The following is a 71,841-nucleotide window of genomic DNA, read 5'->3' on the forward strand; positions in this document are numbered from 1 at the left end:
TTCAATTTGGTCCTAATTCATCCATTTTCCTTAGTTTCTAGATCATTCCACTCTTAAATTATTTACACTATTGGTCCTTCAATTTTTTCATATTTACACTTTAACCCCTCAAATTATGAATATTTACTCTTGTACAACAAAACTTTTCTCACTTTTACAATTTAGTCCTTTTTTGAATTAATATATCATAATATACTTCTCAATATTGACATAACTCAAAATTTCCCTTTTTGTCACTTTATTTCCTTATTTTACTATATCAAAGATAATATCTTACTGTAAAAATTTTCAGGGTATTACAGGCTCTCCAAAGCTTCCTAATATTGGCTCTCCTGAAACTTCTCGATATTGGCTCATATGAGCTTCCTATTAATGGCTCTTAGGAGCTTCCTGTTACATGGCTTACATGAGCTTCCCATTATATGGCTCGAAAGAGCTTCTTGTTTATGTGCTCATATGAGCATTCCCAAATATGAATTGACGGATTACAGATTCGTACACTTCGTGTGTACTACCCTTGTATCCATCGATATTTTAAATGATTCAACGGGAAAAATTCTTATTTGAAACAATGTGAGTATGAAATGAATTATTACCCGTAAATGCCTGAAACACATGAAAATTATGTTACTTGACATGTTGAAAAATGAGATGAAAGATACATGTGTATAAAACTTGTCTAATGATTATGTACATTTGAGATTATGAATTACTTGACTAACATGCTTGTTGAGGATATGTGCTAGGGCTTTGGCCAATTTGCTTTGAGTATGCTTTGGATGTATTTTTGTATGCTTACCTTAATTGTAAATGAATGGTAAGTTAATTTCTCATTATACGAACTTACTAAGCATTAAATGCTTACTTTGTATTATTTCCTCTATTTTATAGTCATCCGAAAGTTCATTGGGTTGGAAATTTGGCGGAGATACCAAACACTATCCATCAATTCTTTTCAGTATATGTAACAAACTAAATTTTAGTTATAATGGCATGTATAGGCTAAAGCTGAATTTGGACAATGATGTCATGTATGTGTTTAGTTGTAATTAGCAATTGGAATGGCTTGAGTTGGATATAATTTGATATGTATATATATGTGTGTGTGTGTGTGTGTGGAATTATTATGTTGTTGTGTTTGATTGAGTTGAGCCAGTCTATTTGATATGAATAAGTAAATACGTGATTATGACAAAGTAGGTAAGTTCAGATATTTGAATTTATGAAGTGATATTACATGCATAAAACTTGATTTTGGTTGGGTTTGAATGTCTTATTATGGCCTATTGATGTTTCAAAATGTTTTGGTTGATTGTTGCCAAATTTGGGTGAGAAATGTGGCATTGGTAATGGCCTATTTTTATCCACATGGGCAGAGACTCAGCCGTGTGTGACACACGCCCTATCACATGGGCGTGTGATGTAGCTGTCTATCTCCTGTATCTTAAAAATTGAGAATCAGAATGCTCAAAATTATCCACACGGCCTAGCACATGGGCGTGTAGCTTGGCCATGTAACCCCTACACCTAATTAATGCAAGTCAGTATGCTCACACGGTCTAGCACAAGGGCATGTAGTTTGGTCGTGTGACCCAAGTCAGATAGTTACATGGGTATGGATACGGGCTGAGACACGGTCGTGTATCTTATTTTGAATACTCATACTGCCTAAGACATAGGCGTGTCTCTTGACTGTGTGTGACACACGGTCTAGACACACGGGCATGTGACCCCTACATCTAGGAAAATTTTTGAAATTATACAAAAAATTCTTTGAATACCCGGATTAGTCCTGACTTATTTCTATTACGTATTTGGGCCTCGATGGCTCATATAAGGACCAATACGATTGATTTATGATGTGAATAAGAAATGATATGAAATGTTTGTACTTGATCTGTAAACTCCGGTAATGCTCCATAACCCTGTTCTGGCGACGGATATAGGTTAGGGGTGTTACATCATCCATCACAAAGACGGACAACCCATGGTCACATTTACTTTTCATCAACCATGTAATTCCAATGAGAAGATATCATTTACCTATTTTTAGGTTATGAACTCCACTGTTGTGAATAGCACTACATACAACAGAAGTGTAATGACCCAAATTTTACCGTTACCGAAAAAGTGTATTTTCGGGTCTCCGTTTCTGAAAAATGGATTCGTAAATATTTATTAAAAATATTTACGAACTAAAATGAGTGGTTAATTAGAGTTTAATTAAGTGAATTTAATTTAATTAAGAGTAATTAAGTAAAAGGACCAAATTGAATAAAGTGTGAAAGTTGAATTATAGATTAAAAGAAAATAAAAAGGACTAAAAGGGAAATTATACAAAAAGTATAAATTGAGGCAGTTTATTGTGAAGAAAATCTAAGATTTTTTTTGTTTAGTATATTATTATATTATTATATAATAAAGATACTTTATGTTTTAATTATATTATATTATATATATAAACTAAAGAAGCAAATGAAAGGAAATAGAAACAGAATGGAACGAAACAGAGAGCAGGGGAGAAAAAGAAAGAAAGAAGGGGAGAAAAGGGAAAATTGAATGTTTGAAGCTTTAAGCTTTAATAGGTAAGTCAATCAAGCCATTTTTACTTAATTTTGATGTTTTAGAAGTTTTAGAACAAAGTTTTGATGAAATTAAGTTGATATTTTGATAGTTATTAGATTTCTAGATATTGTCCATGTTAAATAAAATGATGAATTAAGGGCTAAATTGATAGAAATTCAAGTTAAAAATGATACAAGGATTGAATTGTAAAGTGATTCATAAGTTTTATGCTTTAAGGACTAAATTGAAAGAATTTCGAAACTATGGTTGGCAACGGTATGTAGTATGAATTTTGAAATTTACTAAAAATTCGTAGTGATTCTAAATTAGTCCCGAATTGAATTTACTGTTCATCTTGGACCGCGAGGGCCCATTAAAGGGACGACATCTTAAAACTAGGATGTGTGTGAATATTTATTTTAATTAATGACCGAAATTGGACTGTACTGACTGGTAATGTCTCGTAACCTTGTTCTGGTGACGGTATAGGGTTAGGGGACGTTACAAATTAGTGGTATCAGAGCTACTCAGGTTTAGCCGATTCTCAGACTACATCGAGCTCGGAATTGAGTCTAGAGGTACATGCCATAATTGAGTCGAAATTGAGTCGGGATCGGATGCTGATATATTTGTTTGGTACTATTTTATAGTGAAAATGTTAGACAAAAATATCGATGGTATTGATTATGAAATGTATACTGGAGACGAATAGTCTCGTGAATTAGATGAAAACTGAATCAACAACACTGGGTATAAACTCAATGGGTAATTAATTACTGAATGATGACTGATGAAATAAAAAAAATGATACATAATTATTTAGAATTATAACTGATGTTCTTCAGTGAATAGAAGAAATTGTATTTGTTATGATATATGCCCCTCCTGTTTCTCAATCGGTTCCCGAAGTGCTTCAAGGTACAGAGTTTGTCTGAATGGGTAACATATCTGTTTTTAATATTTTGTACATATAGTGTGGAAGAATTGAAAATTACAGCTGAAAATGATCTTGAAAGAATTGAAATTTGGCAAGAGAATATTATCAAGGCTGTAAATGAATTGCTTGGTTCGTCAAATAAATGATAGGAAGGTATGATATTTCTACTAAAAGATTCAATTTACCAAAGGTGGAAAATATTGATTTATGCTGTAACTATGAAAGGGTTATTTGGAATTTTCTAAAATGAGTTCTGAAAGAAATATATGTTAGTCAGAGATTTCCTGATTAGAAATGCAAAGAAATTTTTGAAGCTTAAACAGGGTCATATGATTGTAACTGAGTATGAAGGGAATTTGTTTGATTGAATAAGTATATCAGAGGGTATATTCCAATAGAAACCATAATGTACAAGTAGTTTGAAGATGGTTGAAATGAAAACATAAAGTCGAAGAATGTAGAATAAAGAGCGGAATATGAGTTAGATATGATTCTTCTGATCATTATCTTAGTGATTGATTGAAGAGAGTTGAAAGAGATATTACTTAAATTTCAATACAGAATACCATAGTTATTAGAGGTAGATTACTCTGTAACCTAGAAATGCGAGTGGTAGTCGAAGTGTGATAAAGGATTTCACTATAAAATCTGGAGAATGAATATCAGCCAGGGCATATGTTATTTGTATATAAGAAGATGTTTCTCTACCGGATGTCATTACAGGTACCTTCTTCTTTTATCGGCACTGATATGATTATTTTAAATTGATATTGGTTTTATTTATTCGTATGATTGCATGAATTTAGCATTTATTAAAGATTTTTCTGTTCAGTTCGACGAATTATTGGTTGAAGTATCAAATTTTTCGGATCAGTATTTATTGATTGATAAAATTACAAGAACTGTTTGATAATGATATTAGGGTACTGTTTCCTAATTGATTTGATGTTATTATTATTTGATGTGATTTCAAGAACGGAATGGTTAATTCTACATGATATGGTGGTGAATTGTAAGCAAAAGTGCATTATACTGCAAGGTTAGAACGATGAAAATTGAACTAATTGTTTATTGTGATATTGAACATGTCAACACAGAAGTGTGCTAGAAAAGGGTTGTGGTATTTACTTTTCTTATGAATTGGATATTAAAGTATCTAAGTCAAATTTTAAATCAATGGCAATTTTGATGTGTTTCCAGAAGAGTTACCCGAATTGCTGTTGGTTGAAGAAGCTGAATTTATTATAGATCTTGTGCCTGAAATAATATTGAAAAATGTATCTAAAATCAGAGAATTTCTGAGATTAGTCGGTTATTATCAGAAAGTTAGAAAAAGATTTTTGAAATATATGGTTACCATAGAAAGATATGGCATTGCAATGATCTGATAAATGTTAGTAAAGTTTTAATCAGTTGAAAACTCAGTAAACTGAAGCACTAGTTCTGGTTTAGCCTAAAATCCAGTAAAGAAACTTGTGATTTACAGGGATAGTAGTGTTTGACGCAAGAAAATGAATTAACGGTTTATGTTTTGGAAAGTTAGAACTACATGAGAAGAATTATTTGATACATGATTCGAAAGTGATAGCTATTGTCTTTGTATTAAAGGATCATGATTTTATAATTGAATATCATCCAGGAAAAAAAAAACAAATGGAGTTATGAACACTCTATTGTCATTATCTGATGATCGCTCAATTCTAATTGAAATAAAGGTTAAACTTACTTCTCTACAGCAGGTCTGCAAAGTTCAGAAATGTGATAATAAATTAATGGTTAAATGGGTATAGTGAACAAATGATTTTGATTGAAAATTTCAGATTGAATTTGATGATTATTTGCTGTTTAGAAATAGAAGCTGTATTGAAGAATTCAGAGCTTAGACAGAAGAATTTGTATGAAATTTATAGCAATACTATGTCTATGCATTCTGGAAGAAATAAAATGTACAGTGATTTGAGGAAGATGTGTTGAAGACTGGGAAAGAAAAGTAGTACTTTGAAATTGTATATAAATGTTTATATCAGATACAGATATCTTCAGAACTGTTACAGCTAGAAAGGATATCAGAATGGAAAGGATATCAGAATGGAAGTGGGATATAATTTCTATGGGTTTGAATTGGAATTATCTCGATCTTTGAAAAAGAAAGACGTCATTTGAATAATCGTCGAAGGTATGGTAAAGTCTGCAAATTCTATTCAGGTATGAATAAATTTCTTAATAATTGTCTGAAATATAGGTTTCTGAGATTATCAGATTTCATGGTATGGTGGTTTCTATTATTTTTTTATTGAGATACGTGGTTTATACTCTGATTATAGAACAAGTACAAAAGTTTTGGGTACTTGATAACAGTTTTCAGCACTGTATAAAGTTCTGAATGATTATGATGTAAAACTGCATGAGGTCTGATTAAATACAGTGAGAAAAAGAATATGCGGAACTATTTAATTCGTGAAATTGAAGAAAAGTAGAAGTGATTCGAGATAGATTGAAAGCAGTTTTGACAGACAGGAATTATATGTGGACTTGAAACGTTAGGATATCGAGTATTTTGTTAGTGATATGATATTTCTTAAAGATTCAGTTTGAAAGAAAATTTTGAAGATCAGGTTGAAAAAGAAATTGAATTCTCGTTCTGTTGGGCCATGTAAAATTTCGAAAAAAAAAGTCAGACTGGTAATATATTATTGGGTTTTACTTCCAAAATTACAAGAAATTTATGGGGATTATCAGGATTTGGTGCTCAAAAGATGTAAATCAGATCTTTTACATGTTATATCGACAAAGGATATTGAGATTTGACGCAATCTATTGTATGAGAAAGAGCCGGTTGAGATACTAGCCTGAGCGGTAATGTCATAATATTGAGGAAACAATACGGGAACCGAAAGAAACAGTGAGATCACTGAACCCCCACCTCTTTTTTAGGCAAATTTCGAGGACGAAATTTCTTAAGAGGGAGAGAATTGTAATGACCCGAATTTTACCGTTATCGAAAAAATATATTTTCGGGTCTCCGTTTCTGAAAAATGGATTCATAAATATTTATTAAAAATATTTACGAAGTAAAATGAGTGGTTAATTAGAGTTTAATTAAGTGAATTTAATTTAATTAAGAGTAATTAAGTAAAAGGACCAAATTGAATAAAGTGTGAAAGTTGAATTATAGATTAAAAGAAAATAAAAAGGACTAAAAGGGCAATTATACAAAAAGTATAAATTGAGGCGGTTTATCGTGAAGAAAATTTAAGATTTTTTTTTATGTTTAGTATATTATTATATTATTATATTATTATATAATAAAGATACTTTATGTTTTAATTATATTATATTATATTATATTATATATATAAACTAAAGAAGCAAATGAAAGGAAATAGAAATAGAATGCAACGAAACAGAGAGCAGGGGAGAAAAAGAAAGAAAGAAGGGGAGAAAAGGGAAAATTGAAGGTTTGAAGCTTTAAGCTTTAATAGGTAAGTCAATCAAGCCCTTTTTACTTAATTTTGATGTTTTAGAAGTTTTAGAACAAAGTTTTGATGAAATTAAGTTGATATTTTGATAGTTATTAGATTTCTAGATATTGTCCATGTTAAATAAAATGATGAATTAAGGGCTAAATTGATAGAAATTCAAGTTAAAAATGATACAAGGATTGATTTGTAAAGTGATTCATAAGTTTTATGCTTTAAGGACTAAATTGAAAGAATTTCGAAATTATGGTTGGCAACGGTATGTAGTATGAATTTTGAAATTTACTAAAAATTCGTAGTGATTCTAAATTAGTCTCGAGTTGAATTTACTGTTCATCTTGGACCGCGAGGGCCCATTAAAGGGACGACATCTTAAAACTAGGATGTGTGTGAATATTTATTTTAATTAATGACCAAAATTGGACTGTACTGACTGGTAATGTCTCGTAACCCTGTTCCGGTGACGGTATAGGGTTAGGGAACGTTACAAGAAGTCATACACCCAACACACCAACTTTCGGTTCCTTATCTATTTGAACTCAAGCATTGATTTACATCAAAGTTTATGAGTCACACATATATAGTCCATCATCCACTCAGGATTTAGGTCTGTCACACTATGAACATCATAAACGAATAAATTCATAAACGAATTTAGGGTCTATTCTGCTTAGGTCCTATCCGATGTATTGTCAGCCCAATCAGTCAACCTATGTCTCTATCTTCTAGAAGTTATCCACTCTAATGTCCAAAATAAGGCATCTCCCTAATTGGACTTCATAGACGACATATTAATTTTTCAATTGGTTTGCTCATTTTCGATTAGGTTAAGAAAATGTTTTGGTTCATCTCCTAATACAAGTTGTCCTTTTGCCTTACGATTTGACCACGTAACGCCGCTTAGTATTAGTTAAACATTAGACAATCAGTGATTTTCCTTGATTTTTTTAGAAAATTTTAATTAGGCTCCCAAAATTTTTGAAAAAGTTTCATTTCTCTCTTAAAGTTTTTTTAAAAAATTTAATTACACCCATCAAGTTTTATAAATTTTCATTATACCTTTTAATTTGTTTTAAATTTTTTGAAAAAGTTTCACTTCTCCTTAAAGTTTTTTAAAAAATTTAGTTAGACCCTTCAAGTTTTTAAAATTTTCATTATACCTTTTAATTTGTTTTAATAATTTTAATTAAGCTCACTTAAAATATTTGAAAATTCTCATTAATCTTACAAATTTTAAATTTTAAATTAGACCCCTAATTTTTTTTAAATCTCATTAAACTCCTAAATCTTTTTAAAAATTTTACTATCCCAAACTTAATCCCACTGCATGCATAGTGTTTTGATCTAATATTTCAGTCCATCCGGATATTATTCCATCTAACAAATGTTACTGATGATATAGTAGATATACAGTCATGGGGACCTAGTATACTGTATAGATAGCACAGGCTGTTTGCTTACGCAGCCATTTGTATTCTTTGTAATTGGATAAATAAAGAATTTTACTAATAAAAAAAGAAGAGCTCAATCTCAATCAAGAACATTGATAACATAGTTTAGATTTCAATGAAAATTGCTTTCGTTCAATATGGATCATATCTGATATTAGTAGCCATTGAGAAACAAGTTAAAAAGTATATACTATTGAATTTTGCAGGGTGAACACCTCTATAATTTCGTACTAACCATCAAAATGCGACGAGTTCTCACAGCTCTTAAGAAACCTCTGAAACTCGGTCTGCACTGCAAGTAGATAATGAACAGTCCTGCTGTTCTTAAAACTTGATCAGTTTCCTAGTTCTTTGCACCAAAGCCACGTGGACTTGGTCTTGTTGATGCGTATTCTGCAAACTGCATTCTGGATTCTGATCTCCTCGCTCTTCTTGCAGTACCAGGAGGAGCCTTATACATGGAAGAAACAACAAAAAACATCAATTATTACAGAATATAGCTTGCCTAAAAATAATTGAAGTGGCATACGAGTCCTGTTAGAATTCCATCAATCTTAAATGAGTTTATAGTTGCACAAAACTTTCCAAATAAGTGTATATACAAAGTTGCAGACAAAGCACACCTTTATCTATCTGTTCAACACAAGAAAATAATTTGCATGGATGAATAACCTAAGGATGTTGCATCAAATTTCATGACAGATGCTATTGATATTACCTGAAGCCGTCCTACATCTACCTTCTTCTTTTTGGCCTATTCTAAACCTTTCTTTTCTATTTCATATGGTTTAACCTCGGTTCCCGCTTTATAAACAGGAACTCCCACCTGTAAACATAGCACAAGAGATAATCTTTTTGGATAAAGACTAATGATGGGTAAATATATTTGTCATAACAAATTTTCCAGTTCATGCATTAAGCTGGACCAATGGTCCAAAAGGCAGAGCCATAAGGAGCAATATGAACTCAATTGTTTACGTGTGTACTCATAAGTCTGGTACTTTTAACTCGTTTGAAACTAAAAACAATTGGTATTGTGTGCAAACTAATGGCATCTTCCCTTTTTTAAGATAATTAGCTAACTTTGAACAAACACCTGTCTTTCCAACCCCTGCAGACCAGCGAATAATAAAACAGTAGGGCCGAAAATGACCGCAAGCGACAGTCGAAAAGTGCATGGCTTCTATTGCTCCTCCCCCCTTCTTTCTGATTAGATATAATCCATTATCTTGTTATTGAATTCCCTGCTACGCAGTTCACCTTTGCTATTTTACATCCAAGCTTTAGTCCGATCGTGGCATTACGTGTAGCGTTTCACTACTTTTTCCTGTCCCCGCCCAAATATATATAACGGCTTCAACTTCTTCCCCGAAGTGCCATTTTTTGCTTCCTATGACTTGGATTCCATGGAACACTCAGTTGAGAGAGTTAGCAAAGCAATGCCAATACCTTGAAGCTCTAACTCTCTACCGCCAAATGCTGCGTTGCGGTTCCTCCCCAAACGCCTTCTCTTTCCCTTTCGCTCTCAAATCCTCCGCTTCCCTTCCCCTTCCTTTTTCCGGCCAACAACTCCACTGTCAAGTCATCAAATCCGGATGCTCCCAGGAACCCTTTGTTCTTACTTCTCTCATCTCTATGTACTGCAAATTCAGTTCCCTCGGAAACGCCCGCAAGGTGTTCGATGAAAACCCAATATCCAATCAATTAACGGTTTGCTACAACGCTTTGATTTCCGGGTACGCGTTAAATTCCCGGTTTTTTTATGTTATTGCTTTGTTTTGTAGAATGAGGGAAATGGGCGTTTCGGTTAATTCAGTTACAATGTTGGGCTTGGTTCCGGTGTTCTCGGAACCTGGGTACATAAGCGTAGGGATGTGTTTTCATTGTTGCTGTGTGAAGTTGGGGTTGAATCATGATTTCTCTGTTGCTAATTGTTTAGTTACAATGTACGTGAAATGCGGGGCCATTGAGTTTGGTAGGAATTTATTTGATGAGATGCCCAAAAAGGGTTTGATTACTTGGAACGCTATGATTTCAGGGTATGCGCAGAATGGACTTGCGGCTGATGTTTTGGAACTCTATAGGAAAATGGAAACTGCGGGGGTTTGTCCAGATGCGGTTACATTTGTTGGGGTTTTATCATCTTGTGCTAATCTTGGTGCTGTTAGTGTTGGCCACGAGGTTGAACAGCGAATAGAGTCTAGTAGACTTGGTTTGAATCCCTTTTTGAATAATGCATTGATTAATATGTATGCTAGGTGTGGTAATTTGGTCAAGGCTCGAGCTATTTTTGATGGCATGCCTGTTAAAAGTGTGGTTTCATGGACAGCGATTATAGGTGGATATGGAATGCATGGATATGGAGAGATTGCAGTGGAGTTATTTGATGAGATGATTAAGAGTGGTATTCGGCCTGATGGTGCTGCATTTGTGAGTGTTTTATGTGCATGCAGTCATGCGGGGTTGACTGAAAAAGGCTTGGAATATTTTTCAGAAATGAAGATGAAGCATCGGTTGCAGCCGGGTCCAGAGCATTATTCTTGTGTGGTGGATCTTCTAGGTCGGGCTGGTCGGCTAAATGAAGCTTTGGAGCTCATTAAATCAATGCAGGTAAAGCCAGATGGTGCAGTCTGGGGAGCCCTTTTGGGTGCCTGCAAAATTCACCGAAATGTAGAGATGGCAGAGTTGGCGTTTGAACGAGTTATTGAGTTTGAGCCCACAAACATCGGTTATTATGTTCTGCTATCTAATATTTATTCTGAAGCTGAGAATTTGGAAGGAGTGTTGAAAGTTAGAGTAATGATGAGAGAGCGAAAGCTGAAAAAGGATCCAGGATTTAGCTATGTCGAGTATAAAGGAAGAGTGCACCTTTTCTTGGCCGGGGATAGAAGCCATCCTCAAAAGAAGGAGATATATAGAATGGTGGATGAGCTGGAAGCTTTGGTGAAGAAACTTGCTGGCTGTAAAGACAATGAAGAAAGGAGAAACAAAGAAGCTTTAATTGGTATGGGTGTTCATAGTGAAAAGTTGGCAATTGTGTTTGGACTATTGAACTCTGAGCCAGGGACAGAGATTGTGGTGATAAAGAACCTTAGAATGTGTGACGATTGCCATTTATTTTTCAAGGGTGTCAGCAAGATTGTGACTCGTCAGCTTGTTGTTAGAGATGCAACCCGTTTCCACCACTTCAGAGATGGACACTGTTCATGCAAAGACTATTGGTAATACAATACTCGCTTGAGGGTTCCATTTGCGTTCCCTGGTATCCTAGATGTTCTGCAAATAATAATAAAAATATGCAGTACAAAGATTGATTTCATATTGAAATTAAGAAATCTGTTGGAAGCCTGTGGAGTGCCGGTTCAGCTAGGTGGCTGCAAATGCAATAATATATGCTCAAATGCTCTATGGATACCAGAAAATGAAACTGAGTCTAGAGAAAGGGCTGATGATCAACCAGCCATTGATTGATCATCCCTTAAGAAGCTAGTTTGCTCAACAGTCAGAATGGCTGGCATGGGAATATAGATATTGCTAACTCATTCTGCCATTGCTTATTTTAATTTACATGTGCATACAATTCTGAAGAGAAATCTGTCAAGCAATTCTTATTTCCGGTTGTAGCTGTTCCCTATTTTGTACTTATTTCCCTTCTGTACCAATAGGTGACAACAGTTGCTTTGTAGAATCAATGCACCGATTTCTTATACTCCAAGTCTCAAAACCAGTCAATTGTGGATGAAACGAATTACACCATATTCGATGAAATTCTAGTGTTAAATTAGTTTTCTACAATGTCTGGTCTCTGTGAACTGCAGTCAAAGCTTTGAATTAGAGGATTAATTCACCTATTCCAGATATGTCGAAACTCAATATAGATGAATACACTTTAACGATCAGCTAAAATATACATTGCAAATTGCAAATTGTTTGTGAGGTTCGTGTGGTCATCAGATGATTCAACGATTATCTGAGATGCCTGTCAAACGTGGCTAGTGTTGTTAAACAAAAACTTTTGATACAATTCAGCTGTATATGTTAGTATGATCATAACCAACATTCATGCATCCATTTCCAGAGGCAGATCACATTATTTTTTGCATACCCTAGCAAAAACGAAGATTAAAAACCCACCCTCTTAACACTTCATTTTTTGGTTAACCATGTCAAAATGGTCAGCAAGGAGGTAAAATAACTAACTAAAGCTAAACTATTTTTCGTTAACACAAGAGTTAGATAGATAATATATGTGAAACAAAATGATGATGATGTTTGTATATTTATATTCCATAATACCACATTGTTAAGGTATGCAACTGCAATTTTCAGATTGTTAGCTGGCAATTTGGCTGTAAAACACTTATGCAAAGTACACATGATGCTAAAAAATGACAAGGCTGTCATAGCTTTTGTGTGGAGGTAGGGGTGAGCAAAATTCGATTCGATTCGAAAAAGTTGAAAAAAATTTGAATTTTGAATTATTCGAATCGAGTTAATCGAATTAATCAAGTTAATCGAATCAGCTCGATTTTTTTTTCGAATTTCAAGTTCGAGTCGAGTTGAATTTTCGAATTCGAATAAACCGAATATAAACTGTATTTTTTTATTTTTTTAAATTTTAGGCTTTTATTTAAACTCAATTTCCCCCAAGCCCAAACATTTTATATTTTCTATTTCCCTAAGCCCGTCTGCCTAAGCCCCAAAGATTTATTTTCCCAAATCTCAATTCCTCCCCCAAATCAAACCCCCAGCAAATTCCAAACCCTAAATTATTTTTCTTCTTCTCTCTATTTCCATCCAATTCAAACTCTAAAATCTATTTTTCTTAAAAAACCCTAAAATAAACCCTCATTCCTTCTTCTTCTTCTTCTTCTTAAGTATTTTTTAGTTATTTACTCACTTATTTATTCACTTATTTACTTCAATTTTTTGTTGTATGAAAAAATATTTTTTTTGAAAAATTACATAAAAATAAACAACACTAAAGTTATTTTTTTTTAAAATTTAACTTGAACAAATATATTCGATTTGATTCGATTCAAATTTCATCTCACTCGACTCGATTCGAGAAAACTTCAAATTAAGTTAGATGATAAAATAAGATTCGAAAATTCGATTAACTCGAAAATTTCCGATTCGATCGAATGCTCACCCCTAATTGGAAGTGTGAATCCAGTGCAGAATCGTAAATAATAGCTTGATGGTGAAGAGAAAATCAGATCACGTGTTAGATAGAATTATAGCAGCTCTTTTCAAACCCAATAAGATGGTGTGATTATTGAACAAAAAATGAGCACTTTCAGCTTGGGAAATTTAAGAAGTTGGTTTGATTCTGAGTAAACAAACAGCATATAAGTACCAACCTTGAAAGACTTAGCAATGTGATATGGACCAAGTAACAACATATCAGTATCAACCTTGGTTTGATTTTGAGGGTCTTTGATCACATCCTAAGATAAAAGAATAACATGAACAAAATAATAAGAAAATGAAAGAATACCTACGTCTGGCAGTGGCAAGGCTTGAGCAAGCAGAGCTCTTTTCTTCAGCTGGTCTCCTTCACATGATAATATTTCAGAATACTGATTGAGAAGAGCCAAACTCTTCTGCTCGTCAGCCAATATGTACCAAAGATGGGTTTCTCTTAAACATCAAATAAAGAATAAATGAACAGACAAGGTTCAGAAATTTATCACGAATGTAAGAGCTTGCAACATCAACAAGCATTCATGGACTATCACCCGAAAAAAACAAAAAGGAGAAAATTTGCAAGGTACCCATTTTAGTTAAGTGCATAATAACATAAATTCTAAATGAAAAGCAACGAATTAGCATAAACAAAGAAAGAAATCATTACGTTGGAGAAGGAAGCTGCAGGGGAACCAAACGGGGGAAAGCAGTAGGAACATCCCTCTGGGCGCATCGTATGTATGTGTCTTTGCATGGAAATAAACACGAATTCCTAAGACGCATAATGAATTCTTTTACCCCTTCAACTTTGAGGAAAAAAAATCATTTTAATCCATTATTTAATTTTTAATCTTTTTTAACTTTATAATTTTTTATCAAATCATTTTAAAATAATAAAAATTTAATGTTTTTTAACTTTGTTTACATGACATAAACCTAGATTGTTATATGAATGATATGTCAATATTTATTTACTTTTTTAAAATTTTAAAAATATTTTTTATAATTATTATACTTTTTTAAATAATTTTAATGATTTTTAACTTTTTTTGAATTTTTAAATTTAAAAAGACCTAATTAAATGCTAATGTGTCATCTAATGACAATCCACTTATATGTCAGTCAATCTAATTTAAAAATATTAAATGTTCATCCATTGTGGGATAATTTAATAGAAAACACAAGTTTAAAGGTTAAAAAAATGAAAAATTAAATGCTGAAGGACCGAATACATAGTTACACCTTTTGAGAAATACATTGGGTTTTGCAATGGAATAGAATGACGTTATGGTTAACGCAGTGCAGGTTGGCTGGATCAGCTTCGCTCTGTCCTCTTATGGGGGATTACGGTTGTTTATGTTTTAAGACTCAACTCGAGGATGAAGAATCAGAAATAAATCAGAATGAGGCAAGGAATGTTAAGTCAGCGTGAAGCATTGAAAAGTAAAAGAATCTCCATTCAAAATCACATACAAGACACACACATGACCTCATACACCGATATTTCAAAGGACCAAAAACAAACCAACCAAAACCAAACCAAACACAACATACCGACTTCTACCAGTTGGCATTTCCCCCTCCCCATCTGACTACAACATTAGCATTACCTCCAAGCTTCAAAAAGCTCGGTTCTCGTATTTATCAGCCCCACAATCCTCGTTCCCTTGTTCTTCTGAACAGCTCCTGTTCCATTACCAACTGCCTGTTCGTTTGCCTTCTTTGCTCCCATCCTTAAACCTGAAGCACCTGATTGATCACTTCTGCTCTTTCCACATGTACTTCGCAGGCTGCCATTTGCTAAACAGTTCATTTGAGATACTAAAGTACAAGGACAGTTATTGGCTAGAGATCGGTTTCCAGCACAAATGTTCTCGATTGAAGTTAGGAAACTTTGAGGGCCAGTTTCAGTTGTCAAATTCTCTTCAGCAGAGTGGGTAGGGCTCTCTAAGGCAGGTTCTTGAGCAACAAAAGCTTTCTCTCCTTTGCTTTCGTTTTTAACCTCTTCACTGGCATCTTTGAGTAGTTGTGAAGAGCTTTGCTGTCCATTCTTATCAGACGGCTCTAAGCGAGAGACAGGAGCAGAGTCTACCATAGAATCTTCTCTTCCTTTAAGTGTTCTAATAATAAGGGTCTTCAGAAAATTCATCACCTGGACTGCATACATCAATGCAGTTAAAGGATCGGACATCTGCGATAAACAGTAGTGGAGTTAATTAAACTATGAGTGGACCAGATAGCAAGAACAAACCTAAATGACATTGTCTATTGCCATACACGATCCTAAATTAAGACTGATGGAATATAATCACTATTAAAAATACATGTCACACTTATAAGGAAGAAGACCTTTACTATGCTTCGAGGAGATGTTGCTTTAACTCTTCATTTTTTCTAAAGTACTCATGTCCAATCACATATCCAAACATGGGGTATTGAGGTTCAATCCTCCAAAATATGGAAAAACTTGGAAAAGGATTTATCCTACCTGTATCAGATACAACTTGTATCTAACACTCAACTGGAGTATCAAGTAGCATAGCTTTAAGGTGCCCTAGAAAGGCCTTCTGGAAAGTGGAATGAACTCTCTCTCTTGAAATAGATCATATTTTTTAACCGAAAATCTTTTCTAAGGTCCTCTACTTTCACTATGTTTTCAAAAAAATAAAATGCTTTGAGTTTGAGTACAAGAGTATAAGGGATGCATCCATGCGACTAGTGTCAAAATGACATATGCTTAAAACGGTTAGCACCTTTATGGCCAGGGCTACGGAAAAAATGTTGTAGAACAATTCAAAAAAGTTTTATTACCATGCCAAATAGGTTCAAATCTCAATAACCAACAATTGTGCACTAAGTCTGGCATGTGTATTTAGACTAAAACTACAAAAAGATAATTACTCACTTGTGTCATGTTTGGAGCAAACACCATGGCAACATTGCGTGCATTCATCTTGTTCAAATGTTCCACTTGTACAACATCAGCCATTAAGTTTATTGCCCAATCCAGTAGAGCAGCTTCAGTTGGAGGAAGGAGCCGTACAAGCCGAGCACACTCTTCTTCTGACTCGGCTTGCATTACTTGCTCTGGAGGAAGCGAATCCAGAACACCACTAGGAAGTTCCCTAAACCAAGCCTGCAGAGTCATAAAAACGACAACCGAATTGAATGATCCGTACAACTTGGGCAGTTCTCAACATTATTTGCAGATATCTTGATAACATATTGAGCCTCGGAACCAGTTCTTTAAAAAGTTCAGCTCTCCTCAATATTTTAATTACTTATATAAAAGAAGCGTGATAAAATATAAGACAACTATGAACCCAACATACATACAAGAAACATGTTCATAATACTCAGTACAGCCAAAGCTATTAAAGAGCAAAGAAAATACCTTTATAAGACCAGCCAAGCAATGTACATCTATCCCATCTGGTATAACTCCCCTATTTAGTTGTTCCCTGACATACTCCTCCTGGCTGTTCTCTGCATTAATTCTGAAAATTCCTTCTGCCTAAAGAAAATATAAGAAATTAATTACTAAACTGGATACTTAAGCAATTATATAGCCATAAATCACAGATAGTAATATACCTGGAGGCCTCCCCAGGCGTATAAATGACTTTGCATCAGGAGTAGTATTGTTGGAACACTGTTCCCTCTAGAGTCCAGTGAGAGCTGCATAGATTCTGTCGAAACCCCAAATACACTCGCACTGCACAAGAATGATATCTTAGCCAATGAAATAAAATTAGCAGAAAGACTTGGACAACAGTTATCACAGAGCAAGGTATCTTATCATCATCTCTTTTTCCATACATTCACTTACATCAATGGTATGTATTCAACTACAAAATTGAAAATAGTGAATCATAGAACAGATATAATTTCAGTAAGATTTACCCATCAAAACAAAATTAGCAAAGAGTAGAAACCAACAGCAAGGCAAAAGGAGTGCAATGAAGAGAAAGTCCCCCACTTTCGGGGAACAAATTTGCATCCACAAATGGAAGCAAACTGGGGAGAACCCAGTGGTGACCTTCATTACTATGGAATTCTATATATGAATCAAGGCCTCTTAACACAGAGAAATTAGTCATCATTTGAAGTTCCTAAAATGGATGGCCTTTTACAACTGTATTTTCATATTTAGGTAAGAAAGGGGAAAATACTAAACCTTTTCCTCGTATTCCTTTCATAGAAAGGACAAATAAAAGTTCAGAAGACCGAGTTATACGAATGAGAATTGAAGAATTCAGGAGAAAGGGGGAAAACCAAGTGAGCAAAATGAAATTGACAAAAGAATCTCAAGAAAACATCTACAGTAACCAAAATAACCAAACCCCAGAAAATTTATTCGACAAAACCATATGAGAATTTCAATTATAAGTTTGAAGAGAAAAAAGAATGTGCATTGATAAACTTGCCTGGCACTTGGAGCTCTCCTGGGGACCTCAGGCTCAAATTCAACCGGCAAACCAAGAAATCCATGGAACCTATCAAAAGTCACATGAGCAACATGTCTAACATTGGTAGGCAACCCAATTTCCATTGAACAAAGCTCTTTACTTCCAGAAAGGCTACACCCAATCAAAGACTTCCTAAAAGCAGCCACCAAAAGCGTCAATAAAGACAGCTGATCCCCTTCCCCTTCTCTATCCCTTTCTTTCCTCTCTTCCTCTTCTTGCCTATCCTCTTCTTCTTGGTCACTCTCTTGGGTTATTATATCCTCCACAGTGCTTACGTTAGAGTTAGTAAGGGCGTGTGGAGTGGAGGTGGAGCTTGAAAATGAAGGGAAATGAGATGGGGATGATTGGAGTACTTCAGTCATAATGTTTTTCCTTTATTGGGGTCAACGATTTAGAGCCAAGAAACAATTTTTCTTTATGGAAAAATGGGTTTCTTTGGAAGGACTTAATGGAACAATGGGATGTAAAGATTTGATGTCTACGTAGAGTTGGATTGAAGGAAAGATTTTGGATGGTAGGAAGCAACTATCATCACTTTTCTCTTCTATTCTATATAATTTTCTTGGCTGGCTTTGGCTTTGAGGACTGAAGAAGCAAAGTGTAAAGATTGAAAATTTAGGGAAAGGGAGAGAAGTGGTGGTGGGTGGTGGAGATGAAGAGATTGAAGGAAAATACCAGCATCATTCACCCCCCTAAAGCTACATTCTATGAGCAAATGGGGGAATTGAGGGACTGCTTCTCTACAGTGATTTATCTAATGTTTGTTCCAGAGCCAATGAAATGTTGCCATCTACGCATTTAATAATGGAATTCCTTTTAGCAGCTTGACACATGGTTATGTTGGGATTAACCATATGATATGATATGATATGATAATGACTTGCACACTCTAGTTTCAAGTCCTTCAATTTCATAGTTTTTTTCTTTTTCTTACGAGAAAATTCTTGTTGAGATGTGGCTATTCCAAAAACATGTCATTACATCTTACATATTATTCGTCGAGTGAGATTACAGATGGGAATATATACAGGTTTCTTTTTCACACTTCTCTATTAAATTTTACACTTAATTTCAGTGTATCATATATGAGATTATATGCAGGATTTTGTTTTGGATCATTATAACACTGTACATTTTAGAAGGTTTGTGATGTAAAAGAGTGTAGTCATTTTCGGGGGCATAATGACATCTAATCCCAACATTATTTACATAAAAGAAAATTTGTCTTTACATAAATCAAACTGGTTCTAAATCCGACAGGTGTAAAACACTTTTGTTATAGTCTTAGTTAAACTGGATCCTGTCAGAATCTTGATCCCACCAGCTTCCTAGCAAAAATCCATGAACCTCAAAACTCAACAAAATTGTCCTCTCACTTTGCTTTTTCGGTTTACCATTCATTTGGCAGAGTAATTATGAAGTTAGTGTTTTAGAATTGAAATTGATTTTTTATGGTTCAACTTCATTGATTAATCATTTGTTAGAAGATGATTGCTCTTTAGTGAGCCAAGTTCCCCTAAATGGAGGATAAAAAAGCAAAGGTTTGGTAAGCTTTTTGAAAGAGAAAGTTCCAACTTTAATAGGTTTGCTGTTGATGATAACTTAAAAAGTATTTTTGAGCTTTCAAGGCAATGTTTTTCAGAATAGAGCATAGAGTATCCCCCAATCTTCCACATGCTTGTAATTAGATTGGAAAATTATAGAAAAATACAAAGAAAACAATAATGATCTCCATTGTCTCACCAAATAACTCTTTGTTTGTCAACTAAATACTCATTATGAATATAATTAAAGAGTTAAGGACCAGGAAACAAAATAAGGAAAAGTGTTGCACAAGTAAATTAATCTGCCAATAGTAATCATATCCTTAAAATCTTAAAAAATGCCACCAAACATGTGCCACCCACTTTCCACATAAAAATTTGCCAATTGGCAATAACAAGAAAAGATGGATTCCATTTCGGAGCTGTTGTTGCCTGTTGGATGAGCTGTGGATGATATCATTCACAAAAACCCATTTTTCCCCCTTTCTTATCACTGATTTCTAGTTCAAATTCCTCATTTCTTCTGGATATTGGGATAGATAAGATGCCCTAATTTGAACATGCATCCAATACTAACTAACAGCCGAATTTGAGAAACATAGTTGATGAAGCAATGAATGGTTGAAAAGGGTTGCTTCGTTTGCAAGGGAGATGCCTTTACAAAGGGAAAACATAAAGTGAAAGTGAAGGAGCTGCTTCAAGCAAAAAGAGTCTTTAGGCAAAACTGTTGCCCGTTGTACAATGTCCACTGTTTCAAATTTGAATCTAATTTCGCGGCTATACTTCACATCTTTATACTTTGGTTCCGTACAGCCTCTGCTCTTTTGGCCTTTTTATAAGTGATCGTTAACCCCAATGCCATGAATTTTGCAGAATGATGCTTGTTAAAAGTGCCAGCCATGCTACATGCAAAAGTGTAAAAAGATGAGCTTTCTACCCTAAGCTTTCGTTGGATTTTGTTTCTTTCCTTTTTCTCTGTTCTTCTTTTTGGAAATACACACACCCAGAATATAAACATAGATCAGCTGGTGTGGGATTCTGATGTCAATGGCCAAGCCAAACACCAACGGCTAAAAACGAATCTGGACAAACTTTTAGAGGTACCCTACAACAGCTTGTAAAAAGTGCATCCTGTAAGAACAAATACCATCTAGCTTACTTCCCAGGAACCAACGGCTGTAATGTAAACTTCCTAGAGTTTTTTATCCGAAGCAAGTAGACTAATCAAGTTTAGTGGATACTCCATAGTTTAACAGTAAAAACAAGCTACTTTTGTTTTTTACCCTGTGTGAATTAAGGTTTGGCCAAACCATGGATGGTTAAAGACTTAAGGACTAATCTAATCCAGAGGGGCAGAAATGAATGCATTGAAGCACAAGAACAATAAAAGCTTTAACATATTCAGCACCAAAGTTTCAATGAGGCCTGAGCACTAAAAATAAGTATTGCAGTAACCATTCTCTACATTCAATTAAATCCGTTTGAAATGCACAAAGGGCAATCCATCGGGTAAAGTTGAGAAACGAAAAGCAGATTCCATGGAGACCCATCTAACTGCCAATAAATTCTCAATTACATAAAACTTCCCAATCCCAAACTAGCAGTGATGCCATTGAAACAACAAAGCCAAGAGATACATCAAAGTGATAAATCAATAGAAAAACCAGAATCACTGCATTCTGCCAACAGGTTCAAGGGCTTCAACAGTAACAACGCAATTTCCTCTGATCACCTGCAGCGTATCAATACCAATTACAATGAGGCTAAAAAATTCAATGATATACCCAAAAACATAGCAAGGTACTTTCCCTGCCCCGGGGGAAGAAAAGAAGTATTTCGATGCTCACCACCATGCCTATGTCAGTTTTCTCATTGCCATTCACCTCTACTGTGTTGTCAACCACTAGATTCATAAACTGATCAAACCCGCGAAGCGTACCAACAACCATCCGATTTGCATTCAGCTTGACTGCAGCATTACATACCAACAGAATTCATACAATTAAAATTACAGAGTATGTAGATTAGCATCTGCAATCTCATAAAGCCACATGCAACTTACAAGACTAAATAACAGAAGCAACAAATTCCTTACACATTAAGGCACCGGCGTATTAGCAAATACCATAAGAACGCAAACCTAAATCTAAGATTGACTGTAGCTCATAAGTAGCTCAATATTCAAAATATGCAAAGTAATAATCATTACTATCCACGAGAATATATAAAAAAATCGAACATCATACACGAAAGAATAAAAACTATTTTTTTAACCTTAAAAGTCATACCAAAGAGAAAACACATATTAGGTGCAGACAATAAACAGGGGACATTCGCTTTACTACTATGCAAAGAACAACGAAAGAATACTTACTCTGGAGTTTCTTGTCCATGTACCTGTTACATGAAAACAGCATCAATAAAAGAACTAAGAAATAAGTAAGGGGAAAAGAAAGAAAGAACAAAAAAACAATTTTTCAAAAGAAAAAAAAAAGTATTGAAATGTGTGGGAAGAAAAGGAACTTGCTTTTTGAGATCTGGAGGCTGGCCTGATCTGCTCATAGTGACGGGAGGTTGGTCTACAGCGGAGCGGTAGAGCGAAATAGAGGGGAATAGGGTTTAGGGGAGGAAGAAAGCTGTGATTCCTAGACTAAAAATGAAAGCCTCTGAGATTGTAGAGGGCCTGATGTTGATCAAGAGGCGGCCCACGGTTGAAAATTTCAAATGAGATTAAAAAATAATATTAGATAATTAAAAATTAATGACAACTGGGGTGGTGTGAGGATCGAACTCGTGAACTTTCGCATCCGAAGCGAGAATCATACCACTAGACGAAGCATCCTCAAAGCCTTGGGCTTGCACTATAATATTTATAATTTTTTTTTATAGATAAATTATCAACTTGGTACCTCTACTGTTTTTTATTAATTTGGCCCTTATACTTTAATTTTGTTGTCAGTTTGGTCCCTGCACTTTCATTCCAATCATCCCCTTACCCCCAATCCAAATTTTCATTAAAAAAATTATATCAACAAACAACACACTGCCACGTGTCAAGAAAAAAAAACACTTAAAAATGTTTAAAGAATATTAAAAAAAACATTTAAAAGCCAACCGCCCACCAAAAATTAAACTAAAAAATTAAAATTTCCTAATTTATTTTTGAAATTTATAAAAAATAAGATTATAAGTATGCAAAAATAAAAATAATTAAAAAATCATAAATTTTAATAACATTTTTATTTGGAATTTTAAATTTTTTTTGAAAATTTAAGATTATTATGAATTTTTTTAGAATTTTATGGTATTTTTTACTTTAAAAAACTCAAAATTTCTTTTAAAATGTCAAAAATTCATAAAATGCAAAACATAATCCAAAAACAAAAAAAAAAAACAAAAACAAAAAATGACATGAAAATTTTCATGAAAATTCTAAAATTTTATAAAAACCTAAAATTCCAAACAAAGGGGTATTTAAAATTTTATGGATTTTTTAAATTTTGTTTGATGCTTTGAATACTTCAAAAAAAATCCAAAAAAAATTTAAAACTTGATAAATTATAAAAAAAAAATCAATAATAATATATTTTTGAAAATTATTTTAAAAATTCATAAATTTTAATAAATACGTTGTTTGGAATTTTGAGGTTTTTAGTTAGAAAACCATAAAATTTTAAAAATATCATTATAATCTTAAAATTTATTTTAAAAAACCCGCAAATTCCAAATAAATTCTTTTACAAAATTTTATGAAAATTTTTAAATTTGTAATGTTTTGCATATCTTATAATCTTAAAAAAAATTACATTTTTCAATAATAAATTATGTTTTTTTAGGTTTTTTATAATTTTCTGGGTTTAAATATTTGTTGGGTTTTTTATTCGTTATAGTTTTTTTTTTGTTTTTTTATTTTTATTTTTTCATTTTTATATTTTTTAACATTTTTTAGTGATTTTCTTTCTTTTTCTTAACACCTGGCTACATGTTATTAGTTGGTTTATTATTTTTTAATGGAAATTTGGGTTGGGGTAATGGGATTAACGGAATAAAAAATATAGGGGCCAAACTCATAATAAAAATAAAAGATAAGAGCCAAATAGATAAAAAAATAATATAAGTACCAAAGTGATAATTTAGCTATAGTACAAGAGCAAATAGTGATAATAAGCCTAATATTTTTGGGGCTTCAAATATTCTATAGGTCCTGTTACTAAAAATTATATTACTTAATTATTAATAAATAATTATAATTACTCAAATATATATATAGAATAATTATGCTTATTACTAAATTATCTATTTGGACAATTTTGTTTGTATGAAGGCATGGGAATTTCTACAAATATGAGAAGAATTTTATTTGCATGACCTACTTAGAAATACCATGACAAGCTAAAAACTCAAAAACAATTTTTTTTTCTATTTTTCTCTATTTTCTAATATTTAAATATTATTCTATAAAAAATTACTGCAGTAGACTATTTTCATTAGTGCAAAACGTAAACATTCATTAGGATTCATTCTATACTCAATGTATATTTTTTTCGTAACTCTTTTGCATACCAAAATACAAATTAGGCAAACAAAACCTTAAAAAAAGTATAATTATACATCTTAAAATCTTCAATTAATTTCTCATAAGTTAATTTTTATCCACACAAATTATGAACAGATTTTACCTTTAATTAGAATCTTATCACATTGATTTCATATAATTTATTTAAAATTTTCATTATTTCAATTTTAAATTTATGTTTTATTGGAAAAATAAAATTATTACCAATCCCAACAGGTAGAATTTTATAGTTTGTAGTAAGATTTCTTTTTATGGGATACATCACCAAAATTTGACACCATTTCCGGATATTGGTGTCTTAAAATTATTAATTTTTCATAAAGAGCAGCAATGGTGATCTAAAAAAGAAATTTGAGAAAGTTGTATCACAATAACTTTGCATTCATCATCCGAAACTAATGGTATCATTTGAATTAAAATATGAATTAATTCATTTATGGCTTACTTTTTTTATGATCTAGAAAATAAAATATCTACATAAGTAAATTAAGGAATTTCATATGATACGTTCTACCATGAGACCTCATGAAATACTCAAAGAAAAAAGCAAGTTGGCTAGTCTATAAAATAAAAGATTTACTATTTTATGTGTCTCCTAAATCTATAATCACATGAATGGATACAGTAAGTTATTACTTTACTTTTATTAAGAAGGATATTTGCAATATCAAGTATAAAGACATTGATACTCTTCCTGACCTTGGGTATGGAGAGATAATCAAACAACAGCTAGTTAATGTCACCATAGAATTGTTCATTAAATGCTTTTATGAAAAGAAAGATGCAATTAGTTTGAAATGTAATAGTGAACAAAACTTCTTGCAAAGTCAAATAACTTTTTCAATAGGACCTTCTAAGAAAAGTTAAAAAGATAAATGTTGCTTCTCTCAAAAACAGATTTTCTAGTTAGTCTTGTTGCAAAAGTTTGTAATATTCATACTAATATTGGTGACCCAATTAATATGTATCCTACATCCCAATAATATCATTATTGTACCATAATCATTTTAAGTTAAATGTTTGATCCAATTTCACTCCTTACCAGAGTTAAGCCAACCACTTGAGTCGGGGTGGGTAAGCATTGTCTAAATATGCGTCTATCCGTTTTCCCATATGAAATGGTGCACATATTCAACAGCAAGACCCACCATGCCACAATTATCTCATTCCCTTATTATTTTCCTGCAAATTTGTCAAAACTCATTTGTAACCTTCAAACAAACCGAAACCGTAATCATTTTCTTAAATAATAAAAAAAAAAGTTTTCATCTGGTGTTGAGTCAACTCTATTTGTCATGTAATGATGATGATTTTCTACTTAAATGTTGGCCCAACCTTTCTTTTTCTGGCCTGGGGTGCAAAACTCTTCAAACCATGTCTTTCTTTTTCTAGATTAAGCCATGCCTATTGCCATTTGTCAACTCTTAGCCCTTCCCAAACTTCTCCTCTCCGGTCTCACTCCAGTCCTTCTTGTCTCTCATGGAATTATTAATAATAAGATTATTATTTGCTTATTGCTCCTTACACGTTTTGGATGTAGAAGTTCGGCTTTATAGAAATGAAAATAATAGACTTATTTGACTATGATTTTTATTATTAATTAGCTTAATTCCCACTTCATGGAACCCCATCCACCAACTTTTCTACTTGCCAATATAAAATTCATTTGTTTAATTTTTTCGTCTTTTATACTTTTTTGCAAAGAATATCACAACCTAATAGAAACTTAATAGAGATTAACTTAAATCCAAACTAACTTAAACATGATCATATGAATTAACTCTGTTTTCTTTACACTTTTCAACCAACATTTCAACAAGACAAGTAGAAACTTCATTGAGATTCCCACCTTAAGAAAAGGATGTGAATAAGACAAGAAGTTGTCCATTTGTTTGCTTTGAAGATTATGATATTGTCTGTCTCTTTTTCTCTTTGGTGATAATCAAAGAACCATAAACAATGATTAGTGGTTGGCATTAGATTTCAAATATAGAAATGATTCTTTAGCAGTTGATTTGTGCATTGTAGACCCTTTAAAATGGTTTACATTACCCCTTTGTCACTCTTAAAAGAGATTGAAAACCAATTTGTCTTTTATTGAAAGAGTGTTAGCCACCCAACATTGTTTTACCAACAACACTGGTGCATAATGTCTTATCAATCAAATTTCAAAAAATGGGTTGAACCCCAACATCATCATTGGTCTCTAATATTTGTTTGAAGTCTAAAGTTAGATTCTTAGTCCCTATTTAACTGTTGACAAGTCAAAGTAAATGTTAGACATTTTCTTACAAGTTAGCCAAACATGTTCATAGATTCCCCAATTATTGATAAGTCAAATGATGAAAAATTCTGAGACATTCCCCTCTTTAGCCACCTCCCACTAGGCAGTAATAAACAAGAGCTCACCATCTCATTGTCTTCCCTAACTGCTCTCTCTTCTTTTCAGGCTGAAGAACAAAAACCAAATAAAAATGTTGGGGAAAAAGATGGGTTCCTTGAAGAAGCTAGCCAAGAAGGTGAAGAGCATGCGGGGAGGAGATGGTGAGGAATCAAAATATGAATGGTTGCTAAGGGAATTTGAGGAAATGACATCGCCTACTACAGCCTCAACCCCATCAGGGTCATTTGCTATTTATGTTGGAGAGAATGAAGAAAGATTTGTAGTGCCAACCAACTTCTTGTCTCATCCACTCTTCAAGATGTTGTTGGAGAAGTCTTACAATGAATATGGTTTCCAACAAAGGGACAAACTAGTTGTTCCATGCAGCGTCTCAACGTTTCAAGAAGTTGTCAATGCTGTAGAATGTTGTAATGGGAAGTTTGATTTTGGAAAACTAGTTGAGGAATTTCTTTAATCTCAAGTACTAGGGAACCATAATCTTTTTTTTTAACATATGTTTGGAGTTTATAGTTGTATGAATGCATTAGAGCTGTAGTTCTGGTGTACCCTACACATGCAGTTTTGCTGCACTGCTGATTTTGATCATGTTAATAACTTTCCTTGGTAGATTTAGATTGAATCAAGTTCAAAGCTACTTTAGGTGAATTGGTTCCTAAACTTCTGCATGTAAACATTTGCAGAAGAAGAGAATTTGATACATTACAATTAAAATGGATCATTTCCAGGCTTCTTCCTTTGTCTTTCTTCTGTCTCCACCAAATCAGAGACAGGTAACTTTGACCATTAGAATTTCTACTTGTTTGACTATGATATTTCTCAAGCTTTATTCAAACCAAACCACTATCAACCTTCTTTCTGTATTCACATTTCAAACTTTCAGTTCTTGTGGCTTTGTACACATTTGCTTTGCTGCATTCAACTTTTTGGGACTAAAATGCAAACTACTTGGATCTGTAGGTAATATTTTGGTTTAAGCAAGGACAAGAACCACATCAAGAAATCAGCATTTGAGATGCTTAACATTTTACCCAACATTATGTTGCTCTGATTGGAGTGTGTTTATTGTTTTTTCTTAGTTTTTGCATTGCAATCCCAAGGAAAAGGCGGCCGCAGTGGGAATAAACTTTTCTTAGTTATTTCAGATCAACAACTTCTTGGGCCTTTGAATTTATGAATGCATTAGCTCCTGCATCTGTCAGTAAATTTTCTGCATGCTTCTTCAGGAACATGACCAAAGCCCATCAAATCGAGGATAAATGGTTATCAAAGTTAATAATCAGCAACATGGGTTCTAACTAGGCTCCACAATATTAGAAACCCACACAACACGAGATGTTTCAAAATTTATACCATTTGAATTATTGGGATATCAAATTTTAGCTTAAACTCGATTATGATATAACAAAGTACAATTAAAAAGACACGAATTGTAGGTACCTGTCTTTAGATTAGAAGGGTTGTAAGTTGTAACATATCATGAATTCGGGCATATTAATTGAGCCTGAGCGATCAAATCATCAATGGTATGCATCAATTTAAATTCAAAGCCGGCATGGGTAAAGATTCGCTCATGAAATAGTGGGCTAAATGTAAGTTAAAACAATCCCAGAATGGCTTATTCATTTGTCATTTACGATAACAAAACTAGTACAGAAATTGTTCATGGAGCAAACATTTTTTAGAGAATGAAACAAGAAAAACTAGCTATTAGTCTGCAGATTGACACTACCGTCTACAAGAATTCTTTTCATTGAATCTATCAGTTGTTGCATTTGTTCTCTGGAATGCAGTGGCGCAGGATACACGCACGTGCAGTCCAAACATCCATCTCGTATGGTGTCAAATATTGCAATGGTTGGACCGATGCCGTGAACCGAAGAACACCCCACATAGTCCACTAGGCCAATTTCTTTGTGCAGTTTGTTGGATTCATCAATCACAGGATCTTCGAAAACCGATATGAAGGCAGTCCTCATAGATGATGATGGAGTCAATCCAGGGTTGTCAATGGCCTTGCACATGAGGAAGTTTAGGTCATTCATATCGGAGAAATGCTTGTTGTTGTTCTTGGCATTGGAAAAGGACGTATAACATCTGTTTGCTAACTCCCATACTTCATCAAGGGCGGTCACATCATGTGTATTCAGGATTGCAGAATGGTAAAATCCTAAATAAAAAAGATGATCAAACAAGATGATTATCGCATCATATGCAAGACCCAAGTGCCAAGCAAATCAACAACAGACTGAGATTATTTTCCGATCCCTCAAAAATCAATAGGATTAGGATGATAATAGCAATGAAGTAATTACTTACCAAAATGATTGCTACTGAGCACTGGCTCGAGAATTGACCGACAGTCTATGAGGGTTACAACAGCATATTTTTCCTTTTGATGATCAGGGAAGGGTTTGGTGGACCGAGCTGCAATCATACCAGCAGCTGCCAGGGCTCCACAGAGTTTAATACCCCTTGATTTGCAGCCCTGTAAATGGTATATGATGAAGCAACTTCCAAGCTCAAAACAATTTAATCACATAAACCATGAGTTTTAGAATGATCTTAGAACAAGTCCGGTAAAAAGGGAACCATAAGATCAACAATGATAGTGATGATGAATTGTATCAAGCACTAAAAGAAGTTAAATACATAAAGCTTCCAAGCAGATCAATTAATACTCAGAGCCCAAAGTAAAAGTTCATGCAAATATCACAAGATGTAGATGGCAGATCCCCAAGATGTTGGCCACAAAGAACTTCACAATGGCATTTCCTGAAATCCTAATTTTTTAATTAGAGTCATGAAACTTGTGGCAACCGAAGATTCCCTTTTAATTCGAACCGGAGACAAGTTTTTCGAGTTCAGTGCTTTGTACTCTTAAAATATCTCAAAAATTACAACGTTGCAGACTCGTAGTTTTGAGTTTTACCTTAAAAATTGAACTTACAGACTTGTGAAAACAAAGTGTTACTTACAGCAACAAGCCTGTCGGTATCATCTGGGTTCATCTTCAACCTCACAACCTGAGAGTGCCGAGCCGAATTAGCATCAATGAAGTTGAGATTCGCCAGCTTGAAAGAGTTCAAGGAGTAGCCAAGCAAGTCAACCCCACGCGCCCAAAGAGGCTTATTAGCCTTACCACTAGGAATCAAATCTTCAATCCCCACCTCTTGCTCTATCTCCTCCTCCGCCTTGGCTCTTCCGCCACCCACCATCTCTAATAATTCCCTCAACAGTCCCACCGCGGCAGCGCGGTCACAAGCTGACGTGTGTAGCCGGAACACCAAAAACCACCTTGCGTCTCTTATAGTGTAAAGGCTGGCGAAAAAGACATCCCAGTCAGCTTGGTCACCATCAGTGCGGTTCCATGAGTTCCTATTCAACTCGTGCTCGAGTAAAACGTGGTGGGAATCGATGTGGGAATCGCCCAGGGAGCTTTGGAGTATGTGAGAAGTAGATTGAAGATCAAAGGATTGGATTTGAACATGGGGGTTAGAAGGCGTTACGAGGTAAAAAGTGTTGCAGGAAGCATCAAAGCGGACCCTGGAACGGAGGATGGGATGAGAAACTTGGAGCCTGCAAAGGAGTGCTTCAAGGAATGAGATATCGGGGACATTAGTGAGGAGGAGGGACAAGACAGTGATGCCAGTGCCACCGGGCACGGCTCTGCACCAGCTATACTCAGCGAGACCAACTGCTCGAACCTTGGGTTCGGGTGTTTTGGGGTCTGGATTTTGGGTTTGGGTTTGCTCAGATTCAGACATTTTACTTGATAGACCTGTGGAACTTTGGAGACACAGAAATTGAGGATAAAGCCAGTGAAGAGGAAAAACTGTCTGCGTTTGCCAACGTTTTCAAGCAAAAAATTGAGCTTTTTTTACGTCAAAAGTTTTCAAAAAAAAGATGAAATTTCATTTCACCCAAATTGGGACGAGGGAAGGAGTAGGGAGTCTTGTTTTATTTCTTTGATTTTGATGGATAGTTTTCGTTTTCAATCAAAACTATATAATCAGTTTGACATGGCAACAAGCTAACGATAGTACTTGTTTTAAGCCTATTAAATGTTATACAAGTATGTACGAAAGAAAATAAATCATGGACCACTTGTTTGTTTTTGGATTTTTTTGGTTGAAAGGTTGCAAATTTTTATTGAGAAAAAAATTAAGTATTTATTGTGTAAAGTATAAATTAAATAATAAAATTTATTATAGTTTTTGGTATTTAGGGGAGTAGTTCATAATTGTGAATAAAAACATTTAAAGGCTGAATAATACAGAAAGTAAAGAAACTCATAAAAACTTTAAATAAATTAAGAGGAGTTCTTCAATCTTGATGGAAATCTACTTCAGAGTTGACTCTAATAATATTCTTCGGGTTGCTTTTTTCAATATTCTTTAATGGCCCCTCTTCTCTTCTTCTATTTAGTATTTATAGATTTTAGAATGCTCAGAAAGCTTAAAAATTACGTTTTTTCGTGTGTTTGGGATGCAAATCGCAAAATCGACATGGTCTGACACATGGTCGTATGCCAGCCCATGTGGCTCACATAGTCGTGTGTCCAGCCCATGTGGCTCCTGAAACCTACTCTATTTGTGTAACAGCCCGATTTTGGGCCTAGTCGGAATAGTGGTTTCGGGACCACAAATCCGACGAGGGAAAATATGGTTATTATTATATTTTTATGGTCTACAATTTCACGGAAAATTTTCGTAAAAATTTCGTTCGAAAATTTCGACGTTTGGGCACTCAATTTAGTCAAAAGGACTAAATTGTAAATAGTGCAAAAGTTGAGTTCTATATGTAGAAGTATCTAATTGATATGAAATTTTAAATTGGAGGTCTTTATGTGGTAATTAGACCATTAGTTAGTTGATGGACAAAAATAGACATAAGAAATGAGAGAAATAGATTTTTTTAAGTGGGGGCATATTAGTCATTTGGTAATAAAAAAATAAAATGGGAAAAAGATGACAAAAATCATCATCTTCCTCATTAGTTGCTGCCGAAATTTGAAGGAAGCCATAGCTAAGGTTTCTTTGCTTTCTCAAGCTCATAGTAAGTGCATCCTAGCCCCGTTTTTAATGTTCTTCGCATTTTTGGAATCCTCGTAACTCGGTTTAGCTTATTCTAGCAATAATTCGTGTTAGGGCTCATATTTGGAAAAATACCCATAGGTGAAATGTGTTTATTTTGCTGTTTTATGGTGGAATATGAAGCTATAAATTATGTTAAACAACTTTTGCTAAGCGATTTTAAGCGAAAACGGGTAAATAGGCATAATCGGTAAAAATAATTATTGTTCATAAGTGTATGTTAGAGTGAGAATTTGATGTTGCCATAGAAGGGAAAAATGTTCAGCATGTCATAAAACCTAAGAATAAGTGATGAAGTTTAATTTCCGAGCTTGGGGACAAAAGTGTAATTATGCAAAAGTTTGGGGGCAAAATTGTAATTTTTCAAAAAGTTGGGTGGTGGATTATTTTAATGAATGTGAACATTAAATGAGTTAAATTTGCTATTATAGATCAAGAAAGACGTGAAGATTATCTCAAACGAGGAAAAGAAAAGATAGTGGAGTGAAGTGCAAAATTACGATATTTTGCACCGAGGTAAGTAAACACGTGACTTGATGTATTATTTTGACATTAATTGATATATGTTGAGATTTATTTGGAATTAAAATAAATGTTTGGCCATATCCTAAAAATGTTGTTAAATCGGGAAAGGTGGTAAAGGGTTGCAATATATGATTTATGGGTTGAACACTCGGAATAAGCCGAAGTATGTTGTACATAAAGGGGTTGCTGTGTGCTGATTCCCCGATTCATTGGTGGTGCTATGTGCGATATCCACCGTATCTTTGAAATGTGAAAGGGGGTTGCTATGTGCTGATTCCCCCGAGGGGTTGCTAAGTGCTGATTCCCCGGTTCATTGGTGGTGCTAAGTGCGATATCCACCGTATCTCTGAAATAAAAAGGGGGTTGCTATGTGCTGATTCCCCGAAGGGGTTGCTAAGTGCTGATTCCCCGATTAAGTGGTGGTGCTAAGTGCGAGATCCACCAATAACGGTTAACATTCCGAGTGCTCAACGAAAAAGTGTGGAAGGTGAATATTGCCATATGGTGGAAATTTTTATGGGGCAAATATTGAGTTGGATACTAAATCGATCCATGTATGAGATGGGAGAAAATATCAAAAACGAAAAAAGGAACGATTTAGTTATAAACTGTGTTGAACAACAGCAGATGGGTAACTTTGAAAAATCACCAAAAATTGTAAAAAAATAATTATGGTGTGAAATTTATATTCCTGGATTCCTTATTGACTCTATTTTTAATAGAAACAAGCGAAACCATTTTTAAAATTTTGTACAGAGAGTTAAGTGAATTTTTTTAGGAAGGGTCAGAACCGTTGGGCAGTGAAACAGGGGAAGTTTTAATGAATAAACTGTACTAATTGGCTGGGTAAAAAATTCTGAAATTTTTATGGTGAAATGGTATATGAGTCTAGTTTCAGGGAAAATTTACGAAACTCAATTTGGAGCCCTGTAGCTCCGGATAAAAATAAATTAGCGACTATGACGCAGAAAAACAGTTTGCTGGAAATTGCCTAAACAATGAAGTTATTCATGAATAAGTTTATATTTTGGTGTAGTTATGTGAGTAATTACTTATTTATCATGTGTTTACTTACTAAGCTATATGCTTACTCGATTTTATTTTTCTCTTGGTTATAGTGACTTCCAACAACTCGAAAATTGGAACGAAGTCAGACAATCATCTACACTATCCTTCACATTTGGGGTATTTTACTACTAGTGTTCCGAAATTTTATGGCATGTATAGACACTTTATGTAATGTGGGATCATCATGTAAATATATGTTATGGTTCCCTTTTAAATGTAGTGTTTATTAATAGTTAAACTATATGTGTGTTTATACAAATGAAATTGGTTGGTATATTGGAATGTGTTCTAAATTTGCAGGAGGTTTAAGCAAAAATAAGTAGGAATGCTGTCGAAAATTTTTAAAAATTTAGTAATACCTCATACTCTTTTCCGGTAAGGAATACGGGTAAGGGGTGTTACAATTTGCCTGATTTTCTCTCGTTTTTCGCTCTTTTTGCTCTCAGATGCTCTCCTAAGTATAGAAATATGAATTTAAAGGATTAAGAACATAAAACTCACCAATTTGCATAAATAATCATCCAAAAACGCATTAAGAACGAGATTAAAACATGTTATTTTATCACTTATCAAAACCTTACATAAAAAATTAAACTCAAACAAAAACGACTCAAAAGCTTTTTTTAGAGTTAGAAAGAACACAACTGCCACATATACAAGCCAAGTCATGAGTTTTTGCATATGTTCAAACATCAACCACTTTAATAGATCACATGACATGCTGTATGATAACCACATTCAACAATCAATTCATTGGAAAGTCCTTCAAAGCCACATCCATCAAATTAAACATAGACAAAGTGAGTCGACTTCAACATGTAACGATCCAAAAGTTAGTAGTGTCGGAAATGGTAGTTTTGAAATTTCATTTTCGATATTCAAGTCCGTAATTATTAATTATTTAATATTTATGATGTTAGTATAAAGCTTAATTAAAATTTGGTCTTTTAGTTTTGTCAATTAGATAGTTAACTATAGTACAAGTGTAACGACCATAAAGTCAGTAGTGTTGGAAAATAATGTATTGGGACCTCGTTTCTATAATTTACAGAGTTTTTGTATAAATGAATTAAATTTTGGATAAATAATTTTACCAAATTAGTGACTAATTAAGGTATAAGAACTAAAGTGTAAAAGTGATAAAAGTTAATCACTATAAAATTTTAATTAATAAGAGGACCAAATGAATAAATAGGTCATCATTAAATGGCCAAATGGTGGTGATAGCTAATTATCACCCAATAAAATTTGTTAAGGTTAATGTTAATTAATTATTGATTAATTAAACTAATTATGATTAATTATAAGTTAATTAAAGGCATAATTATCGAAAATACCTTTAACGTTTATGGGTTTTGGGGTTTGAGCCCTTAACCTTTTCTTTTATTAACACCCTTAATGTTACAAACATAGGAAACCATTCTTTTATGAACTCAACATTAGGCCCTTCAATTTGGTAAGTAAATTAAGTCATTTTTTTGTAATTTTTATGTTTTTGAAGTCTCAATAGTTTGATTTAACCAATCCATGTATCAATTTGTGAAATTTTTAAAGTTTTCAAAAGTTACCATTATGGAATTTTAAATATTTTGGTACTAAGTTGCTAGATTTTAAGTTTAGATATGAAAAATGACTAGTTTATAAAGTGAAAGTTACTAATTCTGAACATATGGACTAAAGTGTAAGTATTTTAAAATTGGTATGAAATTTATGTGATTATTGATAATAGAGGGTTGTATAAAGATGAAATTGAGATCAGTTTCAAAATCAAGGCTCAAATTTGGAACTTATGACTATTTTAGTTCCAGGGATTAAATTGAATAAAATGAAAATTTTAGGTGACATCTAAAAATGAAATTGAATTGATATATATTTATAATAGGTTGTTATTGATAAATTGAAATTAATTTATTATAGATTGGGAATGGAATTAATTAGAAGATAGTTATAGAAAAGGAAAAATGGTATATTAGTCCTTGACACCTTGTTTTTTGTTATTTTTGCCAGGTTGTTTACGTTATGTTTGATCTATATTATAATTTTTTTCTGTGTGTTATATTGTAATGTCTTTTAGTATAGTTAAATATAATTTGATGATTTTGGCATCTATGGACTAAATTGTATAATATGAAAAATATTATTACGAATGAATACAATGTTTTGAATGGATATGGAAAGTTGATATACTTGAACGATAATTGTTTGACTATGATATAATTAAGTGAATGAATTATATATGGTATAAGTTCCCGCTTGAACGTATTAAAAGATAGAATACAATTGACATGTCAATAGGGTTATTTGCGCGTTGTATGGGATATATGTGATGGTACAAAGATATTATCACTACAGGAGAAAAGACTTTTAGCGGCGTGTTTTTTTACCTTTAGCGGCGTTTTTAAGCGTCGCTAGAACTATTAGCGGCGTTTTTACAAGCGCTGCAAAAAAACGCCGCTATAGCTAACGCCGCTAAAGAGCATGACTTTTAGCGGCACTTCTTTTACAAACGCCTCTAAAGACCATGACCTTTAGCGGCATTTTTCTCGAAAACGCCTCTAAAGATCATGACCTTTAGCAACGCTGTTCTCACAAACGCCGCTAAAAATCATGAACTTTAAAAAAATTATTTTATTTTAATTAAATAATATTTATTTTTATGTTAAATATTATATTATGTTTAATTTTTAAAATTTGAACTTTAAACTATATACTTTTAAGGATAAATAAAAAATATTAATTAAATTAAATTTTCCATTAAAATTTAAACTTCAAAACTAAATATAAAAATTAATGAATTTAAATTTAATACATAAACATTGATTCAATATGTAATTTAATACATAAAAAAACACACACACACAGACACACAAAATATTACAATTTCTAAAATAAAATTCATCCCGATGAGAATATAATGCAAAATCATCATCACCTCTCATTGCAATGCCTGCATATATAACTTAGTGAAGTACTTTGATCTTGATCTTGGTTAAGACTTGTTCCAGCAATAAAGAAAATTGTTAAACGGAATCTCGGTCACCTGACTGAGCAAAACAAGGAAATTAGCTATACCATCTACTGTAATGAAAGTGAAATCAGTAAAAAGTAAACCCATAATAAAAAAACTGATGTTAAAACTGACATCACTCAAAAATGCCATATGATTAGAAACATTAGGTGATGTTAAAACTGACAGGTTTAGAACTTACAAGATTAGCTACCACTTTATCCCCAAACAAAAACAAAGGCCCAGTTTCTTTAATACCTAGACAAATTAATATCTGAAAACAAAAGTTTGGAATATGTCCAGTAATAAGGTCATAAAAATTGATTGACCATAAGAGAAATCATTTCAAATTACCATCAATGCAAGCTGAATGCAACAAGCCAGCTGCAACTCTTTTGACCTAATGCAGGGATAAATAATGAAGCCAAAGGTCCATAGTTAGCAGAAAGAAATTGACACGTCCACCGCAGACATTACATCCAAGCATACATATCAAAAGCATATCCAAAATAGTACTGCAAGAAAATAGAATCTATATCTTGTGAAGCATTTCCAGCTTCATACCAGTAACAACAACTGTGTGCTCTGAACCCAAAGCAGCCAATTTAATTGTAAGCCCGCTCAAGCATTCCACTTTGGTTGGCTTATGAACTGCTTTCGCAGCCTCTGTATGTACAATATGCCATTCATCCCAAACAAGTGAGAATATGCTGATTACACAATAAAGCTAATAATAAGAAAACAAAGCATTGACAAATAGGCAACTTAATAATTTAACTTAAATATTATAAGCATTCAAATAAAAAGGAGCTCATTTAGCTATTACTTTTTCCAAGGCCAAGTTGCCCGCTTGAGTTCTTCCCCCACATATAAAGTTCTCCATCCTCTACAGGTCAAAACCACATTTTACAGAAAATATACAAAAGATGGAATCAGAAGCAAGGACATAACACAGTGAATCTTGAGTTCATTGGGGAGGGGGGTTCGTAGAAGAGGGAACAAATGAAACAGTAATATTATGTTCGTGTCTATTCCTGGAAGAAAAATGTGAATCCATCTCATCGTATTATTTCAGAAATTCTAATAAAAAGAGACTTGTCACTTTTATAAAAATATAGCCTTTATTTTAAATACCAACGGTTTGAAATTATTTTCCAATTTATAAAAATGAGCAACATTAATTATCAAGCAATTCCAACCAAAGCAGTTCATCCTGCATACCAAAGCCAGAGTTACTAATTTATCTTATGTAAGTGTTATTTCACAATATCAGTCATTTGCAATCAATCTTAAAAACATGGCTTGGTTATGCAATTGTTAGACAGCATCCTGGTAAAAAAAAAACATTGTTACATTAGCAATCAATCATTATTGAAGAGAAAACAAAAATGAAAATCATGTGATTAGCAATCAAACATTGTTACATCAGCATGTTTTAGGATATCAAAAATGCATCAAACAGATAAGCCAATTATGTACTCATACAGCTTAGCAGAAACAGACAAAGATAAAAAAAAAACTTGCATATATTACTTGTGTAATAATTTCCCAAGAATTTATATATTTAAAGCTGACTCAATGTATACATTTAAAGATGATAATACAATAGATGTAATAATTGAACAAGATACTATCTGACTGTAATATTTTTGTTATTTATTTTACATAATAAATATTTAAAACTATTTAATATGAAGAAATTTTTGCATTTTCACAAAACAATTTAGAAACTGCAAATATTTTTTTCTGGCCAAGATTTGTAAAGCTTAGTGCTAGTAGGCAGATGCAGTAGCCTATGCATCGCATTTTTATTTTTGTTTTATTTCACTAGAATAATCCAATAGTTTATGACTTATTCCCTTCTATCCACTGCAATATTGCAATAAAGTACATTAGAAACTAGGATATTGGCAAAAGGCACACATAAGTTCTGGGGCTAGGCTTGGAGTTGAGGTGGGTACAAATGAAAGCAATAATTCCATCCTCAAGAGTCCAAGCACGCAGAAATGTAATTTATTTTAACAAAATTATATGGCAAAAGGAAATAATGGCACGGTCTCAAAGTTTGATCATGCAACATGATAAAGTGTATGATTAGCAGCAGGTGGTGGGAATAAAGGCAACATGCTATGAGGATGTTTCATTGCAAACTAAGGAAAATAACTTATGTTTCTTCTTGGTGCAGTAAAGAGAACACCTCAGATTTGATCAAAGCTAACCTCAAGATGATCAGTAGTTATAAACAAATAAAAGAAAGATTTAGTCTTGAGTCATTTTCAAGACTTTATCAACTTCAAAAAATGCAAAGAAGTAATGCTCAAATTCCAATACTGAACTAATGAAACAAATACAGTTCACAAATTGATGCATAACATAGATTGAAGGACTTGAACAAAGAACGTAACAACTAAGTAAACATAGTGGAGAATCACATAAGAAATTAAAAACCCAACATGCGGTACATATATCACAGCCACCAATCATAAACAAATTTAAATATACGGGACTCACCAAGATGCAATGCAACAATCGCAATTTAAATTGGTAAAACCAGTACTAGGAGGCTCTAACATAACAAAACCTGTAAAATTGAATACCTAATCTTTATATGAGTTCCAGCATACAAATTCCAGTTCTACCATGACCCATTAATAAATAAAAGTTTCTCAAATTATAAAGAAAAGGTTGACAGCAACTAGTACATAAAAGTTCCAATTGCAAACAAAGAGAAAGCACCAGATAAATAACAATGTCATTAAGCTCCAAGTGTGTATATATATGTATAAGTAAAAAATAACTTCAACTTAATTTTGTTTTCTTGTTTCGAGCTTGAGTTAGAGTAAGCTGAATTCAAATATTTTAACATTTGACTACAAATAACTTGTAAGACTAACCAAGTTCAACTTGAATTAGAGCTCGAGTATAAATAATTTAGCTTGAAATCAAATATGTCAAATTGATTTTTTATTTGATAAATGAATTTAATCATGTCTGATTAAACTAACCCGAGCAATTTAATTTAATTTAATTTTATGAAAATCAAGCATTAAAAGTGTAACTTAATTTTATCTGCCACTGCCACCATTTTGGATAACACCTGAGAAGTGAACCATCCCATTTCCTGTGGCAAATAAGAACACTCATTGATGAGTTAAATGCTTCAACTAGACCAAGAATATAATCAGCATTAATACTTGAAGAAACCTGCTAAACTCTCTTGTATATACAGCACCAATCACCCACATCAGCTTCCACCCTGCAATGCCTATCACAAAATATTAAGCAAAATACCTTACCCGATCATGGTATTCAACATAATAATCATGGCTGTCCAAGCTATAGTAGTTCCTCTTCGATCTTCTAACAATAACATAAAACAGTATTTACTTACTTCGAGCATCCCATAGACGAACAGTCTTATCACCAGATGCAGTTGCTATGAGATCAGCATGTTTAGGGTCCCAACATAGTTGATCCACACTATCAGTGTGTCCTTTCAATTCGATATCTTTAGCCTTTCCCTGCACCAGACATTAGAGAAAATCACTATTAAAAATAGGGAATTTATTAAATTTCCAACATTCAAGACACAAACCAAATCAATTTCAGATAAATTGTGCAAAAGGAAACATGTTTTTGGAGAAGATACAATAAAAACGGATGTAAAAGACTAAGATGCCAGCTATCAAGGTATCTAAAAACTACTTGTATTACTGTATGTGTATCCTAAAAGCAGTTACTTTACTTGAATGAATTTTGAGATTTTATCTTCTTACTTTTTCCATGAAAAAATCATAGTCCAATTGTTGATATCTTTAGTATTTTCCATCAAAATTTCTCATCAATATACTAATGCAACCATAGCAACCTCAGAAACAAGAATTTTTATATCCAAAAATAAGAAGATTTATTTTGAGTATCCTAAAAGCCTAAGCAAAAGGATGCCCATGAGAACGAGTGCACGAAGACGCATCTCGAATCAAATCCCAATTCATTATTAGTGCTGTAATAAAAAAGCAACATTCAAAATACCCAGAAGAGAAAGAAACAATGACAAACGAAGAAAATTAAAAAAAAAGAGGGGTGACAGCTTACATTATCGTGAGGCTCAATATGCCAAACTCGAGCAGTTTGATCGACAGAACCGGAAGCAAGCTTGGTGCCGGTGCAATTCCAGGCTACCGAATGCACCTTTGAGAAAGGATATCAAAATATTCTTCAATTAGGAGAGAAAGAGAAACAGGAAAAAGAATCCAAAAGAAAAAAATCTTACTTTCTTTTTGTGACGGTATAACGGTAGATTCCAACAGCGGCGCAGATGATTGAGGCGGCGTCGATGCTACTGCTGCTTCTTCAGCCATTGATTTAAATGATTAACGGATTCAAGTTTAGAAAGTGAGGGAAGAGTGTAGCCGCAAGGGTTTTTTCTTTTTCTATTCGAGAAGTGAAGTAGAGAAGGCTACATAACTCCATTGCTTCTTTGATCATTGCTTCTACTAATTTCAGGTGAAATTTTAGGATTTCTTTGGGGAGGGGGAGGGAACCGATTTTGGGAAAAAGAAAGGAGGGGAAAAAAAGAGATTTTGGGATTTCGGGGGAAGGGGGAACCGATTTAGGGAAAAAGTGGGAACCGATTTTGGGATTTCGGGGGAAGGGGGAACCGATTTTGGGTAATAAAACGGCGCCGTTTTGTGTAAGATTTTTTGTCTATAAAAACGCCGTTATTACTTATCTTTTGTGGTGTTTTTTATAAAAACGCCGCAAAAAGTCATTTCCCTTTACACAAAATGGTGTCGTTTTGCTCTGCTAAAAATTTATTATTTTGTTTTAATATATATAAACTTTATCATTATCTCTTAAATAATTTAAACTATATTGTTAATTTTAATATATTAAAACAAATATTATCTTTTTTATAATTATATAAGAAATTAATTAATATATAAATTAAAAAAATCAGTCATATACCCAAAAATAACTTTAAAATTATTTTAATTAATAGTATTTTATTTTTTTCATTTTTGACATGTGTTTTTCTATATTTTTACTTTTAAAATTTTTCTCAATAAAATCCAAATGTTGCTTCAATTTTCCAACATTAAACCCTAAACCTAAATCCTAAACTATAAACCTATATCCTAAACCCTAAATATATATATTACAAGGGATAAAAGTAATTAAAAAAGAATCTTATTACTTACCTAAACCCAAAAATAATTTGATTTTTTGTTATCTTATCAAAAATCCTAACTCTTAAACCTTAATAACCTAACCCCTAAAACCATGAACAGTACTACAATCCTAACTGTAAAACAAAAAACCGCAAACTCTAAACCATAAACTCTAAACCAAAAACAATAAACATTATATCATAAACCCTAAACCCTTAAACCATGGACATTAAACCTTAAATCTTAAATCATAAATTCTAAACCCTAAAATAATAAACATTATATCATAACCCCTATCCCCTAAACTGTAAACCATAAAACATAAACTATAAACCCTTAACCCCAACCCTTAAACCATAATTAGATATTTAATTATATGTATACACCTAAATTTTGATAGAGATACATATCAGAATTATATATGAATTTCGATTTAATGTGTAATTGTAGATGTGAAATTCTAATTGTGGTTTAAATGTATAATTGAAACTTTAATTTTGATTTAATCATACACATTTTAAAAATAAATACATCAATATATTTTTATATTGAATAAATATAAATATTTATGTATGCAATATATAAATATAAAATGATGTTATATCAATAATTGTGTTCATAATTTATGCTTTTAGGATTTAACCTATTGCACGCTAAACCACTGTTCATGTATACTTTTGGGATTTAACCCATTTTGATATATATATATTTAAAATAATAATTTATATTTATCTTATTTAAATTTATATTATAAAAAAAATCCAAGACACACAAGTTAAGTAGTTTATTATATTTACCTCTAAATTCCAAACCCCAAACCTTAAATCCTAAACTCTAGGCCTTAAACACTAAACCATAACCCATAAACTAAATTATTTTTTTTGCGGCGTTTTTCCAAAAGCGCCGCTAAAATCACGATCTATAGCGGCGTTTTTTCCAAAAGCGCCGCTAAAACCTCAACCTATAGCGGCGTTTTTCCAAAAGCACCGCTAAAACCTCGACCTATAGCAGCGTTTTTCCAAAAGCGCCGCTATTGTTCAGTTTTTAGCGGTGTTTGGACCAAAAACGCCGCTATTACTCAGTTTTTAGGGCGTTTGGATCAAAAACGCCGCTCTTGCTCAGTTTTTTGCAGCGTTTTATTGCAAACGCCGCTAATGTATAATATTTGCGGTGTTTTTTGTTCAAACGCAACTAAAAACGCTGCTAAAGCCCTATTTTCCTGTAGTATATTGATTATATTGAAATCTAGCATTTGTTGCAGGTTACCAAGTTATACTAGTGTGGTAGAGGGATGGATTGTTACTGATTACATGGTGCCTACATGCTTTGCACTTCGCTGCCTTGGTGTGTTGTAGTTTGAGCTCTTATAAGTAATATGGTATGGTGTAGTTAACTGTGTATCCAAATCTATTTATTATAGTCCATCAGGCTACTGAATTAATGGAAAAGAGAAATGACAGTGAAATAATACAAGTCTCACGCTTAAATGGTTATGCATTGAATAAATGATACAAATGGTATTGAATTGTGGAATTTATACTCATGGTAATATATTGAATAATATATTACTCTGTTATACACTGAACTCACTTTGTTATTGTAAAATGTTATATCAGGCTTAATTGTATCATGTTATTAGATTGATATGCTTACAAAATAAGCAAAGTTTAATAGCATGATATGAGATGGCATGGTTGTACTTGTATATGAATTGAGTACTATGATCTTGTTGTACTAATGGACTAACCTATTGGTGATTTTATGAAGTGTGTATGTATGCATAAGGATGCCAAAGGAATGTCATGTTCTGTACAATTGTGTTTCACTTTCTTAAACTAGTTGAAATGTCAAGGTATGTTAAGTTATTTCCATATGAACTTACTAAACATTCAAAATGCTTACCTAGTTTTTTTTTCCTTTTTCTGTAGATTGTCAACTTGTGAAACGTGTCAGACAGATCAACTTGAAGACCATACTATCCCATCATCGTTTCGGTAGTTTTTTGTCCATTTTAATCTTGGTATTATGGCATGTATATAAGGTTATGTATGTACTTACTTTGGTTGGTAGTGCTAATTTGAGTCTTGATTAATGCTTAATCTTGATTAATGCTTAATCTTAGTTTGGTTGGTAGTGTTAATTTGATGGTCGTTCATGTACTACTTGAATGGAACATTTTGGTAGTATTTTGGCATGACTATGATGTTAGGATGATATGTTAATACAAGTATGAATGGTGAGAAAGTTACATATTAAAAATGACAAGTTTAAGGCTTGTATTGATGTATGAAAGTTGGTTAATTTGGAATTGGTATGTATTGTTGTGAACTTGTTCCAATAGATGGCATATTGATTTGTATGATGTTAGGGTTGTACAGTGAAAGTTTGAAGCATGTTTGGCGATGATTTTGAACAAGTTTCTAATGTGCTTCTAGGCACTAAATGCATAGGTTGAGGATTTGGGCATGAAAGGAACCAAAATAAGGGATTTTGACATATTTAGCATTAAGATATTGATACGTAAGATGAGGTATTGGTGTATTAAGTTTTCAGTCAAAATTTTGCAAAGTAGAATGCTAAAATGGTATCGATACCAAAAGAAAGTATCGGTACATAAAGGAAAGTATCAGTACTTCAAACCTAGTATTGATACTTTTTTTCTATTTAAATTGATTTTTTCGAAACATTGAAGCTTAAAATGGTATCTGTACCTAGCAAGGGTAACTTGATCTGGAAATTTGGAAAACCTTACAATTTGGTCCTATTTTGTGCTTAGGTCATTGAAAGAGATTTCGTAAGCTCGACTAAGATTTGAATTTGATTGTGTATCATAATATCTAGGTGTTTATGACGTGATTGAATATTTGAATGATTTATTTATGGTATACTTGATCTAATATTTTTAAAATGTTACAAAAAGGTCCCTAGTTGATATTGTGTTAGCTTTAAAGCATTCGTATGCTTGCATAAGACCCGAGAAAGAATGTTCATTGATATTGAATGTTGTATTATTGTTGATTGCATGATTGATGATGTAAAATGGTGATTTTATTGTGAATTTGTTAGTAGTTGCTCTAACAACGATTGTAGCATCCTGTAGTTTGAACTGGTGATTGCGCCGGGCAAAGGGTGTTACAACCCAAGTTTTCATAAACTTAAGATAAAAAAAAGTAAAAACTAAAAAACTAAAAAGACACAGTTTGTCACAAACTCGAGAAATATCCCTAGTGGGAGGAACTAAAGGGAAACCTTAGGCAAACCTTATTATTCTAAACTCCTTTTGCTAGAAAAATGAGATGGCCAACAAAGAACATAAGGTGGTGGAAGGAGGGGGGACGAGATGGATCAAGAGAACTAAGAAAAAAAGGTAGAGGAATAGATCATGAAAAAAGAGGGGGGATGAGTGCCGCTTGCGATGAGTCAATGCCAATGGCAATACCAAAGGCACAAATGTGACCTACATCAAGATGATTATCTTTCACAAATTCTCGTACATAAAATTATTTTTAACATGATCTAATGAGATTGATTATTTTCAACACTCAAATAAAAAAGTGAACTTCTACAAGAACTCCCTTTTATTTGATTGATTGGCACTATAAAATGGGTCACTTTAAAGTCATTCATCACAATATTCACAAATTAACGGGATCTAAAAATTTTCTACAAAATTCTCTAAAGAAATTTTGACAAACGTCATATACGTTCTAAAAAAAATCGTTTTTCAATCCAGTTCAACCGAAGAGAGAAGCCAAAATACATTTTTAAAGAAAGTAATATTTTGATCAAATTCAACTGAAGAAATAAGCACGAACCCATTTTCAAAATCTAATCTAGAAATCCTTAAAGTAGATTCAACCATCAAAAATCAAGTCTAAATAAATTTTAGATCGAAGCTCCATAAAAAATAAGAGTCTACTGAAAATTCTCTGTAATAAAAAAAATCCAAATGTTGTAACTATATATCAAAGTTAATAATAAAATTTGAATTCAAATTTTCAAATAAATTTTTGACTCAAATTTATAATGAAACTCATCCACTCTTTTCAAGAACTGATGTTGATGCATTCAAAACAACTTAAGAAAACAACCACAAAGGCGTAATTAACACTCTTCACCATTTCCCAATGAGAGAAGGACAACTCGTAACTAAAGCACTTAAGCAGAATTTAAATAAGAGAAAAGATTGTATGAAGCAAGGGCATTATGCCATCATGTATAATTTCTCAATTATTGAATGGCATTTCAACAATTTTTTCTATGTCATTGATACATAAATTTGATAATTTTTTTTAATTGAAACCTTAAACTTTGAACCCCAAATTCGAAACCCGAAACCCTGAACCTTAAACTAAAAGGTTGAATTCTGGGTTAAAGGTTCGAGGTTCGATTTCGGGTTAAAAAAATTATCAAAATTACATATCAATAACATGAATTTTTTTTGAAATATCATTAAATAATTGAAAAGAGATACAACATAAATGTAGCATTCTTGTTGCATTCAATCTTTCCTCGAGAAGAAATAGTAACTTTTAAGAAAAAACAGACACCGTAGTTTCAACAAATAGGAAAAAAGAAACAGAACAAAGCCCTCAATACAACGAATATCTGTTGCCATAAAATAAGAACTAAAGACCCCAAAGCTTTTAGAAACTAAGGGTGGGTTTGGATAGATGATTGGGTACGATGCGGTGTGTTTAGCTTATTTTTTGTCTCATGCTACGGTATCGCTACAGAATCTAATCTCACCGCTACCGCTATTTTTATACTAACTGCAAGTAAATACACCACCCATCCAAAATCACACTAAAACTCAAAACAAGATTGTAGAAACATTCCTATTATAAAAAGGAAAATAAAAGAAAAAACCTAATATTTAATACTTACTGTAGCGACGTAAAAATTTTAGCTTTGGTCGCTAATTGTGGCGATTTATTAAATATTTGAAAATCGACTTTTGGTTTTATAAAAAGAAGGAGTCGCCACCGATCCTTTTTCTAGGTGTGATCGGACACCTAATAAATCATTTTTAAAACAAAAAGAAGGCCGAGTTTAGGTTTACATTAAAATCTAGAGAAAAAGTAGGATTCGGGAGTCGGTTACGTGCGAGGAAGATATTAGCACCCTCGCGACGCCCAAAATTGGTATCTTGTAAAACACGTGTTGTCTTGATTTTCAAAAATACGAGTTTAATGTAAGATTTAATCGTGATCCGATTGAAACACAAGAATTTTCAATTTTTTTGAACTTTGAGAAGGATATACCGTCTTAACACGAGCCGACAAAATCCATCCAACATAGCGATGAAATTCAATGACTTAATGTTAAATCGGTACATTGCCTCGATTATTAAAATTAATTAAACAAGAATATGATTTTCGAGATAATGCAAAGCAAACTGATATGAAATAAAAATAAACAAGAGAGTCAAAAATATATTGAAGCAAAAAAAAATATGACAACAATATTAAAAGAAAATAATAATGGTGCATGCGAGATTAAATGTAATAATAGTATCAAATATGGGAAAACAATGAATACACATACATAAAAATGATATTAAGAACATGTACATCAAAACACATATATATAGGTGATAATAGTGTTAAAGATATATTATATATAACATTTGAATATATACTTGAGATAGTAAAAACATAACTTGTAATGTTAAAATATATACGTAATATTTACATATATATAAAATAAATATTGAAAAATACATACACATAAGAAATATATACACCAATACGTATAATAATATTATAAAAAAGAAAATAATACAAAATATTGAAATGAAATAATGAAAGCTATGTATACATATACATATATAATGAAATATATAATAGTATTAATAACAATAATAAGCATCATATAAAAAAAACATATATGAAATAGCATGAGAAATATACTCATGAATTAGTATATAAAACTAACTAATAGAGTATATACATATGATATATTAAAAAGTGTATGTACGCGATATATAAAAGAATGTATGCATGCAAATATATATACATAAGATGATATAGAAATATGTACATGGAATGAAAGATGTTTACATAATAGTACTAAATATAGGTACTAATATATATATATTACATACATAATATAGTTAAAATGAACATATACAACATATATTAGAAATATTAATAACAGAAAAATATATTATATACATATGCTAACGATGCTACATAAATATGTACCTATATGCATTAAAAAATCTATATATATAATGGACATGTACTAATAATGATAATAAGAGTAATAATAATATATACATGATATACACATAAATACAAGGTTTAAAAGGCATGTATATTCGTAATATATATAAAAAATACGTATATAATATAATATTAAAACATTTACATAATATGTATACACACATAATAAAAAAAACATACTAATATTAACAACAATACTAATATTACATAAAGATACACCTATATATATTAGAGATATATACATATATAATGAAATACATGAATAATACGATATTAAAAAATGTATACATGATATGTATAATAAAAATAATAATATACATAATGTAAGAATATAAGAGTATTAAAAATATAAATAAAAATAGTGAAGAAACGAGTAAAGATAATATACATAAGAATAAGAAAATATTATAATAAATACTAAAAAATATCTATATATATACATATATATGCATGTATAATGACGAAAAAAATAATAATAATAGTGAAAATTATAGATATAATAATAATAGAAATGATAATACCATATGAAAAGTATATATACATACACATATACTAAAATACATACTAACATTAATAATAAATATAATATTATAATACTAATAATGATAACATGAAATCAAAGCAACTAAAAAAGCACTATATATAAGTATATACATATGCATATGTAAGGAAAATATATACTTAATATATAAAAATAACAATATTAAGTATCAATAATATAATGATAATAGAGAAATTAAAATTACAAATTTTATTTGAGAGCAAAAACGACAAAAAAGGACGAAATTGATATCAAAATAGAATTTTTGGGGCGAAATTAGAAATAAAATAGGACACGGGGCCAAATTGCAACGCGCGCATGACTTAGAGGGACCAAGAGCACAATATTCCCAATTATTAAGACGCTGCGCAGTAGGAGGGGCCAATTTATAAAACAGATTAAATTTCAGGGCCAATTTATAAATAAATATAAACTACATTGTAGAACACTTAAAAAGCGGAAGGGTCATTCGCGAAATTAGACCTTTCCGCAAAAACACGCAGATCCTAGCCCCAATGGTCGGGTAATCGGATTACCCCCAAAACGACGCCGTTTTGGGCGCGTTTGGGGGTCTTTCAAAACGCCGCCGTTTTCTTATATTATAAAAGTAAAAAAAAATTTCTAAAAATTTCATTTTTCTTCTTGTTTCAGAAAAAAAAAGAAAGGGGCTCTCTCTCTTTTCTCTCTTGCTCCAAGACCTCTGGTCGCCGGGCCTGTCACTGTCCGCCGTGCCGGCCACCGTCGCCAAAGGTAATTTTTCTTCTTTTTTTTTTGTATTTACTATATATATTTAAGTAGATCGATAGATTCAAAAAAAAAATAAAAATAAAAGTAAAGGAATAAAAGAAAATAAGATCACCTCAAGTTTTCGGATTTTTGACTTTTGATTCTCTGGTTCGTGTTATACTCGTGTTCTTTTCTTATATTTTCTTTGATTCACTGCTTCCATGTGTGTATTGAAATTGTTTCTTTTCATTCCTTCCAGATCCGAACCCACAACCCTTTTTCCATTCGGCTTTTATAGCCTTATTTACAAGTTATTTTCTGTTATATCTGTCTTTTCGTTTCACTGGTTGCAGGTGCAAGTTGTTGGAGAGGTGGTGGAGACTTGACCGGTGGAGCAGCGCTGGTCAGATGGCAGAGGCAAGTGGGGAGTGGTTGCGGCTAGGGAGTAGGTTAGGGTTAGCTTTAGGGTTTCTTTTTCTTTTTCTAATTTGGGCTTCTATGTGGGGTTTGGGTATTAGGTTGGTATTGGGCCGACGGTGGATTAAATGGTTTAAGGGGTTTGGGTTGTAAAAGGGTTAAATGATATTGGGTTTGCTGTATTGGGCTATAAATGGGTAGTTAGGTTTAATTGTAATGCAATTGGGCTTTGTGGGTCAAATTGGATTATGGGTTAGTTGGTATATAGGTGGGTTATTTTGTATTCGGGCTTTGTGTGATGTGAACTGGCCCAAAATTAGCTTATAACACTTTTACTATAGGGTAAATTTTATTCTCATTACTCTAATTTTGAGGAACATTTTATTTAAATTATTTGAGTTCATTTATGTCTAAAAGTTTGAACGAATTTGATGATATGTCCCTTTTGTCTTTTCTTACGTTGGTCTTGAAGTGAAATTTCTTAAAAATCATACATAATTATTTAAGCTTAGTTTGAATTACCATTCTCAAATTTTGGATAAATTCATTAATATTTACAAATATTTATTCTTCAACCTATTTAAATTTATTTATATTATTTAAAAAAACATATTTATTTTTATTTAACATTTAAAAATTATATATCAATGCATTATGTATTTTTTTATTTTATTAAATTTCTAATAATAAACATCTTTTTAAAGAAAAATATCAACAACTTAACCTATATTTTAATATTTTTATTTAATTTTTGTATAATATAAATTACATAATATATATAATATATCTTATTATAAACTTAGAAATGAGCTTTAAATGTAACATTATTAAGAGAAACAAACATAAATCTTGAACATGAATTGTAAAAATAAACATGAAATATCCAAAAAATAAGCTGAGTTGAGATCGAGCACTAAATATTGGAACTTGAACCCAACTCACATTTTAAGCCGACTTAACCGAAACTCATTTTCAGGCCTAATAATTTTTTTTCAAACTTTCTTAAATTTCAGACAAATAGCACAACCCTTAAACAAAGTATAATATAAAGTATATATTCAATAAATTAAAATCAAACTAAAGGATTAATAATAATTTAAATTAGAAAGATAAAAATGCTAATAACGAGGATATGCAAGCATTCTTAGAACATTGATATAGTCAGTTTCTGCTTTGGCTAAAGACAATAACTTAAATTCTATAGAATGTTCTTCAACCACAATGAACTGTAATTGATATGAAAGGGGAACATTGTAATTGTAAATGTGGAAGGATAAACGCGATTTGTAGAGGGCCATAGTTGGCTCTCAGGCTTTAAACAACAGACATTTATAAGCCTCATATAGTCTATGGTTTAATTATTTCAGCAGTACCATTATTGTTCCCTGCATCCACGAGAATGCACTTCATAGCATCAACCAGCTCCTTCATTTGCTCCCTCGAATGCAATGGCGAAGGATAAACGCAAATGCAATCCAGCCATCCGTCGCGGATGGTGTCGAAAATGGCAATGGAAGGGGCGATGCCGTGACCGGAAGCGCACCCCATGTAGTCCTCTACACCAACTAGTTTTTGCTGGTCATTGGACTCATCGATCACGGTGTCTTCGAACACTGATATCAAAGAAATTCTTAAGGATGCAGAGGAAGTCAAGCCAGGGTTTGCCATGGCCCTGCACATCAAGAAATTCAAATCGGCCATGTCTGACAAGTGTTTGTTGCACTTCTTATAGTTCGCAAACGATGTGTATGTTTTCTTTGCCAAGTCCCACAGCTTCTCTCCTCCTTTGATGGCATGCGTGTTTAGAACAGCTGAGTGGTAAAATCCTACAAATTTTCAAGAGTTCCATTGAAGTAAATTACAAATCGAATGCAACTTGGGTGTTCGGTCTTTTGCTCCTAATAAAAAAAGTTGAGGAGCCTTATTGGTTTTCTATTAAACAAATATGGAAAAAGAACCCAAGTACTTGGTATAGGGTCAGCTATGAATTGTCATGTGATGGATTCTCCAGAAACATATAGCAAGGCCAATCTCCAACATAATTATCTATTTCAGGACAAACTTAATAATTGAAGTCCAAGTCTAAACTAGCTTTGATGATATAAATGATGACATAAGATTTCGGTTTTGACAACTCATTTGAATAGGAAGAGTTTCAAGACATTTTTTGGCAATTTGAACTTTGCTTACCGAAATTGAGATTGGAGAGAGGAGGTTGAAGGATGGAGCGGCAATCTGTGAGTGTTACAACTCCATACTTCTTTTTTTGATGATCTGAACAGCATTTAGAATTGTGTGCAGCAATCAGCCCAGCTGCTCCTAATGCACCACACAACTTAATCCCTCTTGCCTTGCAACCCTGAAAATAAGGCCTTCTTTACAAGGCAGCAAATGTTGGGAAATTTTTGTTAACTTTTAAATTACTTACAGTCAAGATCCTCTCGGTGTCATCAGGGTTGATCAGCAACTTCACTACTTTGGTAGATCTGGAAGACTTTGCATCTTTGAACTTTAAATTTGTGAGCCTGAAAGAATTAACAGAGTAGCCAAGCATGTCGATTCCTCGTGCCAAAACATTTTTCTTGGTTTTCCCCTTAGGAATAAGATCTTCGATCGCCAAACTAACCTCTCCTTTTTTCATCATGGTTTCCTTTTCTTCCCTCTGCGGCGTCGTTTCCTCTTCTTCCCTACCTATTAACGTTAGCAACTCTCGCAGCAATGACACTGCTGTAGTCCTGTCACATGCGGCGGCATGCAGGCGGAGCACTACCACCCACTTTGCACCAGGCAAGGCGTAAACACTGGCGAGTAACACATCATTTTTGGTGCTAAATGAAGGGCTACTCGGCTTATGAGAAGCAAGCCAAGAATTTTGGTTAAGTTCGTGTTCAAGAATCAAATGAAGGAGTGTAACGTTCTGGGTTTCTTGGCCGTAAAGATTTTCGAGGATGTTGGAAGTTGCGGAATGGTTAAAGGAGTTGATTTGAATGAAAGGCGAAGGAGACGTAACGAAGGAGAAAGTGTTGGAAGCAGGGTTGTAATGGAGCCTAGACCTAAGAATGGGGTGGGAATTCTGTAGCTTGTGGAGCGCACTACGGAGGCGTGAAAGGTCGGGGTTTTTGGAAATAAGGAGGGCCAAGACAGCAATGCCAGTGCCATCCAGCACCGCACGGCACCAGCTGTTCTCGGTTCCGCCAACAACTCGGCTACTGGGATGGAGCATTGTGGAGTTGAGAATTGGGGTTGACATGTCATAATGATAAAGTAATGGCAACAGGGGATGAGAGCCAAACCACAGCTTCGTGTGCTTGGTTTCGGTGAGCTTTGAAGTGGGGATATAGAGAGAGAGGAGAGCGATGAAAGAAATAAAAAATAAATGATTTTAAAACATGTTTTTAATAAAATACTATCACAAGCGAAAAGGAATGATATATAAGATCAGATAAAAATTTGGAGACAGTGTTGATAGAATAGTCATTGTGTTAACATTTTCATAAGCACAAAAGAAATAAAAATAAACCATTTTTATGAGCCTATACCATTTCCCTTTTTGTTTTCGTTGGAATTAATTTCTAGAAATGGTTAATCCGAATTAAATAATCAACCAAACTATGCTCAAAAAATTTTAATATTCCAATCGAGTTTTGGTAAGATTTTTTTAGTCCAAGTCGAATACATTATATTATAAAAATTATATTAATTATATATATTAAATAATAATTTTATATTTATCCAATAATAATTAAATTCATTATTCAAAACTTAAAAAAATTTATCCAACTAAATAACCCGACCTAAAATATAAAATTTTAAAAATTATATTTAATACAATACAATATTTATTGTATTTATTTGTATTTTTTAATATAATAAAATATTTATTATATTTATGGTAGTGTTTTTTTAATATAAATATTTTTTAATGTGTTAGAAAACTTTTAGTTTAACATTTTTTTAGTGCACTTAGTATATTATATTTTTTTTATTTTTTATTTTTAAATAAAAACTAATTTAGAAATATCAAATATAGGTAAATTGAATCGGATCCAAATTTACTTTTCTTAAATTGAGTCAAGTTTAAAAAAAAATAATAATCACCTCTAAATATATCTACACTGATTTTATGGAGCAGAATCTGCCCTCATCCCACCTTGATATATTTATTAAAATGCCTTTTTCTATATTTTTAATTATTTTCATATTTTAAAATTATAATTTCTTAATTTTATTGTATTTAATAATATATTAATTATAATTCAGTGCTTTTAGAAGACTTTATATAATTTTTATTTCATTTTTTCAGCAATATAGAAAAATGATTAAGTCATTTGTTGGTATTTTAAAAATCATTTCAATATTTATAAATGGAATTTAAGTGGTGCTTTTTTAGAAGAATTTTTTTTATTAATTACGAAAATGATTCAACTTAAAAATCATGTACATAAATAATTTAATTTCTGTAGTGTCTATTGGTCCTGTCAGACACATCGATAACACTGACCCCATCATCGACCAATGATTGCATTTAAAAGAAAAAAATAAATTTTAATGGTGTCGTCAAATAAATTGACAACACTGAGCTAAAGTGTGATATTATAAAATGTTCAGGGACATGATGAAACAATTAACCTTTAGATTGGTTGAAAAAAAAGGGGTGCGCGTGAGAGTATGGCTGCACCAAATTAAATGCTTTCAACCTTTTGATCTATTTGCATGTTAAGTCTATCACTTTTTTAAATTAAATTTAAACAGTTCTTAAAAATATAAGAATAACAAAAGTAAATCCTTCTCATTTTTTTTAAATAATAAACTTAAAAATCATATAAAATTCTTATTTAAATTGAAAATGTTTAAATTTAAATAAACATGAAGAATTTTTTTTAGGGATATACTTGAGTAATTTAAATAAGAATTTTATATAGTTTTACAAGTTTATTGTTCTTAAAAAAATTAAAAGGACTTATTTTTGTTATTCTTATATTTTTTAAGTGTTATTTAAATTTAATTTCAAAAGGAGACTTACCTATCATGCAAATAGATAAAAAAAATATTGAAAAGCATTTAATTTGGCGCGACTTACCACTTTTTTCAGTCAATCTAAAAAGGATAATCACTTCATCAAGTCTCTGTACATTTTATATAATTACACTCCAATTTAGTACCATTAATTTATCTGATGGAACTTAAAATAATTATTTAAAAAAAACTGATGATTGCTTAATGATAACGGAGTGGTGCTGTCAATAAAAATTACAGCATCGATGTGCACAATAAAAAATAAATTATTTTCGTATAAAATTTTACACTTAAATTATTTTCATAATTAATCAATTCATTTATTTTCATAATTAATCAATTCATTTAAATCATTTCCGAAGAAGTGAAAGTCAATTCTATCTTATCCCGTTATCATCCCTAACCATATCGATATGTTTTCTTTTGATACGTAACCATCGGATATGTTTGATGGAGAAGGTTTACATTTGAGTCGGGAGAGCTGGCGAAAAGTAAATAAATTAATGGGATGTTTGGAACATGGAGAATGTCGGTCGGCAACATGTTTTTGTGATTTCGAAATGTGTTCCGAAACAGAGGTTTATTGAAGCTTGGATTAAGTTAATAGGCAAAGAATTCATCATGTGAAGGAACATATATTTAAAAATGAAATTTAAGTTTTAAAGCTCCAGGAGGCTTTTTAAATCAGGTATTTAAGGGTTGGTGGCTAGTTATTTTTCCTAAATAAAATATTTAAATATTTTCACTATTTTTAATTGTAATTTTAGTTACTTTTAAATAACTTTAATGAATATTGAATAAAATAGTTTTTGATTAACTCATAATCGATAATCTATAATATATATAAATATGAGTTTGGAGAAATAATAACTATTGTTTTCAATATATAATTTATAAATTGATCATAATAGCTCATAAATAATATATGGTATTTATAAAATCATATATATAATATAAAGTTGTTTATCATATGAATAATTAAAATTTGATATTTAAAATTAAACTAACATAAATTTTACTTTTTTGTTCATAAAAAAAAGTAATACTATGAAGATAAATAATTCAATATAAAATTTAGCTTTTTTATTTATTAATAAATATATTTATTTTAAATAAATTCTTTTAATAAAATTAAAAATTTTATTTTTGAGTGGAATAAGTTTTTAAATAAATTGGTTTAATCAAATATTTTAATTTCAGTAAAACTAAATTCTATATTTATAAATATGATAAATTTTATAAACAATAAAATTATATTTAAAATTATAAAACTGGTAATACAATGAATATTAAATATATAATAATTAGTTTAAAAGTTTTTTTCGAACTCATATTTTTATATATTATTAGTTTCTAGGAAGAATTTGTGGAGTTATGCCTCGTATTTTTAGTAGTTTTTTTTTCCAGTTAAACTCTGATAAGTGTAAGTTATTTGAATATTATTTGACCTACAAATTTAGCCTACAAATAGGCCCTTTTTCCATACTAGAAAGATAACCCATTACACATTTAGGTATTAATTTTTACAAGCTTTTAGAGAATTTTGTGTTTACGTTTTGAGGGTTCTTATTTCATGTTTCGGCATTTAGTTTTATTTCTATCTTTTGTACTCTTCATTTTTTTCATTTTAGTTACATTATTTTTGCCTCAGAGGAGTTTTTCTACGTAAAATATTTGTATTCGATCTTTTCAATTTTTTTTGTTATTTTACTTGTTTGTTTCTTAGCTGAGTTTATCCCTAACAAACTAGTATCAAGAGCTAGTTTGATTTCTGCAATCAACTCGTTCAGAGATGGCAGTAACAAAATTGATATTGATAAGTTTAACGGCATCATAAATTTCAATCTGTAGCAAGTTCAGATAATGACAATTCTGATTCTGGGCGATTATAAGAAAGTCCTTATAGAGAAGAATCCTGCAGACATAGATAAATCAAAATGGGATAGGTTAGATAAAAATGTTTTATCCACGATTCAATTATATTTAAAAAATAACGTGTTGCGTGAGGTTTTGATGGAGAAAACAACATTTTGATGGAGAAAACAACATTTACCTTATGGAAAATGTTAGAAACCCTCTACATGACTAAGTTTCTAACTAACCAATTAGTTTTGAATTAACGGTTGTACACATTTCGCATGAACAAAGGTGAGCACATCAGCCAATTTATTACTTTTTTGAATGACTTAAATAACGTTAAGATTCAAATTGACGATGAAGATTAAGCTATGCTATTATTGTGCTCTTTACCCCTTTCATACAAGTCTTTGAGAAAAACCTTGATTTATGGCAGAGAAAATCTCTGATTCGATGATGTGAAGGGTCATCTGTTGAGCAAAGACAAACTTGACAATGAGTTTGGTTCAAATAACAAGTTAGATAAGCAAGCCTAGGTTTTGGTAGCATCAAAGAAGCGAGACAAGAGATGTTGCTAGTGTAAGAAGTTAGGTCACATCAAGACAGATTGTTACAAATTGCAAAATAAAATGGCTGTTGGGAGCAACAAGGAAGATTTAGTTGGTGCTAACTTGGCCAATGACAAGGGTAATGATTTTTTGTTGGTGTCAATAAGTGAAAACTTCGAGTTTACATCCGAGTGGATCATGAATTATGGGTGTTCTTTCCACATGTGTCCTAATAGGGATTGGTTCTCCACATACAGTTCAGTTAAAGATAAAGTAGTGCGCATGGGGAATGGTTCACCCAGTAAGGTAACCAGTATTGGTACTGTTTAGATCAAGATGCATAACGAGACAATTAGGACACTATCAGACGTCAAGCATGTGCCTGACTTAATGAAAAATCTCATCTCCTTGAGAATTTTGGACTCGAAGGGTTATCAAATTAACATTGAGCCAAGCGACATTAAGGTATCTCGTGAGGCTCTCGTTTTGATAAAAAGTAAAAAAGATTGGCTGTCTTTATATTCTGGAAGAATCAGCGATGAGTGGTGAAATAAGATGTCCCTCGTCTGTTAAGGAGTCGAAGTCGACTCGTTTGAAGTGGAGACAACTTGGTCATAGGAGGGAAAATGTATGATTGTTTCATATAAGAGAAGTTCTTTTTTGAGTGCAGATTTTAAAAGGATAGGGTACTGCGTTCATGGAAATCAGACATGGGTCAATTTTGATTTGGCAATGCATAAGTCAAAAGCTAGAAGTATTCCAGCTTCTAAGCACAATTTCGACTCGGTTAATATCATGCATAGTTTGAGATAAGCCCGTGGCAGGCTTTGGCAAAGGAGACGTTGTGGAAATACAAGTCAAGGTGAATATTTGTGGAGTTATGCCTTGTATTTTTTGACTTTTCTTCTCCTAGTTAAACTATGATTAGTGTAGGTTATTTTAATATTATTTAACCTACAAATTTAGTTTAAAAATAAGTCATTTTTCTACTTTAGAAAGATAACTCGTTACACATTTAGGTATTAACTTTTAAAAACTTTCAGAGAATTTTGTGTTTACGTTTTGAGAGTTTTTATTTTGGGTTTCGAGGTTTACTTTTATCTCCATTTTCTGTAATCATCGTTTTTTCTGTTTTAGTGAAATTATATTTGTCCATAAATTTTTATCATCTTCGAAAAAGTTTTGCCACGTAAAATATTATTTTAATAGATTTAATATATTTTGGGAAACCTCAATAGCTTTTTTTTTTCTCACTACTAATTAACAACAACAATGATAATAATGTCACGGATTCACGTGGTGGGCCTACTTCTGCCCTCTCATCCAATATCAAAGCCCATGTTGTATTTAATACTATACAAGGTCAATGTACACATATATTAGTTAAGAAATTTAATGCCCCTAAACCCATACATAGAATGCATACTGTTTTATTGTTCTGTAACTGAAATAAAAACCTTGGAAATGTTGATCATCAAGAAAAAAGTAAACAGATCAACCCAACCATAGTTACATCCACCGTATACGCACCACGTGTATATGTATATTATGTAGAAAGGGTTGCATCCATTGTATCCTTTGTTGGATTGAATGTGTTGTGTGTGTATATATAAACAACCACATTGATGGCGACCACACCTTAGTTTTGGTAAGGTTGATAGTTATGGGAAGATAGCATCGTGTATTAATTGTGTGTAGCATGTGATGAGATCGAGTTACACCGCACGTTGTAGTATTTGCCTTCATGCTTTCATATGTACTGTAAATCAAAAAATTGAAATTAACAAGCAATAATGCTTTTATAGGAAAGCTTTCTGTTTTTCTTTTTCAAATAAACTTGAGGTTTATTTAATTGAGAAAGCAAATATTATACCCCGCGAATCCCACTCATAGCTTCACAATATTTCTTAACAAAATAAGTCAAACATTTGGGTTAAGATCTAAATATATAGAGAGTAATTTATATATAAAATTAAAATATATTATAAGTTTATTTACTTTTCGTAAATTTAAAATTTAATTTTTGTACTTTTATTTTTGAGAATTTAGTTTTTTTTTATTATATAAATTTTAATGTTCATGTTAAACTGTTAAAACTATTAAAATTATTTTATTAAATTTAAGTTAATTTCAACATCATATTAACAATTCTTTCATTTTATTTTTGTAACACCCAAATGGCTGGACGACTGACCCTTTATGAATTCAACTATTAAAGTAAGTGATAGTAATTTAATAATCAATTAACAATTCCATATGAAACAACCTTTTGACAAAATTAGTCTCTTGTAATAATAATATGTCAACTAATTTCATGAGTCTAGTTTCATTTTAAACTAGATTTGAAAAGTTCTTATGCAAGTACAAAACAGAAATTTAAACCACGCGATGCCCCAACATCTACACATGTTACAAAATAAAAGATTTCATGCTTACACAAGGCTTTGGAGGTTCTAGCTTAGTTCCTTAATTTCCCACGAACAACAGTTTGAAATTACCTAAATTGAGCTTCACAATCATAGTGGATTCGTACAAGCAGACTTTGTCGTGGACCTCATATGGCAAAATCTCACATATAACTTTAGCACAAAACTTATCGATTAGGTTTGATGAACTTTCATATACCATGCCATAGACATGCTTACACATATGAGGCTTAAAGCCTTAGACTTCGCGCAGAGTCTCATACATACATAGAACCCACATAGGATTATCATATCGATTTGCACATACATCTCCATAACACGTGACGTAGAGTTCACAACGTGACATTTCTTCATCTTTCATCTGCCAAAACAACCCTTCACACTCTGCATATCATTCATAATTATGACAGGCATATAGCAAGCATTCAACTAATCGTTTTACTGATAACACAACATGTAACGCCCCTATTTTTGGGAATTCTATGAATGTTGGCATAGATTTAATTAAGTTAGTGGGCCTCTAGAAGGCCCAAGCTTAAGATAGAACCCGACAATTTTAGTTAATTTTTGTTTCATAAGAAAAAAGGGGTGAAATTATGAAATAGAACCTATGTGAAAATGTTTGAAAATGCCATAGGCTAAATTGAAGTGGCCAAATAAATAGGAGTGCAAAATAGAAGGATTTGCATGACAAACCTCCCATTTTACATGAAGTGGCCAGCCATCATGTTGTTGTAGACAATATGAGCACTTGATATCCATAATTCATGGTACAAATTGATAATGGGTTAGTTAAATGTTCCATGATAATGGATTAGGTAAATATTCCATGATAATGGTTTAGGTAAATGTTCCATGATGGGCATTTCATGTCTTTTGTATTAAAGAATTAAATGGATGAAATACGAAATTTTATTAAAAGAAAAAGGGGTGAAAAGAACAAAGTTTTGTCCATCTTTGTTCATCATAGCCTAAAGTTAGAGAAGAGAAAGCTCTTGAATGTTCGGTCACTTGGGGAAGAAAATTGAAGGTAAGTTCATGGTAGTTTGCTTCTATCTTGATGTTCATGAGTTCTTCTTGATTCTACCTTAACTCTTGAAGCATATTTTGGTTTTTAGTTGTGTTGTGAGCATTTAGTCATGAATTAAAATGAAGGAAATGGTTGTTGTTTCATGTTCTTTTGATGAAAAATGGAAGATAGGTGAAGTTGAGCCAAACAAATGAGTATGCATGTGCCTTAGATGCTAAGGGGAAAAATCGGCTAACATGTTGTGCTTTAAAATGATGAAATGGAGATTATACTTAAGTAAAATCATAGATATGTGATGATTGATTGGTGATATACATGTTTAAATAACAAGCATGCAAGTTAGGTGTGAAAGAGTGATTTGGTAATAAATCTGCTTGGGACAGCAGCAGTAACGCGACTTTGGAAAATCACCATAAATTGTAGGAGATGAGTTAGAAGCTGCATAAATTATGTAATTAAAGCTTAATGAGTATAGTTTCAAATGGAATAAACTTGAACATATTTTGAATTCTGTACAATGAGAAATTTGATTCGTAATGAAGAGTGGTCAGATTAGCCAAACAGTGAAACATGGGAAACTTTGAGAAAAATCTGGTATTGATTGACTAAACCAAAAATTCTGAAAATTTTATAGATAGAAGATATATGAGTCTATTTTCAGGTAAAATTAACGGCACTTGATTTGGAGTTTCGTAGCTCCAGTTATAAATAATTTAGTGACTGTTGCTCAGGAAGACAGCTTGCAGTGAAATTATGATTATGTGGTAAACATTGACAAAAATTTGTTAATGAGTTACTTATTGTTTTCTTATAAGCTTACTATGATCTGTAGGTGTGGTTGGTCGAATATTGTAAGGGGTTAATACGTAGTTCGTATTTGAATAGTTAGATTAATATGTTAGTAATCCAATTGTAGGCAGTTCATGTGTGGATCTCGTCAGCATATCGTCGCAAACAGGTGTGTAACTAACACCCTCTTTCTTAGTCTGGATCGGCAAAAGTCGAAAACCCGAAATGCCGAAAACCGGTATTTTGTAGATTTGCGAGTGTGCGAATGCTCGTGAGGTAAATCGATTAATGTTTTTGGTAAGCTGCAAAATTTGGATTGCAAAGTGCATGATTTCTGTACCCTCGATATTTTTTGGCTTAATGGGCCAAAATTGGAATGATGGGCCAACGAGCCCAATTCGGTAAGAACCCTCGGTACGTGATTCTGTTAGTACGTGAAAAGTAGGAATATGCATGAAAAACCCTAAAATAGATAAATTACTGAAATACCTTTAAAAGTGAAAATTTTACAGTTTTACCCCTAGTAGATAAATTACTAAAATACCCCTAGGGTTAAATTGACCTAAATGCATGTTTGACTGTTGTTATTTACTGCATGCCATGTTGTTATTATCTGATGCATGGGATTGGGATATTGACGGAGGAAGTACTGAAAGTGGCTTGTCCACGTACTGGAGGCTTTGCCTCAATTTACTGTTAACTGAGCAGCAAGGCTACAACTGTGGAGTGTTGGGCTGGGTGGGTTGAGCTATTCCCCACATGGAGTGTAGGGCTGGTACGGGTGGAGTGTAGTGGTTGGTGGGTTGAGTAGTCTCCCCAAATGGGCTTGCATATGTTATTGATGTTGCATGTATTTTGAAATGGGCCTATGGGCCATACTGTTATCTGAATAAGGGGCTAAGACCCAGTTTATTGTAATCTGAAAAGGGCTCTGGTCCAGTACCACTGTTACCTGAATGGGTTTAGGCCCAATAGGCTTGAGCTGACTTGGGCTTTGAATGGGTTTTCCTTACACACTGAGTTTCCCCAAACTCACCCCTTTTATTTTCATCCACGCAGGAAATGGCCAACCATAGTGGGCTTGGAGCTGTGAGGGAATTCGGAGTGGCCACCCGTTCTGAAAGTTTGATTTTCTTCTGGTGAACTGGACATCCTTTTATTTACGTTTAAAGTTTTGGGTTTTTAAATGTAATAAGGCCGCTTAATTATTTTTGATGGCTTTAATATGTATTACTAAGATAGGTATTACTTATTTTAACTGTTGAAATTGGATAGCTTTAGGGCGCGTTTTCAAAAAAAAAATTGATTTCAAAATAACACGACAACAAGCAAAGCTTCCGCAATGAAAGTATTTTCCAAAATTAATCACTTTTCCTAAAAATGACTTAATCAAATCGGTTTCCTAGAAATATACATGACGTTAAGGTGTGGCAATGGCGGTGTGCATGTCTAGGATTGGATCCGAAGGGAGCTTGGTACTTAAGTAGTCCGATAGACTCACCTCCTCTTTTTCGGTTTCCTACCTGGTGCACAGCTTCCATTCACTTTAACCTATAATGAAATTATCTTTTAAAACACTAAGTAGGTTTTTTTGGATCAACAATATAAAATGTTTTGAACGCTTCGATGTGGTATGTCGGATCCGACTATAACGTCTGGGCCGGGAAAGGGGTGCTATACAACATATCATACCAAACATAATATCTAGCAAACCACGACAATGGTAACTTCATCAATAATTATTTTTCGTAGTAAAAGTTTATCAAACAATGAATTGAAAAGTATAATTGAACATGCAACTATAAATCAATACTTTATATAAACCATTCATGATAATTCAACTCATCATCAACGGGCATAAAGTCAACAACAACATGATAACACCGTATTGATATATATATATATGTTGGAAAATCAGGTTTGAAAAACGCAACGAAAAATAGATTTGAGGAAAAATCAAAGATTTAATTTTTTTTTCTAAAACTAGAACTTGGTTGTGTTATCTAAAATAATAAATACTTAATTAAAATTGTACCTTTTTCGATTTGTCTAGGATCAACTCTCCAACTGAATAGTCTTCTCCGTTACCCTCAAGTTCACATCTGTCGAGTGTAAGCTCGCTTCAAATTAGAAAATTTTTCACAAAATTATCAGTGGGACGATTTTGTAGTTTCTGAGTAAACTTTAAGGTCAAGTTGTAAATAAAAACATCTCTAGAAATTTTCTAAAATAATTTCTTTAGAGAATTTTCTCTTTACAACTTTCTCTTGAATTCAAGTATGAAAAAAATAATGACTCATGACTCTATTTAAGTAGGGAGAGTTTAATTATGATTAAACTTAATCACTTAATATTAAATTAATATAATACTTATTAAGATAAATATTAGATTAATTTTAATATTAAATCTATTCAATTAATAGAATACTTATCTACAAGATAAATATTAAATTAAATTTAAAATTAATATAATCACATTAATATTAAATTAATAAAATACTATTAAATTAAATTTAATATTAAAACTTTTAAAATATTATTATTTTTGAAATAGTTAATCTGAAATCAAATTATCTGGTAAAGTACTGGTAGGAGTGTAATTCTTCTACTACTCAACCATAGAAGAACCATCGCCGCTGACCATCCAATGGTGCCATCGCAGGTGCAACACCCTCACGGTACCTCGAACCGATTTAGTTATTACTGATTCAGTCTATGCCAGTGATGGCCCAACCGATCTGGTCCTGCCACTGGTTGGATCGTCGGCTCGGTTTCACATACCTGGCCTGATTCGATATCTTTTGGGTCTCAGTCTCAATTTTGGGTTTCGAGCCCAATTTTCGATCTCAAGTCCAATTTTCAAGTTAAATTACCCATTGGGCCAATTGTCTGACTTGAAATTTAATTTCCAAAAATATCATATTTATTTTAAATAATTTGATTACTTTAATTTTACTTGATCAAAATTTATTTTCCCAAAAATCATTTAGATTTCTAAATTAATTTTTCAAGAAAATTCTTTAACCAAATTATCTAGTTGAACAATTCTCACGACCACCTAATTTAATTTTACATCGAATAAATAGGCCCAATTAAATTATTTTCAAATTCATAGAGTTTCCTTCTAATTCAAATGCAGTATGATCGAGCTTTTGTTAAGCTAGCGGAGGGACTAATCGAACATATACAATTAGGCTCTAGTAATTGCAATTATATCTAGAAGCATTGTTCCGATAATTATCAATTACTTAATCATGGAATCAGTGCATAAAAAGTACCATGATTGAAAACTCCTTATTTTATATTTTTTACGAAAGCAATTCATCCAACTACTTTGTGTAATGACCTCATCATGTGTGTGTTACCCGCATATGATATCCTTGATACATTTGAGTTAAATTCGTTCACTCAATATAGTCCTATTTTATCTCATCGTCACCATTATGTCTTCTTAATGATTAATATGCTTACTGTCAACAAATAACTATGATAAATTTCTCGTTCGAGAACAAGCAACCCGTGATACATTTGAGTTAAATTTGTTCGCTTAATACAATCCTATTTTACTTCATTGTCACCATTGTGTCTTCTTAATTATTAATATGATCATTGTCAATAAATTACTGTGATAATTTGCTCGTTTGAGAACAAGCAACTCGAGGTCACGTTCCATATTTATCGATCCACACAATGTCAATGAAAGGATATCATTAATTCTTTAGTCAAGTTATGAATTCCATTGTTGCTAGTAAAGCCTTGCTATACACAAGTTATGTATCCAACATACCGGCTATGGGCTCGATCATCTTTAGAGCACAAGCCTCCATTTATAACAAATCACATGAGTTACATAGCATAGTCAATGAATAACTCAGAATTTAGGTAAATTACACTATGAACGTCACAAGTGAATTAATTCACAAACGGGTTCAGAATTAATTCATCTTGGGTCCAGTCTAATGTATCATTTTTCTAATGAATACATATATGTCTCTACCCGTGGAGTCAACTGTTTCGATAGTCAAGACTAGTCATTTAATGTACACTCATACTTTTAATTTAATTCATTAAGATGTTCCATTCACCACTTTCACATTTTTATTATGTTTCAAGTGTATTTAAATCAATTTAATTATCGAAATAATATAAAAAATAAAAATTAGAATAACTTTACTAAACTACTTAAATGCAATTTTTGCATATAACTAATTATATATGCCATTTACAAGTATCGTTCACTATCACTTATGTCATTCATTTTATTAATATTAATTTCTAATGATACCTTTAAAATTTTCATGTTTATTTAATTCATTTGAAAAAAAATGATTTTAATTAAAAAATAACATTCTAGCATATGATTCATACATTTACATTTGTTAGACATTATTAAAATTATTTTATTAAATTTAAATTAATAACAACGTGATATTAACAATTCTTTTTTATTTTATTTTTGTTTCATATTTCTTTTCAATACATAATACAATCTTTTTTGATAAAAACAGAATCAAGAACAAGTAGGTCTTAAAATCGTCAATTAAAGGTATAATATATTTGTTTATATTCATTTCATTAAAAATAATTTTTATTTATGTTTAATTTAAAAAATTATATTTAATAATTTAAGAAAATAATTTTATCAAATAAAATGTATACAAATATAAAATTATTTATAATATTAATCATAAAATTAAATTTATACAAAATTATAAAGTAATTTTAATATATTTTAATTTATACAATCAAACACGTAAATTGTTGGGTAAGAAAACTACTGAAATATAAATAAAAAAATCTATTTTTTAAATTTAAAAACTTCATAAGTTAATAAGATGCTTTGTTTTAGTTACAAATTTGGTCTCAAACGAAAAAGAAAGGGGAGAAGCAAACTCATCTATACCATTTCTGGGCACCTTTGTTCTAAACTTTAATTTTATTATAATATTTATGGATACTTAAAATATAACTTTAAAATTTTGACATGTGTTTGTTTTTAATTTTTTTTAATATTTTATTATGGGTTAGTATTTGATACAGTAATATATATTTTTTATTCCACAAATAATATTGAAAATTAGACAAATGTTATTTTTTAAAATTATTTAATTTTTAAATATCTTATTATACTTATATAATATACTTGTCAATTCCTTAATTCTATTTGTAAAGTTAAAAAATTTCACCAATAGTGTACCAAATAAGTTCCTTTTTACTATATCTGGACACTTGTCAATCCCTTAACCCTACTTATAGAGTCTAAAAACTCCATTTATAGTGTACCAAATAATTTCTCATAATTTATTTGGTAAACTATCAAAATAGTACTTTTGTTTGTCTCAGGTTAAATTTTAATTATTTATATTTGAAATATTATGTTTTAGTCACTTACATTATCATGTTGTAACATTTTAGTCACTGAACATTAATTGTTGTTAACGATGTAACAGTAAACTAACGAGTCACGTTAAATCATCATTTCAAATAAAAATTTTAGGTTAAATTATACAATTAGTCCCTATATTTTTTTGAGCAATTAATTTTTTTTTCTTTTATATTTTTTAAACTTTTATACTTTTTCATTCTTTTCTCATTCTCCCTATATTTTCATTCCTTCTTCATTTCTTTTAACATAGTTTTTTTTTTATATTTCCCATTTGTTGAAACTAGTCCTTGTTCTTTTATTTTTTAAAATAATTTAATTTTTTTCTTTTTATTCTTTATTTTCCTTTTCTTCTTCCCCTTTGCTTTTCTCTCTTCTCGTATTCTTCACAGCAGAAACATAATCTTTGCCCACTAAATAAACCAAATCATTGTCTTTTTCACATGATTCCTAAATTGAATTTCACTGAAAACCTAATATCAATCATTCTTAATCAAATATCAAATTAAGTATAACCTAATTTTGAAACTAAAATTGGATCTAACCAATCAATATAAAAAACCATATTCTTAATTAAATCTAAACATAAATTGAATTATTTATATTCAAAACAAAATTTTTTCGTTTCCAAACTTATATAGAATCGTGTAGATTATTTCTTCCATTTTCTTTTATTTTTTGACGAATAAAATTAAGCTAACAATAAAATTGATCTAAACCTTCTTGGATATTCTCAAGCAAGCTTGATTGGAAGTCGAGCATGGATGAACCGAAGAGAGAAAGGGAGTATAGAACCAAATTGGTTTGGGTAAAGTTGAGGGTACATTTCGTATCATGGTCATTTTAGTCATTGAGAGTGTAGAGATCATTTGAAGAATCTGTGAAACAACGTAGTTTTGAGAGTGTGAGAATGTTGAAGGTAAGATAAATAAGGTGGTCATGGAGGTTGGTTAGGAGTTTAAGGGAACGAGCTCGGGAAACTTTGTTGAAGGTGGACTGCCATAAGTCATGATTGGCGAGGTATTCGAGTGAGGCGAGCTTGTGGACTAGGCCATTAAGAGATCCAAATTGGTTCATTAAAGCGATGATAGACGATGGGAGTTTGTAATTGTTGGGTGAGAATATATCACTACACCAAAATAGACTTTTAGCGGCGTTTTTAGCGGCGTTTGAAACGAAAACGTCGGAAAAAATCGAATAGATGGAGTTTTAGCGGCGTTTTTTTAAAAACGACGCAATAGATCGAGCTTTAGCGGCGTTTTTTAAAAAGCGCCGCTATAGGTCGACCTTTAGCGGCGTTTTACCAAAACGACGCAAAAGGTTAAGCAAAACGACGCCGTTTTACATGAGCTTCATTGGCAGTAACGGGGTTTTCCCAAAAACGCCGCAATAGATCAAACTTTAGCGGCGTTTTTGAAAAAACACCACTAAAATGTTAAGCAAAACGACGTCGTTTTTTATGAGCTTCAATGACATTAGCGGCGCTGCCCTAAAAACGCCGCAATAGCTTGCACTTTAGCGGCATTTTTGTAAAAAAACGCTGCTATAGGTCTCCCCATTAGTGGCATTTTTGTAAAACGCCGCTAATAGGTTAATCAAAACGACGTCGTTTTAAATTAGCTTCAATGGCATTAGCGGCGTTTTACTAAAAACGCCGCAATACATCAATCTTTAACGGTGTTTTTTTAAAAACGCCACTAAAACATTAAGTAGATCCATGTCGTTTTGTTTGAACTTCAATGGCATTAGCGGCGTTTCTCGAAAAACGCCGCTAGAGTTTATGGGGCAGACACATTTTCTTTCTTTAAACAAAGTAAAAGAAAACAAAATCGTTACATTTTTGAGTTCTTTATTACTTAATATTAGGTGTTTGTGGGTGCTAAATATAATATTTGTTTAAATATAATATCATATATTTTATATTTGTTTGAATTTATTTTTAGTAGGGTTTAAAATATAGGTTTAACATTTTGTTAAAGCCCACTAATACTTGCAAATGATTAACCTAAGTCTATTTTAAGTCCAATCATATTATATTTTTAATTTTTGTAATAATTATGTCATTTTAATTTAATATTATTATTTATTTAATTTTTTATATAGTTATCTTAATATTATTTTAATGTTTATATTAGACTACTATTATACATTTAGTATAAGTTTATTTTTTTATAAATTATAAAATTACATAGTATATATAAAAAATATTATGAAGTTGAAAACGGATTAGACCAAACTCAAGTATTAAATGTTTCAGTCGAACTTATTTTTTTAATGAATTTAAAATTTTCTATTTAAACTGATTTTTAAATTTAATATTTTTATAGGTTTAGGGGTTATGGGTTTAAGGTTTATGATTTAGGGTTGATGATTTATGTTTTATGATTTAGGGTTTGATGTTTATAATTTAGAAGGTTAGGGGTTTATGGTTTAAAGGTTAGTGATTAGTGGTTAGTGGTTAGGATTAAGGGAATATATGGGTTTAAGGTTCATGGGTTAGGTGTTAGGGGTTTATATGGGTTAAGAGGATAAGGGTTTAGTGTTTTAAAGTTTATTGTTTAGGGTTTAGTGTTTAAGGTCTAAGATCTTAGTGTTTAGCGATATTAAGGTTTAAGGGTTATTTGGATAGGGGTTAGGAGTTTAGGGGTTAAGGGTCAATGGTTTATGAATTATGTTTTGTGGTTTAGGGTTTAAGGGATAGAGGTTGGGGTTAGGGGTCATGGTTTATGATTTATACTTTATGTGTTAATTAAGGTTTAGGGTCTAGTGTTTGGAGTTTAGGGTTTGGTGTTTATGGTTCAGGGTTTATGGTATAGGGTCAGGGTTTTAGTATTGTTCAAGGATTTAAGGGTTATGCTATTAGGGTTTAAGGTTAGGGTTTAAGCTGGTAAGTAATAAGATTTTATTTTTAGCATTTTAGGGTGTTAGGCTTTAGGCTTTAGGGTTTAGAGTTTATGGTTATTTTTAGTGTTTATGGGTTTAGGGTTTAAGAGTATACATGTTTAATATTTAAGGGTTACACTGGGTTAGTGATATTTAGGGTTTTAGGGTTTAGAGTTTGTGGGTTGGGTTTTGTGGTTTATATTTTGAGGCTTAAGGTTTGGGGTTTAGAATTTGAGATTTGGGGTTAGAGTTTGGATTTTGGGTTTTAGGGTTTAATTTTGGAATTAAAAACTTAAAAAGTTAAAATTAATATTTTAGTTACAAAGTTAAATAAAAAAAATTTTAAAAAATGATAATCTCAGCAGGAAAATTTGAAATAAAAAAGCATAGAAAAATATATGTTAAAAATGGAAAAAAATATTAAAATTGTGCATTAGTGGCGTTTTTGAAAAAACGCCACAAAAATGAGCTATAGTGGCATTTGTAATAAAAAACGCCACTAAAAGTTAACCTATACCGGTGTTTTAAAAAAAAACGCCGCAAATATTTGAGTTTTAATAGGTTAAACGGCATTGTTTTTTTTTTCATACTCTTTATCCCCAAGGTAAGCCCCGATACTTAGCATTTTTTCCCAAAACAAAGTTTCCCCTATACCCTCAGTTTCCCCAAATCAAACCCTAAGTTGCTTTCCTCCATATTTCACCGATTCAAGGCCTGAGCTTGGTGTTTCTTCTCAATCAATCTTCCTTTCTTTTTTTAACTCTCTTTCTCTCTCAAATCCTCGATTCCACTTCACTCTCCAGATCTCCCCAGGTATTATTCAAACCTTTCTTACTTTTTTTTCTATTATTCTTTAAATTTATCATCTTTTCAGTTTGCACTCTTTCTCGTTTTTATTTCATCTTAAAATTTGAAATTGTTGTAGAAATTCATTATCAATAATATGTCAAATTTTATGACTATTTTAACACAGACCAATCTGATGAGCCTTCATTATTTATTCCCAAAAAGGGAATAATGAACTTTTAAAATTGTTTCTCCTTATAATGATCTTTTGAAATTGGAAATAGTATTTGACTTAATCTGCTAAAATAATGAACTTTTAAAATTGTTTCTCCTTATAAGTACATTACAACCACTTCCTCCTCAACCTTTGCATGATCATTTTGCAAGTTGTCATTCTAATGTCATGCTTGGCTTCTGTTTAGGTGGAAAAGACAACATTGTGAAACTTTGGGATGCTAAGACAGGAGAGAGCTTTGCTCGCTGTGAGTAAATATCTTGGTGAAACTCATAGAAATGCTAACGATTTTAATTATTTTGAGAAGTAATGCAAGTCTTTTGCAGTCATGACCATAAAAATCCAGTACTTTGTGTCAGTTGGAACCAGAATGGGAATTGGGTGTTGACTGCTGCAAAGGATCAAACCATTAAGGTCACTATCCTTTTTCTCCCTGCATTATTTAATTGATGGGAGTCTATATATGTATATATATATATGGATTATTCAGTTGGTGTGTGACAATGCTAATTATCAGAGGCATTCAAACGTTTGAAACATTCAGTCTATAGACCTTGATGGGGTTAAACTCAAAGTTATAATCCTTACGGCTGATAATACTATAAATGAACAAGACTTTTTACCCAAGAAAAATTATTATTTTATTGTATATTAATTTTTTTTTTCATATTGAAATTCTTTTTATGATGTTCATCTATGAACATGGTCATCCGTTTTAATATATATAATACATGAGCAAGGTTCATTATGGTTATCCCTTTGTTGCCTTCCCTAAAGACATTATGGTCCCCTCTTTCTCTATTAGACCCTAAGGACTTGTTTTTAGTTGTGTTTGGAAACTTGGGTCGAATTCAGGCTTCATTTTTAACACAAGTCTTTTGTCATTGCATCACTAACTCAATTGATAATTGGTCTATTTTAATTGACATAATTCGATAATATTAGGATAACACCTCCTTTGGCTTTGCTCCTCCCAAACAACATCATGGTCCCTCTTTCTCTTTTATACATTACTTAAAATTAATTAGATTATTTAATAATTAAAAATATTTATTCTACCTTCTATTCTTAAATTTTAAACATTTCAGTCAACTTTTCTTATCTACTTATCATAGTCCGCACTTTTCTATTATAAAAAAAATTCTATTAGATTGTTTTTATTTTAGATTATCATAAAAAATTAATTCATTGAAAGTATTAATATTAATATTCAATTAATTTAATTTTTTCAACAATTTATCAAATAAAGCCTTAGTCACTTGAAAATCCAACAAATACAATCAATCCGTTTATTTGTTTATTAAAATTTTGGAAGCTATAACTAATTAAGACTTAACTCGATTGGTATGTGCATTATTGTCAATACTAGAATACGTGGATTCAAGTGCATTAAAGCGCATTTTCCTCCCATCTATGTCAAACTTTAACATGATAGGCTAAAACCTCAATTAGCTTAAAATTTTACTTGTCTATACTAATTATAATGCTAAGTGTTTGA

The 71,841-nt window shown here is 32.0% G+C and overlaps 6 protein-coding genes and 3 long non-coding RNA genes across 12 annotated transcripts in view; 4 read left to right on the forward strand and 5 right to left on the reverse strand.

The window, feature by feature from the left end:
- The first annotated feature begins 8,910 nt into the window (after positions 1-8,910).
- Positions 8,911-12,141, forward strand: LOC107896343 (putative pentatricopeptide repeat-containing protein At3g11460, mitochondrial). The gene has a single exon (XM_041076686.1). It carries the CDS (start codon positions 9,825-9,827, stop codon positions 11,655-11,657), a length of 1,833 nt encoding a protein of 610 aa, XP_040932620.1. The 5' UTR covers positions 8,911-9,824; the 3' UTR covers positions 11,658-12,141.
- A 2,917-nt stretch (positions 12,142-15,058) lies between these two features.
- Positions 15,059-19,127, reverse strand: LOC107896345 (rho GTPase-activating protein 5). Its single transcript, XM_016821501.2, has 5 exons — positions 18,050-19,127; positions 17,217-17,337; positions 17,017-17,136; positions 16,528-16,758; positions 15,059-15,813 (listed from the first exon to the last, which is right to left on the reverse strand). Exons 1-5 carry the CDS (start codon positions 18,451-18,453, stop codon positions 15,229-15,231), a joined length of 1,461 nt encoding a protein of 486 aa, XP_016676990.2. The 5' UTR covers positions 18,454-19,127; the 3' UTR covers positions 15,059-15,228.
- A 1,953-nt stretch (positions 19,128-21,080) lies between these two features.
- LOC107896350 (probable small nuclear ribonucleoprotein G) lies at positions 21,081-22,479 on the reverse strand. The gene is made up of 4 exons (XM_016821506.2): positions 22,163-22,479; positions 22,010-22,032; positions 21,483-21,604; positions 21,081-21,367 (listed from the first exon to the last, which is right to left on the reverse strand). The coding sequence occupies exons 1-4, from the start codon at positions 22,195-22,197 to the stop codon at positions 21,305-21,307; spliced, it is 243 nt and encodes an 80-aa protein (XP_016676995.1). The 5' UTR covers positions 22,198-22,479; the 3' UTR covers positions 21,081-21,304.
- Positions 22,480-26,526: 4,047 nt separating this feature from the next.
- Positions 26,527-27,160, forward strand: LOC107896349 (auxin-responsive protein SAUR40). The gene has a single exon (XM_016821505.2). The coding sequence runs from the start codon at positions 26,686-26,688 to the stop codon at positions 27,067-27,069; it is 384 nt and encodes a 127-aa protein (XP_016676994.1). The 5' UTR covers positions 26,527-26,685; the 3' UTR covers positions 27,070-27,160.
- A 1,049-nt stretch (positions 27,161-28,209) lies between these two features.
- Positions 28,210-30,651, reverse strand: LOC107896346 (uncharacterized). The gene is made up of 3 exons (XM_016821502.2): positions 29,591-30,651; positions 28,932-29,100; positions 28,210-28,782 (listed from the first exon to the last, which is right to left on the reverse strand). The coding sequence occupies exons 1-3, from the start codon at positions 30,377-30,379 to the stop codon at positions 28,316-28,318; spliced, it is 1,425 nt and encodes a 474-aa protein (XP_016676991.2). The 5' UTR covers positions 30,380-30,651; the 3' UTR covers positions 28,210-28,315.
- Positions 30,652-36,094: 5,443 nt separating this feature from the next.
- LOC107896352 (uncharacterized) lies at positions 36,095-41,003 on the reverse strand. Of its 4 annotated transcripts, none has more exons than XR_001683702.2 (9): positions 40,582-40,949; positions 40,404-40,499; positions 39,700-39,829; positions 39,513-39,564; positions 37,135-39,429; positions 36,873-36,974; positions 36,663-36,708; positions 36,511-36,582; positions 36,095-36,345 (listed from the first exon to the last, which is right to left on the reverse strand). It is a non-coding gene; the product is annotated as an uncharacterized lncRNA (long non-coding RNA). The 4 variants fall into 4 exon arrangements; XR_001683698.2 differs by having other exon boundaries at positions 39,513-39,573; XR_001683700.2 differs by lacking the exon at positions 36,511-36,582 and having other exon boundaries at positions 39,513-39,573; positions 40,582-41,003.
- Positions 41,004-48,491: 7,488 nt separating this feature from the next.
- Positions 48,492-49,780, forward strand: LOC107896353 (uncharacterized). The gene is made up of 2 exons (XR_001683704.2): positions 48,492-48,997; positions 49,327-49,780. It is a non-coding gene; the product is annotated as an uncharacterized lncRNA (long non-coding RNA).
- A 726-nt stretch (positions 49,781-50,506) lies between these two features.
- On the reverse strand, positions 50,507-52,779 carry LOC107896344 (uncharacterized). The gene is made up of 3 exons (XM_016821499.2): positions 51,819-52,779; positions 51,581-51,749; positions 50,507-51,216 (listed from the first exon to the last, which is right to left on the reverse strand). Exons 1-3 carry the CDS (start codon positions 52,638-52,640, stop codon positions 50,738-50,740), a joined length of 1,470 nt encoding a protein of 489 aa, XP_016676988.2. The 5' UTR covers positions 52,641-52,779; the 3' UTR covers positions 50,507-50,737.
- A 17,138-nt stretch (positions 52,780-69,917) lies between these two features.
- LOC121206184 (uncharacterized) overlaps positions 69,918-71,841 on the forward strand; it is a 2,728-nt gene continuing 804 nt past the window's right edge. Inside the window, exons 1-3 of the long non-coding RNA XR_005901206.1 lie at positions 69,918-70,135; positions 70,531-70,590; positions 70,670-70,757. This is a non-coding gene — a long non-coding RNA (uncharacterized lncRNA). The remainder of the gene's footprint in view (positions 70,136-70,530; positions 70,591-70,669; positions 70,758-71,841) is intronic.

Source organism: Gossypium hirsutum, chromosome A09, assembly GCF_007990345.1.
Source record: "Gossypium hirsutum isolate 1008001.06 chromosome A09, Gossypium_hirsutum_v2.1, whole genome shotgun sequence".
Taxonomy (NCBI): Eukaryota; Viridiplantae; Streptophyta; class Magnoliopsida; order Malvales; family Malvaceae; genus Gossypium; species Gossypium hirsutum.

Coding starts and splice junctions, on each gene's coding strand:
- LOC107896350 (XM_016821506.2), bottom strand. CDS start 22,197: ATGAGCAGATCAGGCCAGCCTCCAGATCTCAAAAA. Junction 21,605..22,009: donor CATGGACAAGAAACTCCAGA/GTAAGTATTCTT, acceptor GTAATGCTGCAG/TCAAGCTGAATGCAAATCGG. Junction 21,368..21,482: donor AAACTGACATAGGCATGGTG/GTGAGCATCGAA, acceptor GATACGCTGCAG/GTGATCAGAGGAAATTGCGT.
- LOC107896344 (XM_016821499.2), bottom strand. CDS start 52,640: ATGTCAACCCCAATTCTCAACTCCACAATGCTCCATCCCAGTAGCCGA. Junction 51,750..51,818: donor ACACCGAGAGGATCTTGACT/GTAAGTAATTTA, acceptor CCTTATTTTCAG/GGTTGCAAGGCAAGAGGGAT. Junction 51,217..51,580: donor TCTCTCCAATCTCAATTTCG/GTAAGCAAAGTT, acceptor GAAAATTTGTAG/GATTTTACCACTCAGCTGTT.
- LOC107896345 (XM_016821501.2), bottom strand. CDS start 18,453: ATGACTGAAGTACTCCAATCATCCCCATCTCATTTCCCTTCATTTTCA. Junction 17,338..18,049: donor AGGAGAGCTCCAAGTGCCAG/GCAAGTTTATCA, acceptor ATTCTTGTGCAG/TGCGAGTGTATTTGGGGTTT. Junction 17,137..17,216: donor ACGCCTGGGGAGGCCTCCAG/GTATATTACTAT, acceptor TATTTTCTTTAG/GCAGAAGGAATTTTCAGAAT.
- LOC107896349 (XM_016821505.2), top strand. CDS start 26,686: ATGTTGGGGAAAAAGATGGGTTCCTTGAAGAAGCTAGCCAAGAAGGTG.
- LOC107896343 (XM_041076686.1), top strand. CDS start 9,825: ATGACTTGGATTCCATGGAACACTCAGTTGAGAGAGTTAGCAAAGCAA.
- LOC107896346 (XM_016821502.2), bottom strand. CDS start 30,379: ATGTCTGAATCTGAGCAAACCCAAACCCAAAATCCAGACCCCAAAACA. Junction 29,101..29,590: donor ATACCGACAGGCTTGTTGCT/GTAAGTAACACT, acceptor TACCATTTACAG/GGCTGCAAATCAAGGGGTAT. Junction 28,783..28,931: donor GCTCAGTAGCAATCATTTTG/GTAAGTAATTAC, acceptor TTTTTTATTTAG/GATTTTACCATTCTGCAATC.